Below are 71,775 nucleotides of genomic sequence, written 5' to 3'. Positions count from 1 at the left end.
GCTGCAATGGGGACTTAACTCTGTGGTATGTTTGTGTTCCGGAACTTTCCCATGGGCTTCAGCTAATGCCAGTCTCCAGCTGAAAACATGTTCTTGTTAGCATTCCCCCCCCTCCCCCGACCTCTTTTGATCCTTTTATTGTGTCTCTAAATCTTAAACTGAGAAGATCAAGTCTTTCCACCACCACTTGGCATGGAGCTCTAAAACAAGATAAACTTAGGTTAGAAAGTGAACTTATATTTTGGCATCTCTGAGTGGTAGTGTGTTTTGTGTGTACACACTCCTCATGAATGAGAAGTATCTTTCTTATTAGGTTGCTTTACAGCATAGATTAAATTGCTGTAATCTTGGGGAGTATTTTCTTTTGGTTTACCTCATTTTGGGACGTTCTTCTCAGTTTCATTGTCCAACTTGAACAAATGAACATAATAAAACCCAGGTGAAAATTTCTTTACCCACATGATAGCATACCAATAAGCACTACTCCAATATGCATATGCTCTTTTTTCATAAATCTGCACATTAAACCAAAATAAATGTCATGTGTATTAAAGATTTAAATGTAATAAACAAGAATACCTTAACTTTTAGTATTGTTGTGACTATTATTGTTTGACCTCTTAGTGTGTGTGAGGCGTGTTTTAAGTACTTTTCATGTATGATCTCATTTGACTTTCACAACTTCCCAAGAAGACAATTTAACAGGTGAAAATCCCAAAGAGCAGATTGATTGCACAGATGCTAATTGGGCAACTTGACAAGTATCACACAGTTTTCCAGTTGTTATTGCTGCATAAGAAAATTATTATGTTCACTAATACTGTGGTTCAGGAATTCAGAAAGTAGATAGTGAGGATGGCTTGTCTTGGCTTTATGACATCTAGGACCTCAAATGGGAAGACTCAAGTGGGAAGTGATTTGAATGCTGAAGACTAGAATCCTTTGGAGGCGTCTTCACTTACATGTTATTTAAAAAAAATAATAAGTAAGAGACAGGGAGGCAGAGAGACAGATTCCAGCATGCACCCTTACCAGGATCCACTCAGAAACCCTCTAAAGGACAGTGTTCTGTTCATCTGAACCACTGTTCTGCTGCTCATCAACTGAGCTATTTCAGAGCCTGAGGCAAGTCCATGGAGTCATCTTTAGCACCCAGGGCCAACTTGCTCGAACAATTCAAGCCATGGCTGTGGAACAGGAAAAGAGAGAGAGAGAGAAAGAGAGAAAGAGAGAGGGAGAGAGAAGGGGAGGGTGAGTGTTGGAGAGGCAGATGGTCATTTGTCCTGTGTGCCACATTCTGGGCCAATGCTCTACCGCTGAGCCAGCTGGCCAGGGCTACATGTCTTTACAGTTGATGCTGAACTAGATAAATAGCAGATAATAATATTATTATTCATGTACAATACATAGCAAGTATAATGAAGGAAGAATAGTCACTAATACAAACCCTTGAACTACCAAAGTTTGCCTTTGAATCCATTTATCATTCTATATGCATGTATACATTCTATATGTATGTATACATATAGGTGGGTTATGAAACAGAGACTCATTCCTGGCCCACAGGATCAATGGATAGAGTCTTGGCCTAGTGTGTGTCATCCTGGGTTTGATGTACAGGCAGAGCATACATGAGAAGTGACCATCCATCTGCTTTTCTTCCCCTCCCTCTCCCCATTTTCTCTCCCTTCTCCTCTCGCAGCCAGTGGCTAGATTGCTTTGAGCAGTGATCCTAGACACTGAGGATAGCTCAGCTGATTCCCCTCCTTTCTCTTAAAAAAAAAAGGAAAGAAAGAAAGAAAGAAAAACGAGACTCATGGACATGGATAGAAGTAAAGTGGTTACCAGGGGTAGGGGCAGGGAGGGGAAGGGGTATAAAATGGGACAAATATACTGCTCACAAAAATTAGGAGGTATTTCAAAATGGATATGAAGCAATGAAATATCCCCTAAGTTTTGAGAGCAGTGTTGTACTTCACATAGGTGGGATATAAAACTGACACTCATGGACACAGATAAAAGTAAAGCAGTATGGGGGGGCCGGGAGAAGGGGAGTAAAGAGGAACAAATATATGGTGTTGCAAAGTGATTGGACTTTGGGAGTGGGGCACACAACACAACAGTTCAAATGCTATGGAGATGTTCACCTGAAAGCCATTTACACTTATTGATCAGTGTCACCCCATTCAATTTAGTTTCTAAATAAGAAAAAATCACATCAAACTGTATATTTAAAATATGTGGTTTTATTATATGTGATTTATACTTCAATTAAGAAGGTAAAGTAATTATATTTCAACTCAATAAATAATGGATCTAGTTAATGGTAATCAATGAAGGCTAGAACTGTTAGATATAAGATTGAAGGGAAAATTTATATTGTATAACTGAATCTGAAAACAAACTTATGCAATCATTCTTGACATCATTAAAAGTAGGAAGGCATGTGCCTTTAGATATTTTCAAAGCTTAGATTACCCTTTCTAAATTTCCAGGCTTCTTTTTATCAAACGTTGGTATAAAGATAGTATTGATTATGAATTTTGAAGTAAGATTAACTAATGAATTTTGAAAGAATCCCATCACATTTTTTTTTTGGTTAAGATATTTAAATACCAGAAGGTCCCATAATAACAAAGTTCCTTCCCACTTTGAGTAAAACACATGGTATATTGGCACTTGGAGTGAATACTTTTTGCCAGGTAGAAACTCGAGGTTACCATTCTCAGTACACTGAACAAAACAGGCATGCAGCCAGAAAAAGCATGAGGGCATATTTATTCTTGCAAACTAAAAAGATGGCAACAGAGGTAAGTAAGACACGGTTTCTATTCTTGCTTTGATCTATAATGTACTGGAGCAAATGAGACAAACAGAAACGATTTATTAGGAGAGAGTGTCAGGAAAAGTGTCCATAAAGTGACTTGGTGTTCAGAAGAGGGGGAATCTGTACAGCAATGGTGTGGGTGCTGGGGAGGTGAGAGTGGAGTGGATGACAAAGGAAAGTGGGATAAAGAAAGATTAGCAGAGGAAGGGGAGGAAAAGAGAATAGTGAGGTTTCTGGAGTGTACATCTGGACAGGCCTAGAAGTGGCTGTGTGTAAGCTATGAATTTTATGGAGGCAGGGAACCCCTTTCTGCTGTTTCTAACACCGTGTATGGATATACTTTGTAAATGAGAATCACGACTGAATCTGAAGTGGACACTGTCCACTGGGGAAAATAAATTTGTGTCCATAAAGAAAAATCTTGACTGTCCACCATCCAATTTGTTGCATTTCTGCTTAATTATAGTAACGATAAATGGAACTTCTACATAAAAATAAATATTTGTATTTAGTTGAGGGAGTTCTGGTTTACCCTGACCATCTAAACTTATCACAAGGATCTAGAATGGTCTTGTTTTAAATGTTACTGTACAGGGCCTCTCGTGGCAAGGTTCATGGAGTGTGGCCATGCCAATTCCTGTAACGGGAGAAACCTTTTGTTGAGAATCGTTATCTTCTGACAGACAGGAAGCAAGCTGGAGGCACCAGGAAGGATGGCATGAATGAACAAGAGAGCTGGTTACTTCCAGGAGAACCAGGCAGGAAACAAGGGCAGGTGTTGTGTGAAGAGGAAGAAACATCAATAACATTCTACAGTAAGACCTCAGGATGGTAAATATCTTAGAGTTTGAAGTTACAATAATCGTCGTCGCAGCATTTATTCACGTAAGTCCGATTGTTCATATCAAATGTCAAGTCTCTGCAGCCTCTTTGACATCCCATATATGATAACTGGAGATTAGAATCTGTAAGAGGAAAGAACCATAGGAAATAAGCCAGTGATCTAAGTTCTCTAAAGACAAGTCAAACCTGTCACTAGCCATCTAGCCAGGCAGTGGGAATGTAGTTAGGCTCCAGGGGAGGTTTAGGGTGGCTGCCCAGTTGTGCTTTCACGCTGCAGGGAGGAGGTGGACAAACCAGCGGCCCTCGCAGGGCTTTTCTGTCCTGGTCCCTGACAGTCCTCGGCTCTTTGTGGAGCTGCTTCATTCCTTCTCCCACGAGAGCATTAGCAATTAGTGCTTCCGTGTCTTCAGAGTTGGAGTCAGTTGAATCCGTTTTATTGGAAATACAGAATGCCCACCATCCTCCAGTCTCATTTTCCCAAACCCTCCTCTGTCTGCACGCACCGGACCCGAGCTAGGCGCGATCTGCTCTTTGGTTCCCCTCCTACAGTGGCTGTATTCTGACATATAAAATTGCTGAAGTACTCTCCTAAGAATTTTCTAGGAATCTCACAGCATCCCCCCACCCTGGCCCTTCAACTTACTCTTGTAGATCTTTAAAAACATGCATATCTCCCCATCCTGAGCATCACAAACGCCAGCACCTCTTCTACACTGGTCTCTCGGCAGGAGAAGGTAGCACTTAAAGCACCTTAGTGGTGTCACTGCTGAAGAATACAGAGCTAGTGTGAGGCCAGAGGAACCATTGACCAAGAAAGAGCTGGACATCTGTAGGTCTGGGGAAGAGGCAGGTGACATGGGGTGGGGAGTGGATGAGGAGCTGGTGGTGGAGAGTCAGGTATTAAGCAGTTGGAGCTCTCACCAACTCCACATCCCAGAGAAATGCTGTTAGGAGAATAAAAGGATTCTGGCCCCAACTTAAGCTGTATAACCTGGGTAACTGAGCAAAGATGTAGCCTTCATGGCATTAGTTTATCCAGCTTAACAGTGGTTTTTTAATGCTGGCCTGGCCATTTGGCAGCACTGTAGACAGAAGGGAATGTGATAATAAGGGTGAATGCTTTTTTGTTTACACAGGTAGTTTACTATAATGGAATTTCTGACATTTGGTGCTTGGATATTTTTGGGTGACATACTCTGTTATTTTGAAATTTGGACAGAATCTTTGTGAAGGCCGTATGCATTATAGCATAGTCATTGACATTTTACCTCACACTGTGGGGTGAGCTAACCAAAACAGAGGTTTAATTCTAGTAAAAACCTTTTTCTCATGCACCTACATGAGACAAAAAGGTAGTTTTTTTATTTTAATTTTTTTATTAAGTGCAGGACAAGGTAGGTAGAGAGAAAGATTCCTGCTTGTGCCGCAACCAAGATCCACCTGGAAAGCCCCCTATGGGGTGATGCTTTGCCCATTTGGGGTCGTTGCTTCGCTGCTCACCAACTGAGCTATTTTAGTGCATGAGAGGAGGCCATGGAACCATTCTCAGCGCCCGGAGCCATCTTGCTTGAACCAATCAAGCCATGGCTGCAAGAGAGGAAGTGGGGTGAGGGAGGGAGGGGTGGAGAAGGAGATGGTCTCTTCTCCCGTGTGCCTTGACCGGGAATCAAACCAGCACATCACACACCCAGCCAATGCTCTACCACTGAGCCAACCAACCAGGGCCAGAATGTAGCACTTCTTGAGCATCTTATTTGGGCCATGTTCTCTCAATTTGCATCTAACTTAATTCTTATAAAAGCTTTTTAAGTAGGTATTTCCCCATTTCTCAGATGAGTAACCAAAAATGCAGAGAATTTAAGACAGTCCCTAGACCCTATTTCGTGTCTAATTGATTCCAGAGCACCCAGCATTCACTCTCCTACAATCACTTGTTTCAATATAAAGTGCCTGATAAGGGTGTCAAAGGCCATTGTCCAGCACTAAAATAAACTACAAAATTACTTATTCTAGAGTGACAAGACCCTTGAGAAATGGATACAGACTTATAAATGGAAAGGATGTCCCAAGGAAAATTCTGTTAAGATTTTGGATTATGGGGAACGCTAGGGAAGGAGTGGGGAGGCTGTGTGAAGACGCTTGACCCCCTGATGGGGAATGGCAAAATGTTGAAAGGTCAGAAAGTTGGCCAGGAGGCAAAGGGAGAATTTTGAAGCTTAGCTTTCTCTCCCTTAAAGATATAGTCAAGGCTCAGCTCTGCATGAATATCTATTACACAGGTGGAGCTTCCTGGGGCTCCCTAAATCCCATCTCTGGAGCCAAGTCCTCAGGTCTGTGACTCACCCTTAATGCAGCAGAAGAGGGAGAAGACCAACAAAAAGTGTTTGTCCATCCTGACTCAGAGGTCTCTTGTACTAGAAAAAAGAAGCCAGGGACAGCAAGCCTGGGTCTTAGCCTGCAGGGAGGAAACCTTCATCACAGGGCAGGGATTGCTCATTTGTAAGGGAACCAATCACAGAAGGTTGCCACTGGGAGCTCAAGTTAATTGTTCTCCACTCCACTGCAGAGAATGATAACGAATAAATGCTGGCATTTACCTTAAGCTAACTTTGTCTTTTAGTAAATCATCATAGCAATTATTATTTGTATTACGGGTATGATAATTCTTGTTTCAATTTCCCACAGAAGAAAACTAGGTCTTGGTGAGGTTTAGTATCTTACCCAAGATCACATATCTAGTGAATGATAGTTCCAATACTCAGAACAAGACTTTCTAATTCTAGAGGCTGTATTTTTAACCACGTTGATTCCAGGCATCTTAGAGATTTATTTATACAGTTGACAAATATTGATCTACAGCTTCATGTACATGCTCACCCAGCTCTTTACCTTATGGGTGAGAAACAGGAAACTGAAAGAGATGAAAAGAGGCATAATTTATGACCAAACTGCGTCTTCAACTAGGACTTCTGATTTTTCAGCCCAGAACTCTTTCACCTTGCCTGAAATCTAATCTCCATGGCCAGGAACTGTTAAATTTATAGGATTGTAAAATCACTCCCCCTCAGAATTACCACACAATTTGATCTTTAGCAAATGTATATTGTAAAACTGGCTGGTTTTGTGCATGATGTAGGTTTCCATCTTTATGAAAGTTAATTCACTTAAGGTTTATCATGGGTAAGGCACTGCAGAACTATGACAAGCCCTGGTATTCTAAATCCCCTGAACTTGTCAGTGAGCTAATGATACTTTGACTAGAGATACTAAGAATCTTTCATACTGAACTGAGTCAATGACATGTTCCTTAGTTGTAGTAACAATATGTTCAATAAACATATTAAGTCTGACATTTTGAGACATTAGACACAAACTGTGTGAAATAAAGCCTTAGCTCAAATACCACATAATTTAGAGTCATCATTGCCTAGGAAGAGAGCCGGAAGGCTTAGAAACAAGGGAATTCGTTCTGAAAACAATTCATTCTAGAATGGAGAGCAAGATTGTGAAGTGTTTTCTTTCCTCTGCCATATTTCAAGTGAGGTTGTTACAAGTGGATGGAATATTATAAGATTTACCAAAGGCTTAATCAAGATGGCAAACCCCTGAGCCTTTGGTGCTTGGGCTAACAAGGTTATCAGGGTATTTCATTTGTGACCTATTTTCTCTGCTTTGTGTGTTTACAGACATTGACTCAAGACTCACAACCAAAGTCGCAGATATTCCCGGTTAAACTGCAATGGGTAGCACAGTTTCTAGTCTTCCTTCAAGGCTCCCTGTGGCAGATGCTTTTCAAAAAACTCACTGAGTTTTAAGTCTGATTTCTACTGTATTAGTTCCAGTTAGGATTATGGAATTTTGCAACGCCACCCAAGCATTGGGTTCTTCTTACCTATTCCTCATTCTCTCACAGGGACTCATCCGTCAAAGATTCTTTTGAAAATAATTTTTTTCTTCATTTAGCATGGAGTAAAATAATATAGGCATTAAAACCTATTAATAGAGGCAGCATGGTATAATAAAAATAGCATTTTTCTGAGAGTGCAGAGACTTGTGCTTGATTACTATACAACTCATGGCATCTTTACCAAGCCCTATATCTGTAGTGTGAGCTTTTGACCATTTTTATGATCATTTACAACTTTAACAGTCTATGGTTTTGTGATGCAAATGATGAGGGTGAGAAGCAAGTTCTGTTGTTCTGACCTTGCACCCTGCTTAACACATGGGCCTCGGAAAGTGAATATATGAAGATATCAATCTCACATGATAACACTGATACAGAGCCAGTGGGGCACAGCCCTCAGGTTAATGCACCTCCATGCCAAGGCCACCACCCAGCACAGATATATTTGCCTTGCTTTGTGAAGATGAAAGCATAACATTGCGTCCTCTTGGTCATGGTTCCTCTTGGCCCCAGGGTGGGTGACTGAGATCTTGGTGATACCACAGATGAGCAACCTCTTAATTTGAACTGCTAAATGCTGTTCTTTGTTTTGGAGGAATGGACGTTGGCATAGAGATAGGATCAGGCTACCTTGTTTCTGGGTTCTAGGAGGCAGCAATGGTTTCTGAGAGTGTGTATGGAGACTAGGTGGGGACATACCTGCTTGTGGGGCCCAAGGAAATCACCTGGAGTTCACATCTAGCCCTCATACCTGTGATGCTGGTGCGAAGACTGATAAAGGAAAATATAAGACCAACATTTACCTAGTGCTTGCCATAGGCCACATAGAAGTCTAGCCACTTGCACTCAGGAATTTCATGGACTTCTCATAATACCCTGGTGATGACATGTGTAGCATGGAGCACAGTGAAGGTTCAAGTACAGAACAGTGTCACTAAAATACAGACATCATCCACAATATTGCTGTCAATATGATGCTTCAGATAAAAAGTTACAATGAATGACAACAGTTTTCAAAAAAATTTCTCCAGGCTGTTTATAGGGTGATTTTATGCAGGCCAGATTTTTGTTAGCACCTTACCTCCCTTCCTAAGCAAAGTTATTAACATGGGGTCTAGTGTCCTCTTAGTGTCTGGGGTCTTTGAACTTGAATAGAAAATTTAGATTGTTCATTAACCTCTAGCTGATATTAATCATTTCCTTTCACACTGAATGTTGGAAACGAACTATAAAAGTTGAGCAGTACCTGAGATAGTTACCAATAGAAAAAAGAGAAAGAACAGAAATTATAGATGGTTTCATTTGTCTCTTTAAACTTACCAGAACACAAAGGCCACACTGGTTTTTTGTGGAAACATTCTTGTGAATGCAATAGGGAAGCCAGTAAAATGAATGTGCATCTCACTTCTGTCTGTTCTGAAAATGAATCTCATGATTAGAAATTTTTTCTAATAAGAAGCTGTGTTTGGCCCTGATCAGTGGCTTAGTGCATAGAGTGTCACCATGGCATATGAACATTTCAAGTTTGATTCCTGGTTAGGGCACACAGGAGAAGCAACCTTATGCTTCTGCCCACACCTTCTCACCTTTTTCTCCATCTTCCCCTTCTGTAGCCAGTGGCTTAATTGGTTCAAGCATGGCCCTGAGTGCTGATGATAGCTCTGCTGGAGCACATCAGTCTCAGGCACTGAAAATAGCTTGGCACTTGAGCATGAGCCCCAGATGTGGTTGCCAAGTGGATCCTGGTTGGGGCATATGTGAGAATCTGCCTCACTATCTCTCCTCCTCTTACTTAAAAAAAAAAAGAAAGTTGGTACTTTTCTAAATGTAGCTGTGTCGTTTTACAAAACATTTTCTTGAGGCTTCCATACATTTTCTTAACAGCTTGCTAAATGAAAGGAAGCTCCACTTATATTGCGTTAACGTTAGTAAAACGTGTTGAAACTTCTTTGTGGACAGAAACAAAGAAAAAACTTTATAACTCATTTTCTGTGTCAAATAGAATAGTTGATATTTCTTTTGAAAATCTGAGGCATTTGTTGAGGAATTGGCACCTTTGCCATACTCTTCATTTTAAACTTGGACGAGATGAAAGGTGTCTTCTAACGTAGCCGGATCCCCTTTTCCTTTGGTTTTGCTTGCTCTCTGCAGGCTGAAGACATCAAAGAATTCTTACATCCTGAGTCCCTTTTGGAAACTGTAAAAGTCAACAACTTTTTGGCAGTGAAAAAAAGGTGATTTTATTGTTAAAACTTTGACCAAAACAGAAGGTTTTTCCCTCTTTTTCCTTTTTATTTTTAATTAAATGAGAGTCAGGCTGGCAGACAGACAGGCTCCTGCATGTGCCTACCAAGATCCACATGAGCAAGCCCCTACTGGGCGATGCTCTACTCATCTGGGGCTGCTGCTCTGTTGCTTGGCAAATGAGCTATTTTAGTGCCTGAGGTGAGGCCATTGAGCCATCCTCAGTGCCTGGGGCCAACTCGCTTGAACCATTTGAGCCATGGTTGCAGGAGAGGAAGAGAGAGAGGTGAGCGGGAAGGGGTGGAGAAGCAGATGGTTGCTTTCCCTGTGTGCCCTGACCGGGAGTCAAATCTGAGACTCCACACAGTGGCCAAGGTGCTACTGCTGAGCCAACCAGCCAGGGCTTTCTTCCCTCTTTTCAAAGATAGAGCTCCTGTCATGCTTGGTGCCCATCTGATTTTGCTACTTTAGTGGAAAAGGAACATCCTTTACACCTGGCCACTCACTCATTTTACAGCAGGCGTGCCCTGGCAATGAAAGCTGTCAGAATTTCCTAAACAAGATTGTCATCACCCAAAAAGCCAACTTTATCTGAAGTCGATTTCTAAATCATCAGATTTAAAATATATTTTTGTGTAGAATAAGAAAGACTTCTCTATCACGTGTTAGTTCTCAGTCTATCAAAAGGACATGCCTTAGTATTTATTCTAAGAATAGTTTCTTTGCTCTTTTTAAAAATTTTAATTCAATTTTAAAATTTTAATTTAATTTATTGGGATGACATTAGTTAGTAAAATTATACAGGTTCCAGGTGCTCAATTATACAACACATCCTCTGTATGTTGTATCTTTCTCTCTATTATTTTAAGAAAAAGAAAACCTAGTTTTGAAACATTAAAAGAGAGGGTTTTATTTATGGTGTGGCTTCACTGAAAGATACTTTTACCCCTCTGAATGTGATGTAAACATTTCTATTCAAGATCCTGAACTTATTTTGAAGGTGCTACTAAAAAATCAAAGCTTTCTGGGCTAAATTGCCCATTTTTCAGAAGAGGCTAGAGACCAATGTCCTTGAAAATATTTTTCCTCCAATCCCCGTCCACAAACGTTTTTCTGATATAATTGATGTACAGCATGCTGTAACTTTAAGGTGTACAATGTATTAATTAGATATACTTATATACTGCACTATGATTACCACCATTGCAATAGCTAACACTTCTATCACACCCCATAATTACCATTTCGTTTTTGTGGTGAGAACATTTCGAATCTATTCTTTTAGCAACATTCAAGTATGTAACACAGCATTATTATCTGTAATCACAATGCTTTGCATTAAGCTCCCAGAACTCATTCATCCCCTAACTGGAAATATGTATTCTTTTTACCAGCATCTCCCATTTTTCTCTTGCAAATTTTTAAGTGCTGAAGAAACTTCTTTACCAGAATGAAATAGATCATCAATTCATTTGAAAGAATAAATCTGGATCATCTGGAAATACTACAGAATTCTTTTGGAAATTGTTTCTATCTTAAAGACATTAAAGCTGAGTCAAGGAATCATAATATTTTATATTTATATATTTCTGATATAAATTGTATCTAAAATATTGTAGAATAGGATTCCAAGATGGCAATGGAAAATAGCTGGGCATTTCAATGGCCACTTCCCAGGACCAAATTGTATTACAACTTAATTTAAGAACAATCACCTTGAGCAGTGGTGCATATACACATTGGAATACTATGCGGCTGTGAAAAAGAAAGGAAATTTTACCTTTTGCAATGGCATGAATGGACCTAGAGATTATCATGCTAAGTGAAATAAGCCAGGCAGAGAATGACAAATATGATACGATCTCACTTATGTGTGGAATCTAATGAACAGAGTGAACTGGGGAACAGAATAGAGGCAGAGGCGGGGTCACAGGGAGCAGAGGGACAGCTGTCAGAGGGAAGGGGGATGAGGGGACAGGATCAGAGAAGGTGAAGGGATTATTTAAATTATATATACATAACACATGGACGTAGATAACAGAACAGCAAACCTCAGAGATAAGGGGGGAGAGAGTTAGGAAGAGGAAGGTATAGTGGGTATAATGGGGGATTTGGGGGTGAGGTTGAGGGAGTTATATTGAGTGGGACACTTGAATCCATGTTAACACAATAAATTAAAATTAATAAAAAATTTAAAAAATATATCTTTATAATTTTGTTAGCTTTTGTCTAATTTTCCTTCTTAATGATATATTAATTTATACACTTATCAGCAATCTATGAGAGTGCTTGTTTGTTTTTTTATCTTATTTTTATTAATTTTAATGCAGTGATATTGATAAATCAGGGTACATATGTTCCGAGAAAACATCTCCAGATTCTTTTGACATTTGATTATGCTGCATAACCCTCACTCAAAGTCAAATCATCCTCCGTCACCTTCTATCTGGTTTTCTTTGTGCCCCTCCCTCCCCCCACCCCCTCTCTCTCCTTCCTTGCCCCATCCCCACCCCTCCACTTGACCCTCTGTTACCATCACATTCTTGTCCATGTCCCTGAGTCTCATTTTTATGTCCCATCTATGTATGGGTTCATATAGTTCTTACTTTTTTCTGATTTACTTATTTCATTCCGTATAATGTTATCAAGGTCCATCCATGTTATTGTAAATGATCTGATGTCATCATTTCTTATGCCTGAGTAGTATTCCATAGTATATATGTACCAAAGCTTTTGAATCCACTCATCCTCTGACGGACATTTGGGCTGTTTCCAGATCTTCGCTATTGTGAACAATGCTGCTATAAACATGAGGGTGCATTTCTCCTTCTGGAACTGTTCTATGGTATTCTTGGGGTATATTCCTAAAAGTGGGATAACTGGGTCTAAAGGCAGTTTGAGTTTCAATTTTTTTGAGGAATCTCCATACTGTTTTCCACAGAGGTTGCACCAGTCTGCATTCCCACCAGCAGTGTAGGAGGGTTCCCTTTTCTCCACATCCTCGCCAGCATTTATTCTGTGTTGTTTTGTTGATGAGCACCATTCTGACTGGTGTGAGGTGATATCTCATTGTGGTTTTAATTTGCATTTCTCTAATGATTAGTGATGTTGAGCATTTTTTCATATGTATATTGGCCATCTGTATATCCTCTTTGGAGAATTGTCTATTCATTTCTTTTGCCAATTTTTTGATTGGATTCTTTGTCTTTCTGGTGTTGAGATTTACAAGTTCTTTATAAATTTTGGTTATTAATCCCTTATCAGACGTACTGTCAAATATGTTCTCCCATTGTGCAGTTTGTCTTTTTATTCTGTTCTTATTGTCTTTGGCTGTGAAAAAGTTTTTAGTTTGATATAGTCTCATTTGTTTATCCTGTCTTTTATTTCACTTGCCCGTGGAGATAAATCAGCAAATATATGGCTGCGAGAGATGTCGGAGAGCTTACTGCCTATGTTTTCTTCTAAGATGCTTATGGTTTCACAGCTTACATTTAAGTCTTTTATCCATTTTGAGTTTATTTTCGTGAGTGGTGTAAGTTGGTGGTCTAGTTTCATTTTTTTGCAGGTAGCTGTCCAATTTTCCCAACACCATTTATTAAAGAGACTGTCTTTACTCCACTGTATGCCCTTACCTCCTTTGTCAAATATCAGTTGGCCATAGAGCTGTGGGTTTATTTCTGGGTTCTCCATTCTGTTCCATTGATCTGTGTGCCTGTTCTTATGCCAGTACCAGGCTATTCTGAGTACAGTGGCCTTGTAGTATAACTTGATATCAGGAAGTGTGATACCTCCCCCTTTATTCTTCTTTTTTAAGATTACTGAGGCTATTTGTGTTCTCTTTTGGTTCCATATAAATTTTTGGAATATGTGATCTATATCTTTAAAGTATGTCATTGGTATTTTAATTGGTATTGCATTGAATTTATAAATTGCTTTGGGTAATATAGACATTTTAATGATGTTTATTCTTCCTAACCATGAGCATGTTTCCACTTGTTTGTATCTTCCTTGATTTCTTTTATCAATATTTTATAATTTTCCGAGTACAAGTCTTTAGTCTCCTTGGTTAAATGTACTCCTGGGTACTTTATTTTTTTTATTTTTTTTACAGGGACAGAGAGAGGCAGAGAGAGGGATAGATAGGGACAGACAGACAGAAACAAAGAGAGATGAGAAGCATCAATCATCAGTTTTTTGTTGCCATTGTATCACCTTAGTTTTTCATTGATTGCTTGCTCATATGTGCCTTGACTGGGGGCCTTCAGCAGACTGAGTAACCCCTTGCTCGAGCCAGCGACCTTGGATTCAAGCTGGTGAGCTTTTTGCTCAAACCAGATGAGCCTGTGCTCAAGCTGGCGACCTCGGGGTCTTGAACCTGGGTCTTCCACATCCCAGTCCGACGCTCTATCCACTGTGTCATTGCCTGGTGAGGCGGTACTTTATTTTTTTGGTTGTAATATTGAAGGGGATTGTTTCCTCAATTTCTTTTTCTGACTGTTCATTGTTGCTGTATAATAATGCCTCTGATTTCTGAGTATTAATTTTATATCCTGCCACTTTGCTGAATTCATTTATCAGGTCCAGTAGTTTTTTGACTGAGAATTTAGGGTTTTCTATATACAATATCATATCATCTGCAAATAATGATAGCTTTGCTTCTTCTTTTCGAACTTGAATGCCTTTTATTTCTTCTTCTTATCTGATTGCTGTGGCTTGGACTTCCAGAACTATGTTGAATAAAAGTGGTGAAAGGGGGCACCCCTGCCTTGTTCCTGATCTTAAGGGGCTTGCTTTTAATTTTTTCCCATTGAGTATGATGTTGGCTGTGGGCTTCTCATAGATGGCTTTTATCAAGTTGAAGTATGTTCCTTGTATTCCCACTTTGTTTAGAGTTTTGATCATGAATGGGTGCTAGATTTTATCAAATGCATTTTCTGCATCTATTGAAATTATTTTGTGGTTTTTCTCCTTCCTTTTGTTTATGTGATGAATCACATTGATTTGCAAATATTGTACCAGCCCTGCCTTCCCAGAATAAATCCCACTTGATCATGGTGTATGATTTTTTTCCATATATTGTTGGATCCAGTTTGCTAATATTTTGTTGAGGATTTTAGCACCTGTATTCATCAGGGATATTGACCTATAATTTTCTTTCTTTGTGTTTTCTTTGCTTGGTTTTGGAATCAGAATTATGCTCGCCTCATAAAAGGAGCTTGGAAATCTTCCTTCCTCTTGAATTTTTTGAAATAGCTTGAGAAGAATAGGAGTTAGTTCTTCTTTGAATTTTTGGTAGAATTCTCCTGTGAAGCCATCTGGCCGAGGGCTTTCCTTTGTTGGGAGTTTTTTGATAACTGTGTTCATCTCATTTGTTGTAATCGGTCTGTTTAAGTTTTCTGATTCTTCCAGATTGATTTCTGGAAGATTGTATGTTTCAAGGAATTTGTCCATTTCATCTAGGTTGTCTAGTTTTTTGGCATACAGTTCTTCATAGTATTTTCTTACAATATTTTGTATTTCTGTTGTGTCAGTTGTTATTTCTCCACTCTCATTTCTAATTTTCTTTATTTGAGTCCTCTCTCTCTTTTTCTTGGTGAGTCTGGTTAAAGGTTCATCGATCTTGTTTACCTTTTCAAAGAACCAGCTCCTAGTTTCATTGATCCTCTGTATTGTTTCTTTAGCCTCTATGTCATTTATTTCTGCTCTGATCTTTATTATTTCCTTCCTTCTACTACATTTGGGCTTTACTTGCTGTTCTTTTTCTAGTTCTTTTAGATGCAGGATTAAGTTGTTTATTTGAGCTTTTTCTAGCTTCTTAAAGTGTGCCTGTAGTGCTATGAACTTCCCTCTCAGTACTGCTTTTGCTGTGTCCCATAAATTTTGACTTGTATGCTCATTATTATTCATTTCTAGGATTTTTTTTATTTCTTTTTTTATCTCATTCTTAATCCATTTGTTATTTAACAACCTGCTATTTAGTTTCCATGTGTTTGAGAATTTTTGAGCTTTTCTGTTGTGGTTGATTTCTAGTTTCATGCCATTGTGTTCAAGAAAGTGCTCGATATGATTTCAATTTTCTTAAATTTGTTGAGACCACTTTTGTGCCCTAACGTGTGTTCTATCCTAGAGAATGTACCATGAGCACTTGAAAAGAATGTATATTCTGCTGCTTTAGCGTGAAAGGTTCTGAAGATATCTATTAAATTGAGTTGATCTAGTGTGTCCTTTAAGTCTGCTGTTTCTTTGTTAGTTTTCTTTCTTGAGGATCTATCTAGTGATGTTAGTGGGGTATTAAAATCCCCTACTATTATAGTATTGCTGTTGATTTTGCCCTTTATATTCATCAAAGTCTGCTTTATATATTTAGGTGCTTCTATATTAGGTGCATAGATATTTATAATAGTTATATCTTCCTGTTGGATTGCTCCCTTTATCATTATGTAGTGGCCTTCTTTATCTCTTACTATATTCTTTGTTTTAAAGTCCATTTTGTCTGATATAAGTATTGCTACCCCAGCTTTTTTTTCATTTCCATTTGCATGAAATATTTTTTCCCATCCTTTTACATTCAGTCTATGTGCACCTTTTGTTTTAAGGTGTGTCTCTTGTAGACAGCATATGTATAGGTCCTGTGTTCTTATCCATGCAGCTACCCTATGTCTTTTTTTCTTTTTTTTTCTGAAGCTGGAAACAGGGAGGCAGTCAGACAGACTCCCGCATGTGCCCAACTGGGATCCACCCGGCATGCCCACCAGGGGGTGATGCTCTGCCCATCTGGGGCGTCGCTCTGTTGTGACCAGAGCCACTCTAGCACCTGAGGCAGAGGCCACGGAGCTATCCCCAGCGCCTGGGCCATCTTTGCTCCAATGGAGCCTTGGCTGTGGCAGGGGAAGAGAGAGACAGAAAGGGACCAAAGGGGGAGGGGTGGAGAAGCAGATGGGCGCTTCTCCTGTGTGCCCTGACCGGGAATCGAACCCGGGACTTCTGCACGCCGGCCAATGCTCTACCACTGAGCCAACCGGCCAGGGCACTACCCTATGTCTTTTGATTGGATCATTTAATCCATTTACATTTAAGGTTATTATTGATATGTAGTTGTTTATTGCCATTTTATTCTTTAAAGCTGTTTATTTTTTTTTTTGCTATATTCTTTTCCCACTTTGATCTGTTTACACCATTTCCTTTAACATTTCCTGCAGCATTCGTTTGGTTGTAATGAATTCCTTGAGGTTTTTTTTTTTTTTTTTTTTTTTTTTTTTTTTGTCTGGGAAGCTTTTTATTTCTCCTTCAATTTTAAATGATAGCCTTGTTGGATAATGTAGTCTTGGTTGTAGGTTCTTGTTCTGCATTACTTTGAATATTTCTTGCCATTCCCTCCTGGCCTCAAGTGTTTCTGTTGAGAAGTCTGATGTCATCCTTATGAAGGCTCCTTTGTAGGTGATAGCCTTTTTTTCTTTAGCAGCTTTTAATATTTTCTCTTTATCACTTAGCTTTGGTATTTTATAATAATTATGATGTGTCTTGGTGTAGGTTTTTTTGGGTTTCTCTTTAATGTAGTTCTCTGTACGACTTGAACTTGTGAGAGTTTCTCCTGCATTAATTTAGGGAAGTTTTCAGCTATGATATGATTAAACAAAGTCTCTATCCCTTGTTCTTTCTCTTCTTCTTCAGGAACCCCTATGATGCGAATGTTATTTCTCTTTATGTTGTCACAGAGCTCTCTAAGAGTTTCCTCAGACTTTTTGAGTCTCTTTTCTTTTTTCTTCTCTGCTTTCATGCCTTCATTCCAGTTGTCCTTCAACTCGCTGATTCAATCCTTCACTCTATCCATCCTGTTTTTAATTCCTTCCATTGTGGTCTTCATTTCTGATACTGTATTTGTCATCTCCGACTGATTCTTTTTTAATATTTCAATATCCTTTTTTATACTTGCTATTTCTTTATTTAGGTGTTCTTAATGACCATCCATTGTTGTTCTAAGATCCCTAAGCATCCTTACAATCATTATTTTGAATTCCGCATCCAGAAGTTTGGTTATTTCCATATCACTCAGTTCATTTCCTGGATGTTTCTCTTGTGGTTTCATTTGGATTGCACTTCTCCGTCTTCTAATTATATCTGTGTATTTGGGTGTTTTGTTTGTAGAGCTTGTTGAGTCTAGGCTTGGTGTTGTCTGCCTCCAGTTTTGAATTGTGTTATTTCTAGGTCTTCTTGGGTTGGCATCAGCTATTATTTGTAATCCACTTTTGGATTTGGGCCGCTTTGAAGTCTTGATTTGTTTGTTTTCTTAACAGGTGATTGTCTTGTTTGCTGATCTCAGCAGGGGGCTTATTTGAAACTGTATCCAGGAATGCAGTGGTGTAACCTGAGGCTCTGAAGTGTCCTCTTCTGCCGGTTAATCGCTCTGGGGGCAGGTTGCTTTCTCAGCTTCAGTAGGGGGAGGTGTATCTCAGATCTCCATGGAGACTTGAGTTACTGCCCCTCCTCCCCACTTCTTGTTTTCAGCTGTGTCTTGTTGTGCTGATTGGAGTTGGAGAGATGTCTGGAGATCTGTGACCTGGAAGTACTTTTATTTTACTTTGTGGAAGGATCAGCCCCTCCCCCATCTATGGCCGCCTCCAGCACTGAATGAGTCAGCTTTTTAGGTCGTCCCCTGCATTCGTCTGCACCTTACTGTCTGTCTCTCTCTCTCCCCTTTCTTTTTGGAAGACAAGCCTGCCCTTTCAACACATCTCATTCCCTGGTCGCCGGGTAAGTGGCTGTGAGCAGTATTTACTGCTCTTTTCCTTGGAGTGAAATCCCTTCTGGGCTCTCAGCCTCAACCCCTCCTCTGTTCCTGTAAGCAGGGGAGATTCAGGCACTCTCTACCAGGTTTGTTGTGGCTTCTTCTTTGCTCCTTGGTTTTTTAAAAAATTTTTTTATTTATTCATTTTAGAGAGGAGGGAGGGAGGGAGAGAGAGAGAGAGAGAGAGAGAGAGAGAAAGGGGGGAGGAGCAGGAAGCATCAACTCCCATATATGCCTTGACCAGACATGTGCAGGGTTTTGAACTGGCAACCTCAGTGTTCCCAGGTCGATGCTTTATTCACTGCGCCACCAGAGTTCAGGTGCTCCTTGGTTTTTGAGAGCTGTTCTAGTAGTCCAGATTTGGTTTTTCATGCTGATTGTTCATAAATTAGTTTATAATCCAGATCATTGGTGTGAGCTGGGGGTCTGTGCGTCTGCCTCGAGAGTGCATGTTTTAATGCAACCTTGTCAACACAGTGGTTATATCAAATTCAGATGACCCCCAATCTGTAAGGTACAAATAATATTTAAATTTAGTTTCAATTTAGATGTCTCAAGTTATGAGTAAGCTCAGCACACTTCACATATTTAAGAACCACATTTATTTATTTTTGTTGAAATAATGTTATTAACTGCCTATCTTCCTTTTAAATTGTTCGTCTTTTTAAATCAGTTTTTAAGTTAGAAAATTAAATTTAACAGGGTGACATTGATGAACAAGAACACACAGATTTCAGGCAAACAACTCCACATCATTTAAAGTCATCTAATCAATTCCTCATGAATTTCTTTGTATAACAGGGATATTTATCCCAAAGCCTTTGATGTGAGTTGCAAAGTTTTTTACTGGTTAATTCTTTGTTATTTGAACTTTGTTTATCAGTTAGTGGTTGGTCCCCCCACCCATCCAATCCTACAGAAGCTTTTCTTTTCTTTTTTTTATGTAGGCAAACATATCAATGTTTTTTATGGTTGTATATTTAAGCCATGTATAAAAAGGCATCCTCCACCTGATTATAAAACTCTTCCTATTTTATCTTTGACACTTCAATGTTTAATTATTTATATTTTACAAATTGGCAAAAAGCTCGGGATATTCAAACTGGTTTTTACTTATTTTCTTTGTAAATCTCATAAGTAGCACAACATTTCACTTTGAAATGTCAAAATACTTGCCACCTACTGTCTTGAACTCTTGCTGAAAAGTAGAAAGCCTTCATTTTCACACCTTATTTTAGTTCCAGAAGCAAAAAAAATCAATCTGATAATCTGCTTACTATGTGGAAAACAGACTGGAATGATGCAAGAGAGGATGTGGAAAAATCATTATTCATTTGTTCCATCACTACTTGTTTTGGGGTGTCCTATGTGGTGAGCTCCCTGATAACTGGGTATGCAGTGGTGAGTAAGACAAAGCTCTTGCTTTGTTCTAGTGTAGGAGTCAAACAAGTGGCCAAATATACTGCTCACAAAAATTAGGAGATATTTCAAAATGAATAGAAGCAATAAAAAAAAAGCATTTGATTCTTTTTAATTAAACAAAAACATCAGAAAAGCAAACAAGAAGTCAAAGAAAGTCGTTTGGTTATGCAAATGAGATGCAAAGCCAACTTTTATTTCATTGGTGAAAATGCACTATACAAAAGGCTGAAAGTACTGGAGTATCTGCATGTTCCCTGATCCCCTAATTTTTATGAGCTGTGTAGATATAGATGGTCAAGTAGTGAGAATTGCTATAGAAAAAGTAAAGGAAGGGAAAAATGGATGTTGCCATTTTCCAGAAATTTACTAGGAAATGCTACTCTGAGTGGGTGGCATTTGAGTAAGCAAAGGGGGATGTGGTTGGAAATTAAGTTGAAGAGGTAGCTATTGCTTAGATTGGGAAGACTTTGCAGGCTATGGGAGGAGCTTTGGATTTCCTACCAGGTGTAACTGAAAAGTCATAGGAGGGTTTTAAGCAAGAGTGTGGCATGTGTAACCTATGCAAGAGTTCTCCGACTACTTTATGGAACTGACTATAAAAAGGAAGAGTAGAGCAGGGGGACCAAAATATCAAGCTATTTCTTGGGCCAGGCAAGTAAGATTGCAGCAGTGGCAGTGGAGATAGAGAAAAATAATCCTATGTGAGGAAAACTAGCAGGCAGAACGGATAAGAGGTGCTTCATATTCTCTTTGAGAATGGGGCACAGACATCAATAAAGAATGATTCTAAGGTTTATTAAGTCTCTAAACACTAATGTAGAAGCAGGTTTAGTAAATCAGAGAGACTAATTTTATTTTGAAACATCTGGTACTTATAAGCCTAATTCTTAAGTGGAATGTATGGTTTTAGATGTGAGTCTGGAAGAACAAATAGAGGTCTGAGGTAGTGATATAAAATTGCGTGTAAACAGCATATGGATCATACCTTGAACTATAAGAATGGGATCCAATTTATGCCCATCTCAGTGAGTCAGAACTCAACTAGTTCTTAGGTGTTCACCCACACAAGGCAAATTAGATGGTAGGTTCTGAATCTGGCTTTCTGTCTTCAAAATCCATTCTGGAAGAGATTGTTATTAATCTTTCCATCTTTTCCAACAGCCAAAGCCAAATGGAAATAAGCTTTCTGAAAATTAACCCCTAACTAAATGCTTCTGCTACCATTCTTATAGCCAGGCTCTTGCCCCTTCAATGCCAGAACCGCAGCTACAGCCTCCCCTGTTGCCTCTCTGTGCTCCTGTGACAAGTTACTGATGCCTTATTACTGATACCAGGCCCTGGCTGCTCCTGAGATCCTAAGAACTGAACAGAGAGGTAATAATGCTTGACAGTTTCCAGGGCCTGAACAAATATGAGCTTTCTCTTCACAAACCTTAATATAAGCCAATATCAATCCCACAAGACATGAAAATATTTCTCAACATCAATAACTTACTCAAAGTCACTTAGCTGGCAAGCAGGAGAGCCAGGAGCCAGGACTCAAACTGCACGTGCAGCTAACCTAAGTTTGAAATACTGGAACATATCCTCTCTACAGTTCAATATTGGTGCTGAAAAGGGGGTATTTTGCTATCCCTCCCATCCTGGGAAAAATTACTGATTCCATTGATGTTTTGGATTGCACAATAGTGAACAAGAAATCTTATCCTACACGTTTAGGGCACAGTAATGTAAGCAGCAAGACCAGTGCGTGTCCCCTTGAGCCCCTTTCTGTACCCATAGGCTGTCATCTCCACCAAGACAACCTGTGTGCCTAGTTTCTTATTTACCCGTGTCTCTCAGCCACATGACCTGCTCTCAGCACAATGTCTCAGGTTATTTAACATCTTTGTACTTGAACATAAGCTGTTCTTTTGGGTGCTTATCCCCACTCACTTCTTTTAGCTAACACATTGCTTGCCTGAAAAGTCCTGCCCAACTGCCCCTTCCTTGCGGCAGTCTTCCCTGGGTAGGCCATCATATTAGAATATTCTACATCTTAGCCCTTACCAACAACTGTGCTTGATGTACTTGTGGTCTCCAAGCTAGGCTCTACTGTCTGTGAGACCACTGATTTGTGCCCTGGTTTGTTTCTCTTCTCTTCCTGTGATAATGGCATTTGGTATGTGTTTTGTAATTCTTGAATTACAAAACCAACCACCTGAATGCAAACTGGACAACTGTTACCTCTGGTCACCTGTTTCCTAAAACTTCCCTTCCCTACACCACAGAAGGGGCACTCCAGTGCGTCTCCCACTTTCAGACTTCACCTGGAATCCTGAGCTTATATTCCGTTGCCTCAGTCTAGGTGCGACCGAGGAAAATCTGAGATTCTAAGGAGAATGATGAAGTTAGTGAAAAGAGCTGAAAGAAGACTCCAGTTGTTGGTTTGGTTCTGGGAACATTGAGGTACTGTGTGTCCCTGAAATTTCATGCTTGTGTAATGTAAATAAATAGCCCAGGGACAGACCACTGAAGGAGATCAACCTGCACCTGTCTCAGGAAACTGCACATGACACAGCCCCAGGATGTTCGTTCTGTTTCTTCTGCACATGGCCTCCCTGGTCTGCATAAGCCACGGTAAGTCCTGCACACAGAGGGGGCTGGGTTTTGGATAAGCCATGGGTAGATTCCGGAATTCTCTTTTCAAAATTGGTTTTGGGGCATTGGAAAATACATGTGAGTTTATGACAAGGAAGATTTCTCTTCTTTTCACAGGTGGACTTGCGGAGTATCTGAAAGGTATATTCATGCCTAGTCTAATGTCCTTGTAAAACCGGTCATTTGTGATATATTTAGAGGTAGACCTCCACTCCATCTTCAGAGAGGGCTGTAATACTTTCTTACTATAGAATTCTAGGAATTTTATCTTCTCCCAGACCAATTTAGTCTATTTTTATAGTAATGAAGCTAAAATCCTCTTTCTTACTCCTTTTTCCTCAGTACTCGATGAAAATTACCTAGATTTTGGCTAGAGAAATGTCTAATACTCGGGAGTCAGTAGATAAATTTTCCAGGGACTCTGACCTTTAGAAATCATATACAATATTTGATTTATGTCTGTACATGTTATCTTTCACAAGATTATCAAAGGGTTCAATGGCCTGAGTAAAATTAGGAGCCGCTAAGCAAGAGCATATTTCTGGAGAAACTTTTCTAGAGTACATTTACTTTTAAGTGAGAGAAGTGGAGATAGAGACAGACTCCCTCATGCACCTGACCAGGTTCCACCCAGCAACCCCTGTCGGGGGCCGATGCTCGGACCAACCCAGCTATCCCCAAAACCTGTGTCTGACAGTGGAACCAATTGACCCACTGGCTGTGAGAGGGAAAAAGAGAGAGAGAAAGGGGAGAGGAAGGGGATGAGAAGCAGATGGTCGCTTTTCATGTGTGCCCTGACTGCAGATTGAACCTGGGACATCGCACGACGGGCTGATGCTTTATCCAATTAGCCAACTGGTCAGGGCCGAGAATACATTCTTAAAGCATCTCTTTCTGTTGTCTAGCAGGGCCTTCCCTAATATGTTATAAATGTAAAAATTATCATCTTGGGTTATGCTATGACGGCATGAGCTCCTGCAACCTGAAGAAACAAGAGTCCTGTGCTGTCAAGAACATTTACATAATCACACCAAAAGGTAGTGTGGGATACAAAGTGACAGAAATATCCACCTCCTTTCCTTAGAGACAACACTGTTTGCACTCACAGTGTGTTAGTGAATGGGATGGCTAAGGACAAGGTGGTTCTCTAAAGGAAATGGCAAAGAGGCACTTTTCCGTAAAACAATATTGAGTGAAGAAAAGGCTGACGTGCCTTATTGGTTGGAGAATGAAATCTGTTCTTTGGGTCAGTAATTAGTAGACTCAGCTTTATGGGTAATTTGGGTCTAGGGAAAAATTAGTGAAGCTCTGAAGAGATATGATTCCTAGGAATGTGGTAAGAAGAAACAGTCATTGAAGCTGTATTCCCTCTCTTTCACCTCCACAGGGCGGAGTATGTACTATTATTCAAAACTGTCATGTATGACCAACTGTGAGGACATCACCTTCCTGAGATTTGAGAAGAAGACAGAAATCATCTGTTGCAAACATAGTGACTATTGCAACCTCCCTGAGGGAAGCTAGTTCTGCATCTCTCCTGGACTTGGGGCCATTCTTCAACTCATCATGCCCTTTATTCTCCCCACCTGAAACCTATATTTTGCTCTAGTCCTCTAACAACGGTAGAGAGTGTAAAGAGTAGCAGTCATGAGAAGAAAGCGTGGGGGGCAGCTGTGTGTCACTGACTAGGGAACATTATACTGAACTTTTGCAAATCTCCGTTGCTCGCATCTGGCAGGGGTTTTGGTGTTCTATGGTGAGGCTATGAAGAGGGTTGGGTTTAAAACATTGTACTTATTATCTCCTATATGGAAATGCAATGACTTGGGTCAAAATAATCCAGATCTAGTACTGAGAATTCTGTGACCATACTTTACCCTTAATCATCTATAACTAGTCCTCTGGGTTGGGATCCTTTGGATTAGCCTGGACACCTCCTAGCACTCTCCATGCCCATGGGATATGGAGATAGAAGAGGACTAACTCCAGCTTCCCAATTTGCTGGCAACATGAGCCACACCTTTCTCTGGTAGAGCTCTTTGGTAGTGGAGGGAGCTGGGGGCAGGATCCAAGCTAGCAAACCTGGGCTGGGACAGGTACGAAGGATCAAGGAAAACTCAAGGAAAACTTTAAGGGCATCTCAGATTGTGGAAGCTAAGATTTAAGAAACAATTTGGTGTGGGTGGCATTATGATGGTCCTGGCTAGCCAGGTAGCCATGTAGCACATGACTGAATTAGGGATTGAACTGGGAATGGGGACATTATGCAAGGATGACCAGTCCGTTTCTTCTCATAAGAATGAAGGGAAAATACATTAATAGGAAAGCAGGGTGCATGGTAGTTGAAGATTATAGAATGTATAGAGATGCCATGAGATAGTGTTCAAGTTCCAGTGTCCTTCCTATATAAGATGAAGTAATGAGTAAAGGGGAAATATGCCACAGCAGAAGGTAATAGTGGTGGGAAGAGCAACAGTCAGACACTGAATGAAACCAGTAGGCAGAGAGAGAACCCAAGTAGCATTGGTGATGGAACTGCACACCTGTGACCGAGACGGTGAAGCTTCCTGGATACAGAATAACCTGGCATTTTTCTGCTTGTGAGGCCATCTTCAGTTCCTGGTCCTGGATTTCCATGAGCTTTTACTCCCTTATTGTGCCACATGAAATTCTTACAATAAACCAATCAACCCTCTATTGAGTAGTTTGAGTACTCTCTGCCTTTTAGTCTGTGTCTGAGAATACAATACTTTCAAAGGACTTCTCAGTTGGGATTTTTAAAGAGCCAGGATGATTTCACATATAGATGGGATATAAAACTGAGACTCATAAACATCAATAAAAGTAAAATGGTTACCTGGGGGAGAGGGTAGGGGAAAGAAGAGGGACAAATATACAGTGATATTAAATTATTTGACTTTGGATAGTGGGCACACAACATAGCAGCCTAAAGGTTATAGAGATGTTCACCAAAACACTATGTCCTTTGAGGATCAATGTCATCCCGTGAAATTTAATTTCAAATTAAAAATTTTAAAAAGATAGTTATGAAGACAATTTTTCAAAATAGACAAGAAGATTGAATCTGAGTTAGGAAAGCAACATATTTTTATTCCTAATTGTATATGGGCTCTCTAACCTGTTGAATTACGGGGATGAAAGTTGTCCTTCTAAAAAAAAAAAGAAAGAAAAGAGAGAGAATTGATTTGCCTTGAGTTTCAAGATAGACTTTAAATATATCTGTGAATCAATGCTGAGACAGAGATTGGCTTTGTTGAACAAAGAGAAGTTTCAAATTATAAAATCTTGATGTTTTAATAGCAAATATTAGCATTCTTATCAGAGCACTGAATTTTACTTTACATGGTAGATGATTTTGATTTGGTTTTTGTGCCCTGCCCAAATCCTCCCAGCTACACTATTGGTTGATAACAACTCACAGCTATTTACTTCTCTGTAGATTTGCCCTCTGCCAAATGGGAGCTGCCTTGCTCAGAGGCTAAACTGCCCATGTTAGCATAGACCACAGCCAGCAAATGGCTGACTCCTTGCCGCAATGTGGTCCTAAGTCTGTGGTACATTTGTGTTCCAGAACTTTCCCATGGGCTCCAGGTAATGCCAGTCTCCAGCTGAAAACATGTTCTTGTTAGCATTCCCCCCCCCCCCGACCTCTTTTGATCCTTTTATTGTGTCTCTAAATCTTAAACTGAGAAGATCAAGTCTTTCCACCACCACTTGGCATGGAGCTCTAAAACAAGATAAGGTTAGGTTAGAAAATGAAGGTACATTTTGGCATCTCTGAGTGGTAGTGTGTTTTGTGTATACACACTCCTCATGAATGAGAAGTATCTTTCTTATTAGGCTGCTTTACAGCATAGATTAAATTGCTGTAATCTTGGGGAGTATTTTCTTTTGGTTTACCTCATTTTGGGATGTTCTTCTCAGTTTCATTGTCCAACTTGAACAAATGAACATAATAAAACCCAGGTGAAAATTTCTTTATCCACATGATAGCATACCAATAAGCACTACTCCAATATGCATATGCTCTTTTTTCATAAATCTGAACATTAAACCAAAATATTGATAAATATCATGTGTATTAAAGATTTAAATGTAATAAACAAGAATACCTTAGCTTTTAATATTGTTGTGACTATTATTGTTTGACCTCTTAGTGTGTGTGAGGCGTGTTTTAAGTACTTTTCATGTATGATCTCATTTGACTTTCACAACTTCCCAAGAAGACAATTTAATAGGTGAAATCCCAAAGAGCAGATTGATTGCACAGATGCTAATTGGGCAACTTGACAAGTATCACACAGTTTTATGTTGTGTATTCACTAATAAGAAAATTATTATGTTCACTAATATTGTGAACTAATACTGTGGGTCAGAAGTTCAAAAAGTAGATAGTGAGGATGGCTTGTCTTGGCTTTATGACATCTAGGACCTCAAATGGGAAGACTCAAGTGGGAAGTGATTTGAAAGCTGGAGACTAGAATCCTTTGGAGGTATCTTCACTTACATGTAATTAAAAAAAAATAAGTAGGAGACAGGGAGGCAGAGAGACAGATTCCAGCATGCGCCTTTACCAGGATCCACCCAGAAACCCCCAACAGGGCAATGTTCTGCTCATCTGAACCACTGTTCCACTGCTCGCAACAGAGATATTTCAGTGCCTTAGGCAAGTCCATGGAGTCATCTTTAATACCCAGGGCCAACTTGCTTGAACAATTCAAGCCATGGCTGTGGGACAGGAAAAGAGAGAGAGAGAGAGAGAGAGAGAGAGGGAGAGAGTGTGTGTGAAAAAAGGGGAGGGGAGGGTGAGTGTTGGAGAAGCAGATGGTCATTTCTCCTGTGTGCCACATTCTGGACCAATGCTCTACCACTGAGCCAGCTGGCCAGGGCTACATATCTTTACAGTTGATGCTGAACTAGATAAATAGCAGATAATAATATCATTACTCATGTGTCGTACATAGCAGGTATAATGAAGAAAGAATAGTCACTAATACAAACACTCGAACTACCAAAGTTTGCCTTTGATTCCATTTATCATTCTGTATGCATGTATAAAACCAACACACAACAAATTTAGTATCATTGTTACTGCTCTATGAACCAGATAATAATCAGAAATATTTTGAGTATTTTCTATGTGCCCATCAAAGTACATGCATCTTATTTAACCTTTCTAAAACTCTTAGGTAGTAAGACTATACTTTCAGGGATCATTTCTATAGTTTGTTACTAGAGAAGTTTCTCTGATCGTGTAGTACCCAAAACCACGAGGAGGAGTTGCAGTGTTCTCTCCTGAGCGTGAAGCCAGCTCTTGGTGTTGCTTGTGCAACTGCCGTTTGCCATTGATAATTGTTCTTCTCTTCCTTTGGGAGAGTAAGAGGGAGAGAGAGAACACAGTCTGAGTGGTTAAAAAAATTTAAGAAAAAAAGTTAAAAATAAAATAAAATAAGATAAAAACACTTAGGTAGGTACTGTGATCTTTTCTGTTACCCAGATGCAAAATAATGAGTCTTACAGAGATTGAAGTTTTTTTAAGTCAAAAGGCAATTTTCTTTTTTAATTGATTATGTTATTTAATTTTCACAACAACTTTAAAAAGCAGATTTTGCAGTTATTTCCATTTTATAGAGGATGAAATGGAAACCCTGAAAACGAAGTACATTCCCAAGATCACACAGACAAGTGCTGGGGTGGGGAGTTTGACCCCAGCTATAAAGTAAAGCAGGGGCTTGGTCTATATTTTTTTGCCATCCCATCCTTAACACATAGTAGGTGATTAAAAATATGTGTCAAATGCGATTTTCAGTGGCACTGCAGGATTCATTCAACATCTGCTTGACACTAAAGTCTTTATTTTTAACAATTACACTCTATTGCCCAGTAGCCTAGAAGATTAGATATTCTTTCTTAAACTCATATTTTTTTTTGGGGGGGGGGAGGATCATAAATATATTTCTTCTAAGATGGAAATATTTTGATTTCACAAGTAACTATTATGTGACATGTCTTGACAAACTGTTTTGGTTAAATTAACATTTGGTATTGATCAGAAATAATCACAATAAACATATCAATACCTGGATTATGTAGTTTCCAGTCGCTTGACAAATCAATATTTCATAATGTGGGAATTTAACCGTGATAATTTTTGAGAATACATATAATATTAAACAAAATACTATTCATAAGACCCCAAACCTATAAGTTGTGCATGAATTATTTCCCTTTTGAAATTTTGGAGCAACAAATGCCAAATTAACCCATATCTTGTTTAATGAATGCCCTTGAGTTCCATGGCAGACTGTTCTTGCCAAATTTTAGTCAGTGGTTTGGACATTAAACAAGATAAAGATAGACAAAAATCAAATTTGATTATTTATAGGTAAATAATTTTAAAAACAATAATTTCATTATTCTAGAATTATAGAAGTTGGGCTCAACTCCATGTATTAAATAATAAAGATTTTTCTAACTGATCATTAGATATGTTATGCAATTGAAGTTTAGTGAGAGTTTAGTAGGATTATTAGAAAAACAAATTGATATATTCTAGATATTAATAAGCATTCTTTCAAAAGTACTTATTGAGTACCTGAGTAAAAGTTAGGCACTGGAACTCACTGGAACTTAGTTATATAGTAATTGAAAGATACTTTATGCCACCTATTTTATTTCTTGTCATATCTATTATTAAAACCACTTTCAACCCGACCAGGCGGTGGCGCAATGGATAGAGAGTCACACTAGGATGCGTAGGACCCAGGTTCGAGACCCCGAGGTTACCAGCTTGAGTGTGGGCTCATCTGGTTTGAGCAAAGCTCACCAGCTTGGACCCAAGGTCGCTGGCTCGAGCAAGGGGTTACTCGGTCTGCTGAAGGCCCATGGTCAGGGCACGTATGAGAAAGCAATCAATGAACAACTAAGGTGTCGCAACAAAAAACTAATGATTGATGCTTCTCATCTCTCTCCATTCCTGTCTGTCTGTCCCTATTTATCGCTCTCTCTGACTCTCTCTCTGTTTCTGTAAAAAAAAAAAAACCAAAAAGAAAACAAAACACTTTTATATTGAATATCTCATCTTCTCATCAACAAAGCTATGAAGTTAACAAAATTGGCTGGAAAATGTTAATTTTTTTCCTCCTTTCAAGAGCCTATCTTGGGTAGCACTTCTAGAATGGTGGAGAAAGCATCAGTACTCCACTTCTCCATAAAAGCAATGAGAACACAGGCAAAAATGGTCAAAAGCAGACTTTTTCAAACTCTGAGTATTAGCTGCAGGCTTACAACTCTCCAAGGATTGTTTATTATAGAATGGTTGAATTTAGGTAAGAAGAGTAAGCTCTGTGGCATTCTTATGTCCTTTTCCCCAACTATGTGGTAGTCTTGAAAGCCACAACCTCGCCACCATGGCAGCTGTGAAAATCAACAACCTAGCAGACCCTGGAAAAGAGAGCAGGCTTGGAGCTACCCCCAATTGCCAATCCCAGGGAGTTGTCACTATTTAACACATATTTATGCTCTCTGAAAAAGCCCCACTCACAGGTCTTGTTTTAATTTGACTTGATTTAGAGTTTGCTTGCTGGAAAAGTTTCTATCGCCAGGGAATTTGTTTGAAACAATAAATAGCAATGATCTACACTGCAACTGCCCGAGAAATGGTATCAGTTGGGTAAAACAAGTGCAGGGCCAAAAACTGTGAGAGAGAAATCTGGAGAATAAGTTGTCCCCAGGGGCCTTTGAATAGCTCCAGTATATATCTCAGAATGTAAAAAGATAAACTCATATGCAGAGCTGTGCACATACCCAGGAAAGCCTTAGAAGACTTTAACCTCTCACCCCTGGTTAACTTTGAGGCTCTGTAGCAGCAGAAAGTGAAGGCTAAGGGAAAACTATAAACTGCCAAAGCATTTAAGGCACGTGTCAGTATTCACAGAAAACCTCTCAGTAAAGGGTTATTGGTTAATGACATTTCAGGAAATTTCTGTTCAATTATTTCTGACCACAAAGGAAGTGAGTACTAATATCAGTGACCACAACATGACAAAGAATATAGACTTTACAGAATTAGTTCAGGGAAGTCACTAAGCCATTTAACAAGAACAAGAACAGAAATTTACAAACTGGTCCTAAAATTTATATAAAAAGACTTAGAATGCCAACACAATCTTGGAAAAGAAAAAGTTGGAGAGCTCATTTAAATATCTCCTAATTTAAATATTACAAAGCGATGCAAATCAAGACTGTGCAGTACTGATGTAAGGATAGACATTCAGATCAATGGATTTGAATTTGGAGTAAAAAATAGAACATCAGAGTAATGGCAGCATGAGAGATATCCCTTATCTCTCTTCTTGATATTTCAACCAATTGAACAATATAATGCAGCAAAGTAACCACAGCTGGGCTCATAGGTGTGCCTGACAGATCTGCACACTGAATGGTCTAAAGGTGGAAAGGTTTGAGAAGGGTGGAAGATAATACACACTTGTGGTCAGCTCTGGAGAGGAAAGTACCCTGGACTGTCCAGAATTCTGTCTGCTGTGACTCCAGAAATGAAGAAAGCGTGGAGTAACTAGGTTTTTCTTTTCTGTGTGGACTATGGAAAGGAGAGAAGCTTGGACTGTAAGGATTTTGTCTGCCAGGACTACTGAGAGGGAAGCCCAGTATAACTGGATTTCCTTCTGCCAGGAGGAGCATAGAGATTGAGGGGTAGCCCAGCAGGGCAGGATATCCAGGATCCGGGCTGGGCAATTGTGAAACTTCACCCTGTCCAACATGCACGTGAGCCACCATGCAAGTACTGACCACAGAAAGTGAAACGCATCTCAGCTAGGTCCAGTGTCTGACGAGCTGTCTCTTGGACAAACCACCAGTAAGGGTCATTAGGTCCTGAACTGATGCTTTCCACAGCTGGCCACTGGATGTGCTGGCTCTTGCCCTCCCTGGAGGGAATGTAGCACAGACCAGTGCAGGACCCTGCCCGTGACTGGCTCTCAGCAACATTCTTGAAGCTACAAGCAAACCAGAGTTTGTGGCTGCCTCTTCTGGGCACCAGTGCACATGGAAATACCAAGCTGCAGACCTAAGTTGGCTTCTACCGACACTGGGCCTAGGGGCAAGTCAGCAAAAGATCCGATGTTCCCTGAGATAAGCCTGCTAATGCCTCTGTCTGCTGGCTGCTTGTTGGGTTTGGCTACTGAAAAAGCCTCTGGTGGAGTCTAGAGCAGGGGTAGTCAACCTTTTTATACCTACCACCCACTTTTGTATCTCTGTTAGAAGTAAAATTTTCTAACCGCCTACCGGTTCCACAGTAATGGTGATTTATAAAGTAGGGAAGTAACTTTACTTTATAAAATTTATAAAGCAGAGTTACAGCAAGTTAAAGCATATAATAATAATAATTACTTACCAAGTACTTTATGTTGAATTTTTGCTAAGTTTGGCAGAATAAATCTTTATAAAACAACTTACTATAGTTAAATCTATCTTTTTATTTATACTTTGGTTGCTCTGCTACCGCCCACCATGAATGCTGAACGCCCACTAGTGGGTGGTAGGGACCAGGTTGACTACCACTGGTCTAGAGCCTGGAGCAATTCAGGGATTAGGAAGGATGGTGGGTGTGGCTCCTACCCCTCAGTCCCAGGTGTTAGTCCATCCTGACTTTTTTCAGGGACCTCAGTAGGGTGTAGCCACCAGAAGTGTAGTAGGTATGACCTCTGAAACCCAGAAATTTTGTCTTCCCACAGTCTGGACGGTTTCTATTGAGTATCTCGTGAAGTAGAAGCACTAGTCATATTCTTGGGAGAGTATAGGGAAAAGTTCTGACCTCAATGCCAGAAAACTGAGTCACTGATGCACCTCCTGCTGTCAGGATTACTTTTCAGAATGGTCCAATTTCCATGGAGTAGTACAAGAGAGATTTCTAAGGGTGGGGCAGTTGCTTTCCCCAGGCTGATGCCGCACAGAGGGAACTGCTCCACCTAAGAAAGATGGCTTCTGCAGTATTATAAAATGACTCAGCACAGGTGCTCCAGTGGCTGTTTTCCACAGTGTTGCTCCCTGGGCTACCAATTTTTATGCTCTTTTCACACAACTCTAGTCTTCTCAGCCCTCCCCTGCTGGAGCTCGGATAAGTGGCTGTGAATGAGATTTTCTATGTGGGTCCTTTGAGACAGTTTTGAGTCTCTGAGCTCTAGTCTCTAACTCACAGACAGAAATCTTGCCTCTTTTCACCACCAAATGCTGTGTGGGTGCCTCTTCTAAGCCCTGGGCTCTAGGCTGGGACTCCGGGCTTGGGGCTTAGGACCATCACTTCTCAGGGCAAACCTCCCCACTGTGAGAGTCTCTCCAGACTCTCGACTGCCACTCGCTCCTGGAAGTGGGGCAGCCCTTTCGGTGTCTCTGCCCTTCTTACCAGTTTCGGTGTGGCTTTGTGATCCTTGGTTATGGACTCCTCTTTATTTAGTCCAAGGTTGGTTTTTCGAGATGATTGTTCTTAAATTTAGTTGTAATCCAATTTGGTCCTGGGGGTGGCAGTTGGGACCTCCACCTACTCCAACTCCATCTTGGCATTGTAACTGTACACTTTTGAGAAGATTAGCCAAAAGCAGTCAGGCAACTGTCCAAATGGTTTTTCTAACTTTCCCAATGTTTCATTTTTGAGAGACAAGTGATTTTAAGTTAGTTTTGGACTAATTAGGCTTATTTAAATGCTTAAAATTACACAAGAATATTTGCAAAAATTAATAATAATAAATAATTATATTCTGTTTGTATATATATATTATTATTAAAGTAGATATTCTAGAGAGTATGTGAAAATCTCCAAGACTCTACAAGGTTTTGAAATACTTTCACTTGTAATTCCAATTGTTACCTTAAATGTTGTTAAAAGACAAATTTCTTTGTCAATTGCATTACAATCAGGTCTATAACCATGTCATTTTAAGTTTTATTTTTGCATTTAGAAGCTTGCTATCTACCACCAGCAAAACACTGGCCTGGATTTGGAGCTGTTTATGATGGCCGCCCCTCATCACCCTTTCTCCTGATTTGAAAGATTTCTTAGCTTAATATAGCTGCCTGCGGTTCATCCAGAGGATAACCCATGGGTGAGCCCTGTTCCTCCCAGGGGTGGGGCAAGGTACCCAACAGCTGGGGACATTGGGAGACCAGAGGTCTCATGTAGAACTCAGTATCTATGGTCTCCAAGCAATGTACTGGTCCCCTTGCAATGTACATAGGGTTTTGGCTGTAGTAAACACTGGGGCCAAATGTACTCCTTGGCTGCAGCAGCTGAAGCAATTGCAAGAATTCACTGGGCCTTTAGGTTACAGGAAGGTCTCTATTCCCCATTTATCTTAGTTAGTGTGACCCTTGTAAGCTCTGTTATTGAAAGGGGTCATCTGGGATTGGACAGAACACTATGAGGCAGCTTTTCAGACTGTTAAGAGAAACATAGCTATTGTCCAAGCCTTGGGGGTAGTATACCAAGGCCAGCCATGTGACCTAGATGTTCATCTAACACCTGAGGGCTATGGTTGGGGCTTATGGCAAACAACAACCTTGACTAAATGGAGTGCATACCTGCAGCAACAGAGTGAGCTAGCAACAGCCCCCTTGAGCAAGGAACTGCTCTCAGTGTTGGGCCCAGTGACCTTCCAAAATACAAGACAAAGAAAGCTGGAGCCCAAACCTGTGAAAACCTCTCCAATCTAGGAAGGAAAGCTCCCCTTTCCCAGAGGAGATCTACTAGACCAACAATTCCTATCAAGGAGTACCACTTTGATGGCACACAGTTGCATACTAACCAGCAACTGAGAACATTTGGATAGAGGATGGTAAAGGGTAAAGCAGTCAATGGCCTAAACTACGAGCAGAGTGGATTATCATCACCCAGGAAACCAGGCCCCTAACAATCTGCACTGATAGTTGGGCACTGTATAGGGGACTGACTTTTTGATTCCCCATGTGGGAGTTAGCCAATTGGACCATATGTCAGAAGCCCCTTTGTGGTGGTCAGGACATGTGGGCTGGCCTTTGGCATGTATGTCAGGGCAAGGCTGTCATGATGTTCCATATCATGGGACACCAGCCTCTGAACAGCCCTGGCAATGATGAGGCTGAAACTCTGGCATGGACCCAGTGGGTGGAAGATGACCTGGCAGTCAACACTGCAGACCGGCTGCACCGGGTGTTGCGTCATGCCAGTTGGCACACCACGTGAGAGACAGTGAAGGCCTGGGGCCTGCCCCTCAGGTATGCAGGCATAGTGGATGTATGTCAGCAGTGCCCAGCATGTGCTAAAAGACACCCTTGCCTCCCCCTGCAGGAGGGCAGAAAAATCTGATAGAGAGAGACACTCTTTTTTTTATTATTATTCATTTTAGAGAGGAGAGGGAGAGACAGAGAGAGAAGGGGGGGAGGAGCTGGAAGCATCAATTCCCATAAGTGCCTTGACCAGGCAAGCCCAGGGTTTCGAACCGGCGACCTCAGCATTTCCAGGCTGACTCTTTATCCACTGCGCCACCACAGGTCAGGCAGGGAGAGACACTCTTGACCCATTGGCAGGTGGACTATATCGGACCCTTGCCCTGCAGTGAGGGATCCAGGTATGCACTTGTTTACATCAATACAACAGGACTTCTGCATGCATACCCAAGTGGAAAGGCCAATCAAAGAGGGACTATCCAAGGCCTATGACAGTTCTGTGCTTCTTAAGGCACCCTTGAAGTAATTGGAAGTGACCAAAAAACCCATTTCACCAGATACCTGGTTCAGTACTGGGCAGAGAACCAGCACATTGATTGGTGATTTCATCTACTCTATAAACCTGCTGGAGCTAGAATCATAGAACAATATAATGGTTGCTAAAACAGGCTCTGAAGACCGATAGTAACTCATATCAAAGGTGGACTACACACTTGCCAGGGTCTTGAGTGACTGGCCATGAGGTGGACAAACGCCTTAGTGTCATTGGTGACCCTGCCCTGGTTGGGGCCCATGTGCGTCCAGCTGCTGTCCACACCAGACCTGGAACCTGGGAAAGGCCAATAGTACCGTGTGCTCCTGCCAGCCCTTTAGGATGTGTCCCCAGGGTGGTCAACTCTGATTGGGGATTGGATAGTACAGATTAGCCCCAAGTGCTGCTCCACCTTTCTACTTGGGGGAAGGGTCTGGCCCAGGATCTGCTCTTGCAACTGACAGTCTGGCCAACGTGGGTCCGCTGCCAGAATCCTGGTAATCAGACCATTCTCAAAGGGATATACATTACCTCCGCCTGGCAGATTAAGACCCCACCTATCCACCTATTTTCCAGAGGTAAGGAAGGGCACAAAGTCAGGCATGGAATAGGAAACCAAGACACGCCTCTCACAGCGTGACTGCCCTGACACAGGATTGTACAACTGCCTGCATCTTCCCAATGGTAGGGATTTGCCTTTGTTAGTACCCTCATCTCACCTGTCTTCTCATCCCTAGGTTAAGTATGAGTACTTTCTGCAATGGGTGGGACACTGCTAATGTCCAGAATTGCAGTGCATGTTGGGTGTGTTAGAAATTTCCCACCTCAGTGGCAGACAGCTTACCCTGACAAATACATCCAGCCAACCAGACAGTGGACCTGGTTTCAGAGGTGGAATCACACTGATGCTACTACTTTCAACACCACAAGAACAGGTATTCCGCAGGTTGGAAACCAGACTCAGGCACGGCCTCAACCACCTCTTAGCCATACGGCTTGGATTAGATTAATGCATTGAGTTACATGTCCTGGCCCCTCACTGCACTGAGAGAACTAATGGGACTGGGAATGTAACCCACCCTTTGGAGTGGCTGCCGCAACCTTGATGTACACACTATAAAGCAGTATAGGTTTCTGTCTGTTCTTGCTAGAGTTCACTTGTAGCTTACACTGTGTCTATAGAATTGCAATGTATCACTGCTCTACCCACACCAGCTCTTTATCGGAAGAATTTTGGGTAGATTGTGAGGTGGAATAGCAGCATCAGGGTGGAGTGTAGGGTTAATACTGGACATGGCCCTTCCACACCTCCTGGCAGATGGCCCAGGGCCCAGGACCATCGGCTCTTGAATGTGCATCATATTCTGCCAAGAAACAAACAGACCTTTGAAGAAGACTTCCATTCCCTGACTCCCAGCACGTGTGCTTCCTGTCCTTGGCTTTGTGTGATTATTATCCAACTGCTTTATAAGCCAGATCACCCAACTGGCCACCATCAGGCCTCCATGTATGTAAGTAATAAAGGCTGTGTATGCTCCATCTGGCCATCCTTGTGTTTTCTTTGTTTTTTGTTTTGGGATATCTGTGAGACAGGTAGATATACCTTGGTCCTGAACTCTTGCGTTACACCTCCCCATGAGGTTAGGGTTATATGCTTTAATTGGAGTGGAAGAAGAAGAAAAATACCAACAGAAAAGAGAAAACATTAAAATTAAAAAATATTAAAACAGACTACCACAGAAGGAAGGGAAGAAGCAGGGAAAGAACTGACCTATTCTTTTCTTCCTTCTCTGAAGCAACTTAGGTATTCAGTGAAGGCACTCATAAACAACCTGCAGGGTAGATTGATCTCGCTCTTTTAAGATGCCCCTTCCAAGGTGCCAAGACAGAGAATCTAAAAAAGGAGAGGACTTTTTCTTACACATGAAGAAGACAAGAGCCATGTTTCTGCAATCTGAAATGTGTTTATTTAGGAATCATTATGAAGAGGTCATTGCAACAATGTCACCTAGAGATCGGAGTCACAGAGGACCTAGATGTAATCATTACAAAAGTGAGAGGACCTGCAGCACCTGAAGTTCACCAAATAGATACTCCATTTCATATTGTTCACATTAGCACAGTTCTTTAGGCAGCCCATGAAGGTTAACCAGAGAGTACCATCTTCTGCAAGAGGGAGGAGAAACAGATCAGCAAAGAACTTCTGCATATATAAACAACCTTATATAGTTTAAGGCTCTGTTTTTCAACTGTGAGGAATTGGAAGATGCAAGTTGGGGGCTTGCTTCCCAAATGAAAGGCAATAGTAGAGTTGTTGTAAAAAGTAATTGGAGAAGGGGAGATAATGACAACAGCAATTCTGAGATTGCCAAAGCCGGATGTTTCAATTGAGAAATGGCACTGGTTTAAGTAAGGACTATAAATGCCAAGGGATCACTTAGCATAAAGGATAGGAGAAAAGACAGATCATAATGTTTAGTTTTACCCAACAAGGGCTCATATTTAAGCCAGTCTTTACTACTGCCCCAGCCCTTCTATTTCCACAGTTGAAAGCCACCCACAAGAAATTCCAGAAGGGACAAAAACAGAAGCTGTTCTCCCTGATCTCTCACCCAGGTAGTTGCTTCTCTACTGTTGTTTTCTTCAAGCTTCTCAAGCTATTGGTTCTATAGCTACAGGCCCATGTCCCCTACTGATCATTATGGCCTATGATTGGAATAGAGACACCAGTTTCTCCAGGGCTGATACTGCCCACAGTAAAGTGAGGCCCCTTTTTGTACAATGGCTAATGTGTCCCTGTCTGCTTCCTCGGTCCCTTCTTTCTTCCCCCAACCCACAACTTACTTTTAAAAATCGTCCCAGTTGAGCAAGCCTCATTCATTGTTGCAGTACATATTCCTCTGGCTTTGGTACAGTTCTCTCCTGGAAACTGGAGGTGGCACATCCGACACTGAATTGCTTCTACAATTTGGATCAGAGCATAGGGAAACCAAAGCGAGAGCAGATCTCACACTGCCATGGAAGAATCCCCTTCAGGTTAGAATGCTGTTTGGAGCCTGGAGGGCTTTGCCAGAGACCCATTCAACATGGGCATCTGCTTCTATTAACATAGCCTTAGCCTAAGCCAAGAGAGAGACCAGGGTTTACGGTCTCAACAGTTTTAGACTGAATAAAACTGAAAAAAAGGGGAGTGGTGATGGGAAAGAAAGGAAAAGAGGAACAAAATCAAGGCTGAGATAATCAGATCATGCCCTCTTCATACTCACCACGTAAATTACTTTCATGAAGTAGACGGAAATCTGTGCTGGCTAAGAGAAATAAAACGTAAAACATCTGCAATTTTGCCTGAGAGTTTGCCAGGCATAAAGCCTTTTTAATCCTTGTAATGCATGGGGTCCATTCTGTTCTTTTAACCTGGGGACAACAGGCCATTCCTGTCCCTCCAAAGCCTGAGCACCATCTCAGGGCACCTCTATACTCTTCCCTCCTTTTAACTCCCTTCACCTCTATCTGGCCTCTCAGACTCCCCTACCCCTTCTCACAGGGCACATCACAGACCAGAAGGAGAGAGAGAAACATAATTATTTTACCTCATTCTCTTCTTTTTTATTGATCTTATGTGGCGTTCTTACTTATGTGTGTCTGGAAGCTGACAGTGGGAGAAAGCAGCTGAAATTCCTTAAGGAGTTACACTTTGGATTTCGCCAGCTAATGCCTATAAAGTCAACATTTCCCTTTCTACTCTCCCTTTCTCTTGTTCTTTATTAACTCGCCCTAAGCCTTGCCCACTGCTATGCACGTTATGTTGTCAAACAGAATGAGCTCCGATCCCAGCCCCATTCTGCAGGAAGAGGTTGCTGAGTGTTGAAATTAGGGTCTATCTCTGGATTCCCTTTCATCTCCAATGCCCACCCTTTCTCTTCTCATCTCACCCCTCCTCTAAACTTCTCCCTCCCACACCCCTGATCCATTTCTACTCACCCGAAGACTGATCTCTGCTTAAAAAGGACCCAGATAGTACTGTTTGGGAAAAAAAAGATACACTCTCTGCAGACCTCATTTTAACAAATCCCACCTCACAGGTTCTGTGAAAATCTTCTCAATTCCTTATAATCTACCACTTTTCCCCTGTGAGGGGAGGATTCAGCTTTGGGGGAGATCCCAAGGACATGATGCACTGTGGCAGAAGGCATGGCATTAGAAAGGCAGCTTCTGTTACCATAGGGCTCCCCATGGGAAGCCTCTGTCATGGGAACCCCAACCAATTCCAGGATCCTTCACACATCTCTCCAATTGTCAGTCCTAGGAACTCACCTCTAAAGCAGCAGAGCAGAATAGGGAGTCCCTGCAGGAGGGATGTGTCCATTTTGGAAGGAAAAAAGAATAAGTTAGGGCAGGAAGCTGTAAGGTGTTTATTTATACATCTGCCACGTTGGGCTTTCCCAAGAAAGACTAGGGGCAGGGACACTGTGAAAGTCATTCAAAGACCATTTCGCTCCTAGGGAAACCAGTGACTGTTGTTTCTGTTTTCGGCAAATTGGTGGGGAGAAGTGCTGGTTAGGTACATTCTGCACCTGATTTATTCCAGTCCTATCAGTCAGGATGTTTGATGTCATGTTCTATGGTCTTTTCATTATACCACACTTTGGGAGAGTACAAGGGTAAATTAGGGGTGGGCAGGTAGAATTCAGAATCATCATCACCAAGGTGCTCATTAAAGCAGAGAGAATATATGAGTGCAAATAATTGGAATGCAGAAAGGGCAAAAGAAGGTGGAATACAGAGTCTTAAAAAGGTACAAGGAATGAGGAAGAAAGGGGGAAAGGTTAAGCCCAGAGAAATTGACAGAGGGTTTTCATGAGGGGACTAGTTTCTCACTGTCAATCATCAGAATGAGGCAAATCCTCATCAGAGTTGAGAAGGAAATTGCTTCCCATTCTTGGAGTTACCAATGGTTGAGACTTAGACTTTTGTTAGATGTAAATTTGAGTCGGACTGGTGGTGGCACAGTGGATAGAGTGTTGACTTGGGATGCTGTGGACCCAGGTTTGAAAACCTGCGGTAGCCGGCTTAAACACAGGCTCGCGAGCTTGAGCATGGGGTTGCTGACCTGAGCATGGTGTTATAGATATGATCCTATGGTTGTTGACTTGAGCCCAAGGTCGCTGGCTTAAGCAAAGGGTCACTGGCTTAGCTGCCCTGCCCCAAACCCCTGGTCAAGGCATATATGAGAAACAATCAATGAGCAACTAAAGTGATGCAACTAGAGTTGATGTTTCTCATCTCTCTCTTTTCCTGTCTGTCTGTCTGTTTCTCTTTCCCTGTCTCTCTCTCAAAAAAATTAAAGATTACTTCTGGAAGGAGATAAGGTGGTCCTTCTTACTGAACTTTAGGCCAGTAATTGGGTTTTACCTCAATTCTGAGAGTGATTAAGAATTCAATTAGGAATGTGGCTGAATGTAAGAGTCTCGTGGAGGAACTGAGCTGGTGGGTTCTAAAAACAGCCACATCCAGTATTTTATTCAAAATTTTCTGTTAGTTTCATCAGTTATTCCTGTACCTTAAACAAATGTCTATGGAAGTTGCAGTTTAGTCATTGCTGTTATTGCAAGGAATTGAGGGTAGGGTCTGTGCACATGCTTAGGGCAAAACAACATGAGGTGGGGCCAACAGTAACCAGAAGAAAGATTGCAATATGACACAATGTAGGTCTACAGCAAAGTGGATAGTGGTCTCAGCCAGATGTTGAGTGGTGAGGTAGGGGACAACAATAATGGTATATGTTGGGCAGATAAAATATATTATGCTCACTTTGTTAAAAATGGCACTGCCCACGTGGAAGCCCGTCACCCAGGTGCTTGCTTGGGATGGGTGTGATTGTATTAATGTGTGTTGGGGGCCGCCTGTGGGCAGGCAGGATCCTTGTAGCCTGGGGCTTGGTTTTAGGACTAAGCCTTTCCCACCCTTTTTGATGTATGGTGGTGCACTCTCATGAGGAATCCCATCATGCCTCAGATAAGTGACTTTGTATTAGAGACTTCCCTATTTTGTATATCGGATTAAATGTTTCAATTTCTGCACTATAAAGTGGGGCAGACCAGGAGCTTACTCTCTTGGTTCCTGAGATAAGCATTAGAGAGGAAAGCAGAGAAAGGCCATATGAAGGAGGCCAGGAGAAGCAGCCAAGATGGTGGAGTGCTGAGTGAGAAGCCGGTTTGTGCAGAGTTTGTGCAGGGAGAAGAAAGAAGATGGGGAACAGAGGTGAATAAGTCTGGTGAGCTAGAAACCTTTGATTCTAGGAAACTCAGATAAGTCAGTAGCTTTTTGAGCACTGAATAAGTGGATTTTGGAACCCAGTGTGTGTTTTTACTTGCCCGCCAGGTGCAAGCTAGGTTTAAAGATGATGGCCTACCAGTTTTTGGCTGCATTGTTTCTTTATCAACTGTCCAAATCCAATGCAAACCTCCATGGGCCAGGTGGCTGTGATGGTGGCCGCAGCCACAGGCTTAACATTTGGCGTAGTCTGTGGCAGGATTCAATACAGATCGGCAAGGAGCCACCACCACCTCTAAGCGGTGGAGTAGAGGACTGGCTGCTGTTATGGTTCCCCATGGCTGTCCTTTTTGGGGCTGTAGGCTGGCTGACTTTTACAGCCATGCGTGAGGAAACCAAGATCTTGTGCAAGAGGCTGCCTGGGACCTGCAAACTGAGCAGTGGAAGGAGCTGGAGCAAATGCTGGAGAAAGAGATGCCGATCCTGGAGCAGGAGGAAGCGCTGGAGGAGGAGGCCAACCAGATTTGCGAGATTCATCTGGAAATGGAGCAGCCACTGGAGAAGAAATCACAGGTTTGTGAGTTGGAGATTTCCCTGGATGTTGTAGAGACCCAGCAGTGGCAGGAGGCTGGGGCTGAGGCTGGGGCCAGGGCTGCAAGGCCTGTGGAGCAGACAGTGGCAGCGGCCCAGAGCTCACGTCCAGCAGCGAGAGCTGATGTTTTCAGTTTCTCTTTGGAGGATGAGGAGAATCGAGCAATCCGCAGTCTGCAGAAGATGAGAGCCCAGCAGCAAGCAGTTCCTACTGTGCCCCTGGTAGGTCTGCGATTTTGGGACATAGGGGTGAGTGCCATCATGCTCTCAGGAGCAAAGATGGAAATGATGACTGCCATTGCCACATGCTCTTCCTTGGGACAGTGTAATACCTGCTAGAACAGCAGGGATGAGGGGGGTGGCTGAGGCCCCATGTGTGCGGATTGATTCCTAGACTGTGACTGGAGTGGGCATTGGCTCCTTTGTTGGTTGGACTTACAGATTTTGGACAACATGAAATATCGTGATGGGGTTGGGGGGCAGCTTTGTTGGAAGCACTCCCCTGCCCCAGGAAGCTTTCCTCATGGCTAGAAAGAAGGTCGAGGACATTTTGCACTTTTGGCAAAATGCTCAGAGACTGGTGAAGTGTATCTTTGTAATTGTTGAAATTGTATGATTTGTCGTATTGTTGTAATTTGTGTAATGTGCCTGATTTCCTTTCACAGGGATGCTGGTGGTGTAGATTGTGGGTAGTAAAGTGAGCATAGGGGCGGATTGTTGGGCAGATAAAATATATTATGCTCACTTTGTTAAAGATGGCACTGCCCACATGGAAGCCTGTCGCCTAGGTGATGGTATTGGTTGACTTTCTTGCTTGGGATGGGCATGATTATATTAATGTTGGGGGAAGGCTGTGGGCAGGCAGGATTCTTGTAGCCTGGGGCTTGGTTTTGGGACTAAGCTTGTCCCACCCTTTTTGATGTAAGGTGATGCACTCTCATGAGGAATCCCATTATGCCTCAGATAAGTGACTTTGTATTAGAGACTTCCTTGTTTGTATATTGAGTTAAAGGTTTTGGTTTCTACATTATAAAGTGGGGCAGACCGGGAGCTTGGGGTTCCTGAGATTAGCAGTAGAGAAGAGAACAGAGGAAGGAGAGCAGAGAAAGGCCACATGGAGGAGAGGAGAGAAGCAGCTAAGATGGTGGAGTGTTGAAGGAGAAGCCAGTTTGTGCAGAGAGGAGATGGGGAACAGAGGTGAATAAGGCTAATGAGCTAGAAACTTTTGATTCTAGGAAACTCAGATAAGTCAGTAGCTTTGTGAGCACTGAATGAGTGGGTTTTGAAGCCCAGTGTGTATTTTTAGTTTCCCGCCGGGTGCAAGCTAGAATTAAATGTAATGCCCCACCAGTTCTTGGCTCCATTGTTTCATTACTGTCTGTCTGAATGTAGTGCAAACCTGCACTGGCCAGGCTGCTGTGATGGTGGCCGCACCTACTGGCTTTACAATTGAGCTGTGTGAGTAATCTGTTTTGTCTCTTTGTCAGAAAATATCTCCAGTATAATTTTAATTGGAATAAGTAAAGAGCATTCATTTAAATTTCTTAATTTATAATTAATATATGTAAAGTGTAAGGCCAGGAGCCGCCATCATGGCCATTCACATGCAGGTTCCCATTGGATTCGGGCAGATGATAAAGAAATGGCAGAGTCAGAGGATGGGGGGCCATCCTATTTATTGGTGTCTCACCAAGACAGGCAAACCACAAAAGAAGACAAGGGAAAAGCAGAAAACCAGCTCTTCCCATCAAGGGCAAGGGATCAGGGAAGCCCCTGCAATTGTGATAGCAGGAACTGTGTGTCCAAGCTCCTGGTCTGTCCCACTTTATAGTGTAGAAAACCAAAATCCCTTAATCCAATATACAAACAAGGAAGTCTCTGATACAAAGTCACTTATCCAAGGCATAATTGGATTCCTCATGAGAGTGCACCACCCAGATCATACAATCAGTCAAGGGTGTGGGGAAAAGCTTAGTCCCAAAACCAAACCTTAGGCTACAACGACCTGGCCTGCTTATAGCCTGTCCCCCACACCCAATATAAGTCACAAGCGAGCAAACATATATATCATATTTACAAACTTATTTGACCAACATTCCACCCCTTTTGCTTGCTTTACAATCTAAACCACAGGCATCTTCTATGATGGTCACTGTGCAAGGAGTAGGATACATTGCATAAACAGAAACAGTACCAACTACAGCAATAGGATTAACAGATCAAAAACTATGGGCGAAATGAGAGAGCTGTCAGTGGCACCAAGAGAGGCAAATCTTTTCCCTCTGGCAGAATACAGGCCAGAGTTTTGTCTGCAGACAGCACCGTAGCTGGCACCAGAGGCCGCCCTGAGTGGGCATACCAAACCTTATTGGCCAATACACCAGCATCTGCTGGTTCTATGTGTAGTAAAATAGGGGAACTCATTATTGGCCATAAAGAAATTACAAAGGTGCCCTTCAAAATGCTGTCCCCTTGAGCACTCAAGGGATAATACACTTCTACCTTAGGTGGCCAGGTGCTGGTTGCCCAAGGGGTTAACTGGAGGTCCACCTCTAACCCCTTTCCCCATGGTGCCAACAAGGCCACCCATCTCAGATGGGGGGCCTGTACAGTCCAGGGCCAAGTCCATTGAAGCCGTTGTCCTTTAAGAAGGGCTGTTGGAGCAGGCAAGAGCATGTTGCCCTGCTGTCCGAAACCTGGCTTGAGTAAAATGTCCTTGGTGCGTATCTGCAACTGAATAGGGGCAGCTGTCCGATGCAGGAGGGCCTCTACTGGAGCTGGGCTTCCCCGTCGAGGTCGCTCATTCAAAATCCGAAGTACTGTCCATAAGCGGCGTGTCCATCCAGTAAGAGAGCCAGTGCCCCCCTCCTGTCGCAGTCCCTGCTTTAAGAGTCCATTATAATGCTCAATGATACCAGCAGCCTGGGGGTGGTAGGGAACATGGTACTTCCAGTCCACCCCCAGCTTTTGAGCCCATTGCCTCACCGTTGAACCAGTGAAGTGGGTACCATTGTCACTTTCAAGGACCAGCAGTTGCCCGTATGCAGCACTTAGGCGGTCCAGAGCCTGTATGACTGCCCTCTGGTCAGGGTTACGAGTGGGGTAAGCAGCAAGCAGCCCGGTGGCAGTATCTACACAAGTGACTGCATACTGGTACCCTTCTGACTTTGGTAAGGGTTCAATGATGTCTATCTGCCATCATGTCAGTGGGACATGACCCCTCTGGATCTGTCCAGGTGACACCAGTGGTCTCCGAGGGTGTTCCTTGGAACATACTGCACATTGCTCACAGGCTGCAAGTACCTCTGCATAGGACACAGGCAAGTTCCAAGCCTTAACCGTAGCCCACATAGTTTTCTGTCCTGCATGGAGCAGGCGCCGGTGGAGCCACTGTGCCACATCACCTGCAGGTGCAGTCTCTAACCATTGCACCCTTGCCAACGTATCTGCCTCATCATTCCCAGGATGGGCTAGAGGGGCATGCCCTGTGACATGATATACTGTCACCTGCTTCTGGTGTCCTATTTCCCATAAGTCCTGAAACATGGCCTGACCCCATAATGGACGGTGCATTACCATCCACTGGTTAATGTGCCAAGTAGCAATCCAAAGGGTCAGTCCACAATAGACAGCCCAACTGTCAGTACAGATCACCAGAGGTGAAGGTTCATTATGGGAAACTAGCCAAACAGCTCTTAATTCTGCCCATTGGCTGCTTTGGCCTGTACCTGTGTCCATCCAAATAGTCTCAGTGGCCGGATGGAAGGCGATAGCTGTCCATTTGGCAGGTTGGCCCCTGCTGGAACCATCAGTATACCAGGCATCTTCGGGGATGGGCACCCGCCCCTCCTGGTAGGGACTGACCTCAGGTTCTGCCTCCTGAGCCCCAGTTGCACCTGACTCTAAGGTCGCATAGGTGACTGGACCCAAGACTTCCTGCAGTTCTGCCCTCAATGGGCTGGTGCTAAGAGCACAGCGTTGTTGCAGATAGGCACCCCACTTGGCCAGGGTAGACATTTGGGCCATACCACTACGTGGTTTAGTTGCCCAATCTCTCACCCATCCAGCTATAGGGTATGTTGTTTTGACTGTAACTGGTGTTGTGGTTGTAATACTCTCAGTTGCCAGGAGGGCAGCATACACAGCTGCCAGCTGCTTCTCTACTAATGAGTAACGAACTTCAGCACCTTTCCACAATTGGGACCAAAATCCAATAGGTTGCTGTAGGCGCTCTGTCCGCTGCCACAAGCCCCACCCAAACCCCTCCGAGGTTACATGAACATCCAGCTCACAGGGCCTGGCAGGATCAAACACATTCAAGGCCTGTGCCACCTTGACAGCTCTCTTAGCAGCTGCAAATGAACCTTGCGCCTGCTCAGTCCAATCCCAGCGAACCCCCTTTCGAATAAGGTTGTACAAGGGGCGTAGTAACTGAGCCAAATGCGGTATAAATGCTCGCCAATACCCCAACAAACCTAAGAATTCCTGTAACTGTTTTACCGTAGTGGGCACGGGGTATGCTTGAATCTTATCTATAACTGCGTCAGGGATAACTTTTGTCTTACCCGACCAGACAACTCCCAAGAATTTAACAGATAACCCAGGTCCTTGTAATTTCTCGTTAACTGCCCAGCCACATGCTTTCAAATGGGATAGCAGGGTAGGGACTGCTTGCTCCAATTCTGAAAGAGAATCACTAGTTAGCATAATATCATCAATATAATGGTACATGCGGACTACCTCTGGCTGTTTCCATTTAGCCAGGTCAGCAGCCACCAGCCCATGGCACAAGGTGGGGCTATGCAAATAGCCCTGGGGTAACACTGTAAAGGTCCATTGTCTCCCTTCCCAACTGAAGGCAAATTGGTCTTGACTCTCTGTGGCTATATCAATAGAGAAAAAAGCATTGGCCAAGTCTGCCACAAAGTGGTATGTCCCCAACTCATGGCTTAGCCGATCCATCATGTTAGCTATCGAGGGAACAGCAGCGTGCAAAGGGGGAACAACTTTATTAAGTTCCCTGTAATCTACTGTCATTCTCCAGGTTCCATCCGCTTTGCGCACAGGCCATACTGGGGAGTTGTAAGGACTGTGTGCTGGCCGGATGATCCCCACCTTTTCTAGTTCAAGAATTGTCCCTGTGACTTCTTCATAACCACCTGGCAGGCTGTACTGCTTGGTGTTAGTCACACACCGAGGGACGGGTAATTGCAAAGGGGAATGTGATGCATGTCCCCGCAATACTGCCTTCACAACCCTGATCCGCAGCCGGAACTCCCCAGCTGTAGTTTCCAACCACAGTCCTTGCAAGACATCTACCCCCAAAATATATTCAGGAATAGGAGATACATACACCTTATATGGCTTAGGAGGCAGTCTCCCTATCCCCAATGGAATAGTTATTGGCTTCACTTGAACAGTTTGGCCCCCATAACCGTCAATAGCCACTGGGGTCCCAGCAAACCGCTCTGGGTTTCCATAGAGAAGGGAACATTCTGCACCTGTATCCACCAAGGCCAACACCTGTTGTACATTGGAAGGGGACCAGTGGATAGCCAGTTCCACATGTGGCCTCCGGTCCCCGCCCATCCCCGTTAGACGGGTCCCTCGGCCTTTTTCCTATTCAAACTGGTACAATGGGTCTTGGGAGTTCCCCTCTCCCTCGGCCGTCTCTATCATATAATCTTGTAACCGAACTGTGCGCGCACCAAACGTTTTATTGGTAGCTGCTGGGGCCTTTCATCTCAGTGGCTGGAACTTCTGTTCTGGTTTAAGCTGCCGCCAAAGCTCCAAAAGAATTTTATTAGACTGGCCATCCAATTTCCCCTTATCTGCTCCAGCCGCAATCAAGCCTACCCACATCTGCGTTCGGGTAACCTTTACAGGCCCGTTTCCCTTGTTAGTTGGGGGGAAACATAGGCAGCAGCCCTCACTGCTTTATGATCCCGAGCGGCCTCCAGCTCTCCCAAATCTGCTACCATCTGTGTAACTGCACTGATGGGCTGCCCCACATAGGGGTCCAAGATAGCCACAAGTGACTCAAAAAGGGCTGACAGGGCACTAGCAAGGACAAATTCCCTCATTTTGGCCGTAAACACTTCCTCATCTGGCCCACGAGACCCAGGGTTCTAAACAGCATTCTTCATACCTAGTTCTCGAAGGACCTTTACTAACTCACTGTAGCACTGCCACCAACTCATTGCCCCCGGCAGTTCTCCAGCATTCTGCCAGACCATACGAATGGCAGCCATCACCCATTCTAATAGGGTATGGTCTCCTGGGTTGCCATGGCAGTTCTGAAGACGCTGCCTCAAGGAAGAGTGTGTGGTAATGGCGGCCAATTTCTCCATCTCTGTTCCGGAGAGCATGATGCCATCCACCCCTATATCCCATAATCGTAGTAACCAGGCTACCAGGGATTCAGTAGGTTTCTGCCTAAATTGTGCCCCCAACTCCATCATCTCTGCCTGGGTATAGGGCCAGACCACAGAGTGTTCCATTACCTGGGCAGGAGGCTGTGGCTGCCCCTGAGGGACTCTTGAATCCACAGTTGTTTCTCCAACAACTGCCGGTGAAAACATTCAGCTTCCAGGGTAAACTGCAACTCGCGAACCCGTAATTCCTTCTCCAGTGCTCGCTCCAATTCCAGCCTTTTCTGCCGTTCTATTTGCAATTCATACTGAAGCTTTTGACCTTGGGCAGTTTCCTCTTGAGTAAAAAACATGTAGCCCATGGCCCCTAAAAGGACAGCCATGGGGAGCCAGAGCAGCAACCAGTACTCTATCCCACCCATCAAGGGTGGTGGCTCCATACCAATCTCTGAATCCTGCCGGAAACTACGCCAGTTGTAAGGCCAGGAGCCACCATCGTGGCCATTCACATGCAGGTTCCCATTGGATTCGGGCAGACAATAAAGAAATGGTGGAGTCAGAGGATGGGGGGCCATCCTATTTATTGGTGTCTCACCAAGACAGGCAAACCACAAAAGAAGACAAGGGAAAAGCAGAAAACCAGCTCTTCCCATGAAGGGCAAGGGATCAGGGAAGCCCCTGCAATTGTGATAGCAGGAACTGTGTGTCCTAGCTCCTGGTCTGTCCCACTTTATAGTGTAGAAAACCAAAATCCCTTAATCCAATATACAAACAAGGAAGTCTCTGATACAAAGTCACTTATCCAAGGCATAATTGGATTCCTCATGAGAGTGCACCACCTAGATCATACAATCAGTCAAGGGTGTGGGGAAAAGCTTAGTCCCAAAACCAAACCTTAGGCTACAACGACCTGGCCTGCTTATAGCCTGTCCCCCACACCCAATATAAGTCACAAGCGAGCAAACATATATATCATATTTACAAACTTATTTGACCAACATAAAGTCTTTTGTTTAATGTGTAACTGTGTCTGTTTCTAAGGCCTGAATTAAATTTTTGCGTGCAAAATTAGAAATTTCTGGGCAAAAGGGCCACTTAACTATGTCTTGCCTGAATAGTCAGGTTTTTTATTCTTCCCTTGAAGATCTCTGTTGTGGGTGTTGATAGTCCTATTTTTGCTGCTTTGTTTAATGTATAGTGTTTCCTTTATTCCTCCTACCTCAATGCCCCACTCATATTTCAGGCTGGAACCTACTCTTAATTTAGAGCTCTCTTTCCCCCTTTTGCCAACTTCTATTATGAATCTACCTTTGTCACCCAGCTTAGTATATCCCAAGGTTCTCTTTACCAAGCCACAGTCACAGAGCTCCAGGGAAAAGCAACCTGGTCTCATCTCTCCAGACAGAGGACAACAGAAGCTCCATATCCACACATGCTGCAGATGGCTTTTCCAGTCTACCTGAATCATTACCAGCTAGAAGCAGCGGTCATTCGGACTTGGACATGAGCTGCAAAGTATAGAATTGTGACAAGAATTCCAGTACCATGCATACTTTTCCTGGATGTGGACTTTTCATGGACTCCTGCTCCTTGTGACAGCTGCTAACAGACTGAACTGGGGTTGGGTTGCATTTTTCAGGGATTTGGCATGGTGTTGGGGCCAACTTGGACATGGTGAACATGTTAAGGACACTAAAAAAAAAAAAAAAAAAAAAAAAAGAAATTTCTGGGCAAAAGTAAAAGGAAATTTGTAAAACTAGCCCGAAAAATATAAAATCTCTTTTCTTGGATCCAAGATCTTTCTTTAGCTTTAGGGCTCTGTCTGATTTCTCCCCTGAAGAAATTATTCTCTTCTATTGGTTCCTACTATTGTCTTGTGTCCTCTATAGTCAAACACTCTTTATTCCGGGTGCTAGTTAATTGTCTGTCTTATATTTCTTGCTTTTTGTATACTAATTTCTGCCTCCTCTCTGGACAATTTGAAGTGTTTCTCCAGCCTCTGGGGGGAGGGTTGGCAAGTAAGTGGTTTGAGTGAGGGAAAAGCAGGGCCGGACATGCTGTGGGTGGAACGGGGGGGGGGGGGGGAAGGGTGCTAGAGTAAGTTGGCAGGGACAACTAAGGGTGAAGTGACTAGAAAATGGATAGAATAAAAACTAGTCTCAGATATCTACCTACTGACCAAAAGAAATTTTACTCATTTGGAAAATGCAGGGTAGGAATAGTATTAAAATTGAAATTTTGCTTTAGAAAAATCTTAGAAAAAGAACAAGATCAGGTAAAAAGGATTTAGAAATTAACAAACCATGGATGTGGAACTTGCTGGTTATCAGTTCTTTGAAATGAATTGCAATTCCAGAATAAGTGATGGGATCATGAGTAATAGAATTATAGGAAATAAGATTATCAGGACAATCAGAAGGAGTACTGGGATCATGAGTAACAGGATTATAGGGAATGGGATTATCATCCCTCCAGCTGCCTCTCCCCTTCCCCTCCCTAGGATATAGGAGTCAAGTGAGCCCTCCATAGATTGGGATTAATGACATTGCCCTCCACTGGTGTATAGGAAGTTATAGAAGGGAATTGTGGGAAATTAAAAAAGAAAAAGAAACCGCATATAGGCTAAAACAACTCACTATTGGGAAAGTAATTTTGTAAAAATTTATATTTTAATTAGCTGCTCAATGCAAGGCAGTTAGTTTGCAGGTGGCAGATTGATTCAAGTCCTGCTTGGGAAAAACTCCATTATCTTGCCAAGGAGCTTGGCTACAGGACGAATAATAGAAAAAAAAAAAGTTAAAAGTGACAGACTTTTCTCTTCTCATAGCTCCCGGAGCCTGCTGCAAAAATCCTGATAGATATATTCATTTACCTGAACTCCAACTGCCCTTTCATTGTCCCATCTAGCTGCCTAACCTCACCCTTACTTAGTGGATAATAGCACCTGAGACAGAAGAGTTCCAGAAAGCTGATCAACCTCCCAAGGAGAAGCATTCCAGGAAGCTAAAACCGTAAAAGGGAACATACCAGAAGTTTTGACTCAATACCCCCTCAGACTCTCCCAAACACTATAAAATTTGCCCCTAGTCTGTAAACGGTGCCCTTCTCCCTGGAGAAGTGCCTGGTAGGGTTCCTTTCTTTCTTTCAATAAAGCCTGTTACTCTGGTCTTTTTGGACTCCCATGGATTCCAACATTTGGTGCCGAAACCCGGGACAGGGGTTAACTGCCTGGACGATCCCTCTTTGCTGTCCAAACAAAGCCTGGAAAAGCAATTGTAGGTTGATTGGCCAGCAGTCTAACCCTGTCCTGAACCCCTGCCAGACCAGAAAGGTAAGGAGTTTCTCCCTTCCCCTTCCCCTTCCCCAGTCGGCTTCTCTTTTCCACAAAATTTTCTCTGGTCAGACAGTTTTCTCTGGCACACCTCACATTTTGAGGGGTTTGACTTTCAGTCTCAATAGACTGCACAAAAGACTAGGTGCCTAGTCAAACCTCTCTACTCTCTCAAACTTCTCATCCTCGGAGCTCCCTGGTAGGTGATGATGACCTCTATCAGGGATGACTCCCCCACACGAAGATTTTCTCCTCTTGGGACAGTGACAAAAGGCGGGGACGCCCCCTCATGCTCACCTGTCTCCACGGCTCTTCAGAATCTAAGCCTTTTGACCAGATTCCTCTAGGATGTCTCATAAAAAACCTCACTAAGTTGGGCCTCTCTGACCTTAAGCCAAAAAAACTCATTTTCTTCTGTAACACGGCGTGGCCCCGATACAAATTAGACAATGACTCCCATTGGCCTGAAAATGGGACATTCAATTACAATATTCTGAGAGACCTTGACAACTTTTGCCACTGGACTGGAAAAGCTTTTGAAATTCCTTACATGCAGGCTTTCTTCTCCCTTCTCTCTTGTCCTTAGTTTCTGTACCACTTGTTCTACAATGCAGGCCGTTTTTTGGCCAAAGAAACCTCACCTAAAACCTCCACTCCTAATCTTTCCTTCTCTGTGGACTCCCAACTCTCTCCTTTTCCTGCCTGACCCCGGGGACACCCCTTTCTCGGGACCCCTCTCTGTCCCCTCTGCAAGTCTCTGCCACTCAAGTCTCTTCCTTTCAAGAGCCCCCTCCCTTCACAGAAACCTGTTTCTCATTCACCTGCAAATACTACTCTCTCTTTCTCCTCCCCTGCTGGCTGGGGGCCCCTCCCTTCTCCATTGTGTTCTTTAACCCCCCTTCCCTCCTTACAAACTGAAGGCTCTGCCCTTCTTTGAGCCCCAACCCCCTCCTCACAGACTACAGCTATGCCCTTCTCCCCCCTCGTCCTCTCCCCTCTCTTCAGAGCTCCAAATCTTTTTGACTCCTCTAACCACATGGCACCACCACTAGCACATCCTCCTCCTCCTCCTCCTGAAGATTCTGACCCTCTTTCCACCCAGCTGCTCACACTGTCCATCCGTCTGCTTTCTCTCTTCCTCCCCTCTATGCTGGCAAAACCCTGCCATCTTGAAAACCTTAAAAACAAACAAACCAGAATTGTATATTAAGCTATGTGAGTAAGTAATCTGTCTTGTCTCTTTGTCTATCAGAAAATACCTCTAGTATAATTTGGATATAAACAGTAAAGTGCACTCATGTAAATTCCTTAATTCATAATTTGTAAAATCTTTGTTTAATGTGTAACTGTGTCTGTTTCTAAGGCCTTAAACCAATAATTACCCACCTCTTAAATCAAAGCTTACTTATCCCCATGGACTGTCTCTGCAATACCCCCACCCTACCTGTTCGAAAACCTTCAGGGGCTTATCACCTCATACAAGCCTTACATCTAATCAATGAGGTGGTAGTTCCCCTCCATCCAGTAGTCCCTAATCTGTAGAAGTTACTGTCACACATTCCCTCAAACACCACTCACTTCAGGGTCCTAGACCTCAAGAATGCCTTCCTTACCATTCCTCTACACCTGACTCTTACTTTCTGCTTGCATTCACCTAGACTGACCTGGACACCAATGCAGCCCAGCAACTTACATGGACTGTCTTACCCCAGGGGATCAGAAACCCCTAGCCTGTTTGGGCAGGCTGTAGCTCAGGATTTAGCAGCATGCAATCTCAAAACTAGTACTCTCTTACAATATGTAGATAACCTACTCTTCAGCCTCTCCCTGCCTGCCTCAAGGAGACACACCACCACTTTTCTTAACTTCCTCACTGTAAAGGAATATCATGTCTTCTCTGCTAAGACTCAACTTCATTCTCAATCCGTAGTCTATCTAGGCACTGCCTTAACCCCCACCACCTGAAGTCTCACCCTAAATCAAACTCAGACCCTCTGCAATCTGCAACTACCTACCACTGCAGATCAAATCTTTTCTTTCCTTGGTCTAATAGGCTTCTTTAAACACTGAATTCCCGATTTTGCTTTTAGTCAAGCCCCTCAGTAAGATCTTCTGAGCATGGCTTTTAAGGTCTATAATGGCCAAGGAAGTAACAGAGAAGGCAAATAAGGCCCAAAAGAAGTCAGGAAATACCAGCTTTTGTCATACGCTCTTAAAGGCTTCAGCGCCCTAAAGGGCTTTATAGGATTCCATCAGGGTCCTGCTCAAGAGTGAAAAGAAAGGTCATTGAACTGAAGCCTGCAAGGCTTCTCAACACCATCAAAGGACACACTTTTGCTGTAGAAAGACGGACACGAGAAGGTAAGCTGCCCCCTTGTTCCATGGAGGGAGAGTTCAGTCTCTTCTAGCCCTGTTCCAGCTACCTGTGACCTGATCTTGCCCAACTTACTGGTTGCAACTGAAGGCCCAAGGACATTGTCCATGAGCCTAAGGTATTTCTTCCAAGTAGCAGATAAACTGATCTCATCTCTTGTAAACACAAGGGCCATCTACTATGCCTTGCCTAAATATTTAAGTTTTATTTATCCCTCGAAGATCTCTACTGTGGGTATTGTCAGTCTGATTTTGTTCCTTTATTTAATGTATAGTATCTCCTTTATTCTTCTTGTCTCAATGCCCGATGCCTATTGTAGGCTGATACCTGCTGCTAATTCCAGCTAGAAGCAGTGGTCACTAGGACTTAAACTTTAACTGCAAAGTGTAGAAATATATCCACCCTTTCTCTAAGCACTTGCAGGATTTATGGGGTACTAAGTAATTGTTCAAAGACTGTCCAAGAGGTGCTTCCAGCAGTACATCACCCAAGAATTGACTTTCACATGGAAAGGTCCACACACCATGATCCTGACAACTCCCACTGCTGCTAAAGTAGAAAAACAGCATGCCTTACTCCAACCACAAACCTGAAGCTGGTTGGTCTACGTATGGAAAATATATAAAGAAACTAAGGACTCTTTTAATCAGACTTTGGGAAAAGGGAAACTAGGGTAAAAAGAAAGTCAACTTAATTGTCACTAAAGGTTAAAGATTTTTAAATCAAGAGTTCTGACTAGAAAGGAATTGTATGGTTTGATAGTGGAGGGTATGGGGTATGGAAATATTTTTGAAAGAAAGAGGAAAAAGTGGGTTGTGGTGAAGGCCAGTTATTTCTGGATAAAAAACTTTATGAAAGCTGAGGGTTTATGTAAATTGTAGAAGGTTTATGCAGGTTGTAAGAGGTTTGTACTGAGAAAAAAATTTGGTCAGAAAACTGATTTTCAAAAAATGTTTAATTAGTCACCCTAGCTAACAATCCTCTACTCTCTCTACTTATTAGGGATGACTATTTCCTCCACCCTGACCATCTGGAGCTCAGAAACAGAGAAACAAAACCGACCCCCTGTCCTTCTATTCCCTATTCACCTCTCAGCCTGCTTCACCCAATCAGGGGCTTTCTACTCGTATGGGACCAACACCTATATGTATCTTCTTACTGATTGGACAAAAACCTGTACCCTAATATATCTCACTCCAAATATCAACCTAATCCCACACAATAAGTCTCTTTCAATTCCTAGTACACTCCCTGTCAATCTAAGGACCAAGTGAGCTATACAGGTAATTCCTTTCCTTGTTGCTGTAAAATTTCTATAAAAATAGGTCTAGGTGCAGGGGACTGGCCACTGCCCTGTCTTATTCCCACTCTCTCTCTCTCTCTCTGAAGCCCAGAAAATTTGTAAATATGGAATCAGTGGTTTCACACAAACTGGGTGTCTTGACTATTACCTTTTATTGGTCCACTCACTCTCCTATTTATTTTTCTAACTTTTGGACCCTGCCTCTTATGTTTGTTTACTAGTTTTTAAAGAACCACATGCAGATCTTTGCCAATCAGAAAATTGGAAAACCCCTTGTTCTTGATGCCAGCACCAATTATAGGACCAATCCTAATTTTGTGCCTAATTTTAATGCTTGCCTCTTTCTTTATCAAGTTCCTGCAGGCTTGGATGAGAGAAATCACCAGGATTACCTACAATCAAAGGGCGGATCACACACAGTGGATCACGAAGGGCGATCACGAAGGAGGCCCCAATAGCGATAACAGTAGGAAGTAGCTCCAGAAGATGGCTGGTCCGAAACAAACCTCCTTCTTGAACCCCATACCCTTTCCTTCCCCCCACCTCTTTTCCTTTCTTTCATACTACAGAGTTGAGAAATGATAGATATATTAATTTACCTGAACTCCAACTGCCCTTTTGTTGTCCCACTTGGCTGCCTGACCTCAACCTTACTTACTAGATAATAGCCCCTGAGGCAGAAGAGTTCCAGAAAGCTGATCAACCTCCAAAGGAGAAGTGTTCCAGGAAGCTGAAACCATAAAACCGTAAAGGGGAACATACCAGAAGTTTTGACTCAATACCCCCTCAGGCTCTCCCAAACACTATAAAATTCACACCTAAACTGTAACCAGTGCCCTTCTCCCTGGAGAAGTGCCTGGCAGGATTCCTTTCTTCCTTTCAATAAAGCCTGTTACTCTGGTCTTTTCGGACTCCCATGGATTCCAACAAATTCCAGCCATCCTGCCTTGCATGTTGACATAATAGTGTAAATTACTGAGGGTCAAAAGAAAGTTAATATCTCTTTGCCAGCTGGGTAGTTTGTATCAAGAATTTCATATGGTGAAAAAGTATTTTCCATGTTAAAATATATGTGTTGTTTCAAAGGCCTTTTGTTAATTCTTTATTTGCTGGGGATTTTTCTTTTTCTTTCTTTTCTTTTTTTTTTTTACAGATACAGAGAGAGAGTCAGAGAGAGGGATAGACAGGGACAGACAGACAGGAACAAAGAGATGAGAAGCATCAATCATTAGTTTTTTGTTGCACATTGCAACACCTTAGCTGTTCATTGATTGCTTTCTCATATGTGCCTTGACCGTGGGCCTTCAGCAGACCGAGGAACCCCTTCCTTGAGCCAGTAACCTTGGGCTCAGGCTGGTGAGCTTTTGCTCAAACCAGATGAGCTGGGCTCAAGCTGGAGACCTCAGGGTCTCAAACCTGGGTCCTCTCCACAGGCTCCCACTTCAGACCTCAGTGGTGACACCGCCCACACTCCAGCAATCCCAAACTGTGATCCATCTCCATAGTCAATCTTTTTACGTGCTCAGTGGGGTGTCCATTTGTTTTTATTGAACCTAGAGAGACACACACGTTATCTTTGGCCCAGCAGTACCCTTGTTAATCAAGTGATTCATGGAAAAAGCATCACCCGTCTCAAGGATAATGTGCACACTCAATGTCAAATTCTACTAAGAGATCAATTTAAAAGGAAGCCTGAAATGTGCCAATATGATTTAACATGTAGAGGTCCTTCATGTTCACAGTGAGAAGAATAAAGAAGAGGAGGCCAGGTGAAAAAGAGTAAAGAGTGAACTGTCTAGCAAAAAATATAAAGATAGAAAAGAAAGCTTTAAATAGTGTAAGTCATGTGAATATGTAAAATATCTAGCAATAAATACATTGCTCACAAATATTAGGGGATATTTTGTCACTTCATATTCATTTGGAAATATCCCCTAATTTGTGAGCAGTATATAATACAAATTGCAAAACTTCTCTAAGGAAAAAGTAACATAATTGAGAAAGGCTAACCAAAATCCAAAAATAAATGGAGAAATAGACATTAATGATTAGCTGAATAACATAAATATATTAATATATCTAAGGATTTAATAAAATCTCAAAAATAAAATTCAAGCAGGCTATTAAAAACTTTTATGTTGAGCCCTGGCCGGTTGGTTCAGTGGTAGAGCGTCGGCCTGGCATGCAGGGGTCCCGGGTTCGATTCCCGGCCAGGGCACACAGGAGAAGCACCCATCTGCTTCTCCACCCCTCCCCCTCTCCTTCCTCTCTGTCTCTCTCTTCCCCTCCCGCAGCCAAGGCTCCATTGGAGCAAAGATGGCCCGGGCGCTGGGGATGGCTCCTTGGCCTCTGCCCCAGGTGCTAGAGTGGCTCTGGTCGCGACAGAGCGACGCCCTGGAGGGGCAGAGCATCGTTCCCTGGTGGGCAGAGCGTCGCCCCTGGTGGGCGTGCCGGGTGGATCCCGGTCGGGCGCATGCAGGAGTCTGTCTGACTGTCTCTCCCGTTTCCAGCTTCGGAAAAATACAAAAAAAAGAAACTTTTATGTTGATACAATTTATTTTATTATAACTTAAGAATCATAAGAAGTTGCAAAGAAAAGTCAGAACATTTGTGCATTTAAAAACTTTTTTAGAAAATTAAATTTAATGGGTTGACATTGATCAATGAGTACAGAGGTTTCAGGTAAACATTTCTATAGCATTTGAACTCTTGCTCTATTTTGTATTCATTACTCAAAGTCAAATAATTTTCCATCACTGTATATTTGTCCTTCTTTACTCCTCGCACCCCCCACCCGCCCCAAATGATAACCACTTCACTTTTATCTATGTCCATGAGTCTCAGTTTCATAATCCACCTATGTGTGAAATCATACAGTTCTTAGCTTTTTCTGATGCATTTATTTCATTCAGTACAATGTTCTCAAGGTCTATTCATATTGTCACAAATGTCACTATGTCATCATCTCTTATGGCTGAGTAGTATTCCATAGTATATATGTACCACATCTTTATCCAATCCTCTATCGAGTAACACTTTGGTTGTTTCCATGTCTTGGCCACCGTGACTAATGTTGAGATGCACATGGGGTGGCATGGGTTTTTACATACCAATGTTTTCAAGTTTTTTGGTAGACACCTAGAGAGATTGCTAGGTCATATAGTAATTCTATTCTTAATTTTTTGAGGTACCCCTATACTGTCTTCCATAGTGACTGTACGAGTTTACATTCCTACCAGGAGTGACTGAGGGTTCCTTTTACTCCACAGCCTCTTCAACATTTATTATTACCTGACTTGTTGATAATAGCCAGTCTAACAGGTGTGAGTATCTCATTGAAGTTTGGATTTGCATTTCTTTAATAGTTAGCAAAGTGAGCATCTTTTTATAAAGCTGTTGGCCATTAGTATGTTTTCTTGTGGAAGTGTCTGTTCAGGTACTCTGCCCATTTTTTAATTGGATTGTGTGCTTGTTTGTTGCTGAGTTTTGTGAGTTCTTTATATATTTCAGATATTAACCCCTTATCAGAGTTGTTGTTTGTAAATATCATCTCCCATTTTGGTTGGATGACTTTTTGTTTTGTTGTTGTTTTTTTTTTTTTTTTCCTGTGCAGAAGCGCTTGTTTTTTTAAAAATTGATTTTGGGGGGTGGGGAGTGGAAACATCTACTCATAGTAGTTGCTTTCTGTAAGTGCCTTGACTGGGAAAGCCCAGGGATTTGAACCAGAAACTTCAGCATTCCAGGTCATTGCTTTATCCTCTGCACCACCACAGGTCAGGCTGTGCTTTCTAGTTTGGTATAGTCCCATTCATTTATTTTTGCCTTTACTTCCCTTGCCTTTGGGGTCAAATTCATAAAATGTTCTCTATGGCCAAGTTTAGTACCTATGATTTTTTTCTATGTAAGTTATACTTTCAGATCTTATATTTAGGTCTTTGATCCATTTTGAATTAATTTTTGTGCAGGAGACAAGATGTAGTCAAATTTTATTCTTTTGCATGTGGCTTTCCAATTTTCCCAGCACCATTTGTTGAAGAGGCTTTCTTTTCTCCAGTGTGCATTTTTGATCCCTTTGTCAAAGATTATTTGTTCATATATAAGTGGCTTCACATCTGGGCTCTCAATTCTGTTCCATTGGTCTGTATGTTTGTGTTTCTGCCAATACCATGCTATTTTGATTATCATGGATCTGTAGTATGATTTGAAGTCAGGTAGTGTGATACCTCTGGCTTCATTCTATTTCCTCAGGATTGCTTTGGCCATTTGGGGTTTCTTATGGTTCCATAAAAACCTGGTGAAGTTTTGTTCTATTTCTTTAAAAACGACTTTGGGATTTTAATGGGTATTGAATGAAATTTGTATATTTCTTTGAGTAATAAGACCATTTTAACTAGGTTGATTCTTCTGATCCATGAACAAGGAATATTTTCCATGTCATTGTGTCATTTTCAATTTCTTTCATTAATGCTTTGTAATTTTCAGTATATAGGTCCTATACATCCTTTGTTGAGTTTATTCCTAGTATTTTTTTTTTGTTGTTGTTGCTATTGTAAAAGGAATTGTTATTTTGAGTTCATTTTCTGAAGTTTCATTGTTGGCATGTAGGAAAGCAGTGGGCTTTTGTATATTGATTTTGTATTCTGCGACTTTACTGTATTGGTTTATTGTTCTTAATAATCTTTTGGCCTGGCCTGTGGTGGCACAGTGGATAAAGCGTCAACCTGGAATGCTGAGGTTGCCGGTTCAAATCCCTAGGCTTACCTGGTCAAGGCATATATGGGAGTTGATGCTTCCTGCTCCTCCCCCCTTCTCTCTGTCTCTCTTCTCTAAAATGAATAAATAAATTTAAAAAAGAATTTTAAATGCCTTTAATTAAAAAAAAATCTTTTGGTGGAGTCTTTGGGGTTTTCTATATACAGGATCATGTTATCTGCAAAAAGTGAGACCTTTACTTCTTCTTTCCCATATGGATGCCTTTTATTTCTTTCTCTTGCCTGATTGCTCTAGCTAAAACTTCCAGAACTATGTTGAATGAGAGTGGAGAGAGTGAGCATCGTTGTCTTGTTTCTGATTTTAGAATGAAAGCCTTCATTTTTCACTTAGTATAATATTGATTGAAATTTTGTAATATATAGCCTTTATTATGTTGAGATACTTCCCTTTTATACCCATTTTATTGAGTGTTTTAAACATAAAGGGATATTGTATCTTATCAAATGCCCTTTCTGCATCTATTGGTAGGATCATATAATTTTTGTTCTTTGTTTTGTTGATGTTGTGTATTACATTGATGAATTTACATATGTTGACCATCCTTGTGTTCCTGGAATAAATTCCACTTGATTGTGATGTATTATTTTTTAATGTATTGTTGTATTTGATTTGCTAGTATTTTGTTGAGTTTTGCATCTGTAATCATTAAAGATCAATGGTCTGTAGTTTTATATTTTGTGCTGTCCTTGTGAGGTTTTGGTATGATGATTATGTTGACCTCATAAAATATATTAGGGAGTAGGCCCTGGCCAGTTGACTCAGCGGTAGAGCGTCGGCCTGGCGTGCTTGGGACCCAGGTTCAATTCCAGGCCAGGGCACATAGGAGAAGCACCCATTTGCTTCTCCACCCCCCCCCTTCCTCTCTGTCTCTTTCTTCCCCTCCCGCAGCCGAGGCTCCATTGGAGCAAAGATGGCCCAGGCGCTGGGAATGGCTCCTTGGCCTCTGCCCCAGGCACTAGAGTGGCTCTGGTTGCGGAGGGGCAGAGCATCGCCCCCTGGTGGGCAGAGTGTCGCCCCTGGTAGGCGTGCCGGGTGGATCCCGGTCGGGCGCATGCGAGAGTCTGTCTGTCTCTCCCCATTTCCAGCTTCAGAAAAAAATACAAAATAAATATTGATACAAAATATATATATATTAGGGAAAAAATACAAAATATATATATATTAGGGAGTATTCTTTCTTCTTCAATTTTTGGAAGACTAAGAAAGATAGGTACAAAATTTTCTTTGAATATTTAGTAGAATTCACTAGTGCAGCAATCTGGTCCTGGACTTTTATTTTTTGGGAGGTTTTTGATAGTTGTTTTTATTTCCTCCCATTTATGGGTCTATTTAAGTTTTCCACTTCTTCATGACTCAGTTTTGGAAGAGTGTAAAGTTTTAGGAACTTACCCATTTCTTCTAGATTGTTAAATTTGTGGCATATAATCTTTCATAGTATTCTAGTATGAAGACTATACTTTCAGGGATCATTTCTATAGTTTGTATTCTAGTATGATCCTTTGTATATCTATGATGTTTGTGGTAATTTCTCCTCTTTCATTTTAGATTTTATTTATATGAGTAATTTCTCTTATTTTCTTAGTGACTCTAGCCAGGGGTTTGTTCATTTAATTGATCTTTTGAAAGAATCATCTCCTTGTTGTATTAATTTTTTATAGCTTTTATGTTCTCTATTTCATTTAATTCTGCTCTAATTGTTACTGTGTCCTTTCTTCTACTGAATTTAAGTTGCCTTTGTTCTTTTTCTAGTTTTTTAAGGTGTGATATTAGTTTGTTTACTTGGGATCTCTCTTCTTTCTTGAAATAAGCCTGTAACGATATAAACTTTTCTCTTATTACTGCTTTTGCTGCATCCCAGAGGTTCTGCTATGTTGTATTATCATTCTTATTTGTCTTTATATGTCTTTTGATTTCTGCTTTTATTTCTTCTTTGGCTCAGTCATTTTTAGAAGTATGTTAAGTTCCAAATTTTTCTAAGTTTTTTTACTTCTTTCTTACAGTTGAATTCTAATTTCAAAGACTTAAGGTCAGAGAATATGCTTGGTATAATTTTATTTTTAATTTGTTGATATTAGCTTTGGGGCCCAACATATGGTCTATCTTTGATAATGTTTCATGCACAGTGAAGAAGAATGTATAATCTGACACTTTGGGATGAAATGTCCTATAAATGTTTATTATGTCCATTTGGTATAGTGTGTTATTTAAGGCTAATATTTCTTTATTGATTATCTGTTTGGATGATCTACCTAAAGCAGTCAGTGGTGTATTGAAATCTCCAAGTATGATTGTGTTTTTGTTTCTAATTTTAGATATGTTAATAGATTCCTTATATACTTTGGTGCTCCCTGATTCAGTGCATATATATTAAGAAGTGTTATGTTTTTTTGATATTGTTTCCTCTTTATCATTATAAAATGTGCATCTTTGTCTCTTGTTACATTTTGTCTTGAAGTCAGCATTGTCAGATATTAGTATGACTATACCTGCTTTTCTTTGGGTATTATTTGCTTGAAGAATAGTTTTTAAACCTTTCACTTTGAGTCTTCTTTTGTCCCTGTGGCTTGGATATGTCTCTTGAAGGCAGCATATGGTTGAGTTTTGCTTTTTGATCTCATCTGTTATTCTGTGCCTCTTTATTGGTGAGTTTAGTTTATTTATATTTAGGGTAATTATTGACACTTGAAGATTTCCTATAGCCATTTTATGTTTTGTTTTCTGGTAGCTCTATATCTTGTTTAGTTCTTGTCTTTTGTGTTTCTCTTGGTTCTGTTTGTTTGTTGGTATTCCATACTACTTTCCCCTGTTCTTAATTTTTTATGCTATGTGATTCATTTTGTTTTTTCATTAGTGGTTACTATTAGGTTATTAAGAGAAATTTTTTTATATATACAAGAGTCTATTGTCTCATGAGTGCTTGCTTCTGCTTTCCACCCTCCTTTGCTACTACAGATATTTATCTTTTCCACTTTTATGTTTTTATTGTCACAGATTATCCTGGTGTTTATTGTAATGTTGTTGAAGATTTTACTTGTAGTTTTGTTTTGTTTTGTCTTTGTATCCAATAGAATAACCCCCTTGAGTATTTCTTGCAGTAGGGATTTTCTGGTGATAAATTCCCTCAGCTTCTTTATGTCTGGAACAGTTTTTTTGTTTTTTTTTTGTCCTTCATATTTGAAGGATAACTTCAGTGGATATAGTATTCTTGGCTGGTAAGTCCTCTCTTTCAGTACTTTGAATGTTTGGATCCACTGTCTTCTGGCTTGTAGAGTTTCTGTTAAGAAGTTTGATGATAACCCAGTGCGCATTCTTTTATGTGTTATTTTTTTTCCCTAGCAGCCTTGAGGATTCTTTCTTTGTCATTGATTTTTGACAATTTTATAACAATGTTTCTGCTTGGGTTGAGGTAACTTAGCATTCTGCTTTCTTCTTGGATTCAAGGATCTAACTCTTTCCATAGCCTGGGAAGTTCTCCATTTCCTTCTCTTTCTCTTCATCTTCTGATATACCCATTTTTCTTTTCTTCTTCTTCTTCTTCTTCTTCTTATTATTATTATTATTATTTTAGTTAGAGAGGTTGGGAGAAAGGGAGACAGTTCTGCATGCACCCTGATCTGGATCCACCAGCAACTCCCTTCTTAGGCTTATGCTTGAGTTGGCTGAGCTATTTTCAGCATCAGAGGCCAATGCTTGGATGAACTTAGCTATTCTCATTGCCTGGGTCTAATGCTTGGACAAATTGAGCCACTGGCTGTGGGAGCAGAAGAAAGGCAAAAAGGAGAGAGGGAGAGGAAGAGAAGCAGATGGTCACTTTTCATGTGTGCCCTGACTGGGAATTGAGCCCAGGACGTCTCTCTCCTCTTTCCTCTATATCATTTCTAGTTACCTGTCTTCAATGTCACTGATTTTCTCCTCTATTTGATTTCTTTTTATTTTTTATTAAAGACTTTATTCCATTTTTAGAGAGGAGAGAGAAAAGGGGGAGGAGCAGGAAGCATCAACTCCCATATGTGCCTTGACCAGGCAAGCCCAGGGTTTCAAACCAGCGACCTCAGTGTTTCAGGTCAATGCTTTATCCCATTGTTCTCCTCTATTTGGCCTGTTCTATTAGCTAAATTTGTTAGCTCAGTTTTCAATTTATATATTGAGTTCTTCATCACTGTTAGGTGTTTTTTTTTTTAAGTTTCAGTCTCCTTGGTGAAGTACTCATTTTGTTCATTTATTTGTTTTTTGAGCTCATTATTGCCTATCAGTGTTTTCTCATATCTCATTGATTATTTCCAGAACTTCAGTTTTGAATTCTTTATAGTTTAACTTTAAGGTTTCCATGTGATTGAGATTGATTTATTAAGATTTTTTTTGAACTACATCTCTTTCTTTTGTAGCCCTTCTTTGATGGCATTTGAGAGTGGTATTGTTAAGAAACTTAACTAAAAACAAAAAAAAATGAAAAAATAAGAATAAAAATTACAATAAAAATAGAAATATCTTTAAAATAATGACAAGAAAAAGAAAAAACCACAAAAAAAAGCAAAAGGCAAAAAACACAATAAAAAAACAAACAAAACATTCAAAATAAAATAAGAATAAAAATATTTAAAAGAAATTTATTTTTATTTTAGTGAGAGAAAGAGAGGCAGAGTGACAGACTCCGGCATGAGCCCAGATTGGGATCCTCTTGGCAAGCCTACAAGGGGGCAATGCTATGCCCATCTGGAGCTGTTGCTCCATTGCTCAACAATCGAGTTTTTTTTTTAAGTACCTGAGGCGGAGACCATGGAGCCATCCTAGAGCCTTGATTGTGAGACAGAGAGAAAAAGAGAGAAATGGGAGGGGTGGAGAAGCAGATAGTCGCTTCTCCTGTGTGCTTTGACTGGGAATCAAACCCAGGACATCCACACACTGGGCCAACACTTTACCACTAGGCCAACCAGCCTGGGCCAAAATATAAAAATTAAAGAAAATGAAAATCAAAAGAGAAATAGAGATTTCAGTTTTGAGAGGTTTTTCTGTTTTCTTCCAGTAGGTGGTGCTGCATTACAAGTTTTAGCTCTGTAAAATTCTTGGGCTGACCAACACTGAGATGTTGCTGTTGCAATGACGTAGGCAGGGCTCCAGTTGCGATGATGGGTGAGGCATGCTGTGAAGGCTTTAAGACTTTAGTAATGGTGATCTCAGGCCTCTGAGCCCTCCTCCTCATGTCTCAGCAGACCAGGGGAACAATCACAGAGCACCTCTGTTCTTCAGGGAAGAGAGTAGCTTTGGATGGCTAACTGTGGGGTATGTCTCTGCCATTCTCTATACCCTGCATAGTGTGGAAGATAGCATCTGGGAGTCTGGGGGGGGGCACACTTTGTTCTTCTCTGTCTCTGCACCAAGTGCAGCCTGATAACCAACCATGGGAACACTGGCCGTGACCCCTCGTTCTGCCACCACTTTGGTTTAGTATCTGCCCCACTACCCCTTGATCTCACTACTCCTCCAGGAAAATACCTAGTCACTGAGCTTCTTCCCTCTCTGGAGCCCTGGCAGATAAAACCCCAAACAGTCTGGGTGTCTCTTCTCTCAAGAGCTAACCACAAGTATGTCTTATCTTCTGCCCCTCTTCTCAACCTTTCCCACCTTTAGTCCATTCAGTGCGTGGATCTTTCAGGCAAGCCTGCGAACCAAGCTGGTATTTCTTCACTAAATTATGGCTGTTCAATTTGTTAAATTTCAAGGGGAGAGATTGAGAGTATATCTCATACCCCTATTACTCTAACATCCACAAAATTTTTAATCCAGCTTTCCCAGTGAAAATATTTTAAATACCCATAGTTCATTTTCCAAACCAAGAAATAGACACTGGTACAATACTAGTAGTTCTACTATGTGCCTTGTTCTACTTTCGTCAGTTATTACATGTACTATTTTGGTGGTGTATACTATTATAAAATGTTATCACATGTGATAACATTTTATAATAGTATACACATAATGTATATGTGTAATATGTGTAGTTGTGTAACAATCACCAAAGTCAGGATACATAACTGTTCCATCACTACAAAGAAGCTCCCTTAGGCTACTTCTTTCTTTATGGTAAGGCTCATCCTCTGACTCTAAAGCCTAAGAACCATTTGTCCATTCTCCATTACTATAATTTATTATTCAGACAGTGTTGTGTTATAGAAATGAAATAAAACAGGATGTAATTCTTTGAGATCGAATCTTTTCAACCAGTATAATACCCTAGAGAACCATTAAATTGCTTTGTGTATCAAAGATCATTCCTTTTTATTGCTGAGTTCCATTGTATGTATGGATGTACCACAGTATCTATTCACCTGTTGAAGAAAATCTGTGTTCTTTCTAGTTTAAGTCTATTACAAATAAAGCTGATATGAACACTGTTTTTCATATTTTTGTGTGAATTTATGCTTTCCTTCTTCTAGGATAAAAACATTATACTGAGTGGAAAGGCTAAACATAAAGTGTTTGATTTTCTTAATATGAAATACTATGCAAGTCAAGATTTGTCTCTAGTGACAGAAAGCAGAGCAATGATTACCTGAGATAGGAGGTGGGATGCTGGAGTTAATTACAAAGAAGCGTTTTCTTTGTGGTGATGGAAATGTCCCATATCTTGATTAGTAAGTAGTTACAACACGGGTGTGCACATATAGCAAAATTCAGTGGAATCTATATTTTAAATGGGTTCATTTCAATATATGTAATCTGTATCATAGTAAAACTGATTCAAAAAGCATTTGTGCATGAATCTTGTTATAATTTTTCCTTGCACTGTTTATATATGTTTTGTAAATATTTTCAGATGCTTTTTATATTTCTCAAAAAATAAAAAAAATTCATTTAAAAAGAAAAAATGCTGAGTTGGGATGCTGGTGGCTGGAATTGTAGGGCCATGATTCTGCTTGTAGGTACTGAAGTCTCACTAACAAGAAATTCCCACCCATGGAAAGGGTCAATCTCTTTTCTCCTTTTGATCAGAGAAGTTCAGGAAAGAGCATCAGTTTTGAGGAAAAAGAATAAGCTCACTTGGGTGCAAACTTCAATGTTGTTGAAGCTTTGATTAACATCTCATCCTCAAGGTGGAGGGATTAAAGTCAAACAGTAGTGGCAATAATAATTGGGTGTGAGAATCGGAATGTCTGAGTAGTAATGCTCAGACAAGGCCTCTATTACCAGGATGTGGAAGAGCAAATATTCATTACAGTGGCAAAGCTTCCCGTTGCCTACCTTTCCAACCATTGGCAGCTTTAACTCATTTTGTATATTCCTGCTTACACTGAGCCTCACAATCAGATAAAGGTGAGAGTTTAAGTTCTTTTCAAGTCTTTGGTGTTTTGGATAGTGCATGGTTTCATGGTTTCTAGATTCCCTTTATGTGTGAGAGTTTTTTTTTGAAAAATTATTTCAGAGAAAGAGAAAAAGAAATATTGATTTGTTGTTCCACTTAGTTGTGCATTCATTGGTTGCTTCTTGCATGTGTCCAAACCCGCAACCGTTGCATATTACAACGACACTCTAACCAACTTAACTACCTGGCCAGGGGTTTGTGAGAGCTTTTTGAAGCTGTTATTGCCCAAAGTAAGCTGTCCCCATATTTTCCTCCCACGTTCTCGGCATATCTGTTGTTTGCCTTAACTCTATTCTTTTGCCTCAAATAGCAGCAGCTTGTTTATTTACCTTTCACTGTTTTCAAAGAAAGCCCCCTACTTAGCTGCTTTTTCACCTGGAGAAAGTTTCAAGTTTGATGAAACAAAGGCGAGTATAAAAAGGTTGAAACAAACAAAATTCTTTGGGAACAAGACCCACTTTACTTTTTCTGGAACAAGGTAACCCACATTGAGAATGTAGGCTTTTATCTTTAAAAGTCCAGCGTGGTGGAGCAAGCTGGGACAAAAGCTAAGTTAAAAATGCTACAAAAGTCTCCTGCCATGTTTAACCTACCTTATTCCTGGTTGCTGTAAACTTTATAAAAAATTGATTCAGGTGAATTTTTCTCTTTTGTCAGTGTTTCTGTGGAGGGACTATCCTTTGCAGCTCCCTCCTCTGCCATTTCCACTGATGTTATACCCAGGCCTCTTCACAAAGGATATATTTTTTTGTATTTTTCTGAAGTTGGAAATGGGGAGGCAGTCAGACAGACTCCCGCATGCGCCCAACCTGGATCCACCCGGCATGCCCACCAGGGGGTGATGCTCTGTCCATCTGGGGTGTCACTCTGTTGCAACCAGAGCCATTCTAGCACCTGAGGCAGAGGCCATGGAGCCATCCTCAGCACCCGGGCCAACTTTGCTCCAATGGAGCCTTGGCTGCGGGAGGGGAAGAGAGAGACAGAGAGGAAGGAAAGGGGTAGGGGTGGAGAAGCAGATGGGTGCTTCTCCTGTGTGCCTCAGCTGAGAATCGAACCCGGGACTCCTGCACGCCAGGCTGATGCTCTACCACTGAGCCAACCAGCCAGGGCCACAAAGGATATTTTAACACAATTAAATAGCTTAATAAGCTAAGTTACTCTTTACTTATACTTGGCTGGTTACTGATTCTGTCTTTCGAGAGTCCATATTGTAAGAGGTCTACCGGAAAGTTTTGTCCATTTTTGGAATAAAACAAAATACAAATTTTTCTTACCGTCAATAAACTTTATTAAATAACATATTTCCACACCAATTCTATCTTCTGAATATGGTCCAAAATGGTTTGCTGAGCTGAATTAAGCCTTTCTGTGATCTCCAATGTTGTCAGAAAAAGATCTTGTTCCAACATGGTCTTAACAACATCGTCATCAATCAAAGATGGTCGCCCAGAACATGGCTTATCAGAAAGGTCAAAATCACCTGTTACGAATTTTTCAAACCATCTTCTGCATGTCCTATCAGAAACTGTACCTTCACCAAACACTTTCAATAAATTTCTACATGCTTCTGTAGTATTTCTTCCTTGTTGTATACAATACAGTGGCGTAAATGAAATTTATCAGTAGCCATGGGTATGCTATTGCTTCACACATAAGACTAATGTGAATCAACTTTGTTTTAGTTAATTTGCTACATCAGTATGTATACATTAAGTGATAACAATAGAGAGGCACACATACGCCAAATAAACGTGCTTATGTGTCGAAACTTGTGATAAAAATGGACAGAACTTTCCGGTAGACCTTTTATTTTTGTAGATGCACTAGTTATATTTTGTTGATGTATTTTTGCTGATCTATCATAAAGTGAAAGTTTTGTTTTCAAAAAAAAAAAAAAAGAGTGGAAAAGAATCCTTATTATCTGGAAACTAAATAGCACATTATTTAATAATGAATGGGTAAACAATGAGATAAAAAAAAATTTTAATTCCTAGAAACAAATGATAATGAGCATACATCAACTAAAATTTATGGGACACAGCAAAAGCAGTCTTGAGAGTAAAGTTTATAGCATTACAGGCATACTTCAAGAAGCTAGAAAAAGCTCAAATAAACAATTTGACCCTACATCTAAAAGAACTAGAAAAAGAACAGCAAGTAAAGTCCAGAGCTAGTAGAAGGAAGAAAATAATAAAGATCAGAGCAGAAATAAACAACATAGAGGCTAAAGAAACAATACAGAGGATCAATGAAACCAGGAGCTGGTTCTTTGAAAAGGTAAACAAGATCAATGAACCTTTAACCAGACTCACCAAAAAAAAAGAGAGAGGACTCACATAAATAAAATTAGAAACGAGAGTGGAGAAATAACAACTGACACAACAGAAATACAAAATATTGTAAGAAAATACTATGAAGAACTATACGCCAAAAAACTAGACAACCCAGATGAAATGGACAAATTCCTTGAAACATATAATGTTCCAAACATTAATCTGGAAGAATTAGAAAACCTAAACAGACCAATTACAACAAATGAAATTGAAACAGTTATCAAAAAACTCCCAAAAAAGAAAAGTCCTGGGCCAGATGGCTTCACAAGTGAATTCTACCAAGTATTCAAAGAAGAACTAACTCTTATCCTTCTCAAGCTATTTGAAGAACTAACTCTATCCTTCTCAAAAAATTCAAGAGGAAGGAAGACTTCCAAGCTCCTTTTATGAGGCGAGCATAATTCTGATTCCAAAAACAGGCAGAGACAACACACAAAAAAGAAAACTATAGGCCAATATCCCTGATGAATTTAGAATGCTAAAATCCTCAACAAAATATTAGCAAACCGGATCCAGCAATATATGAAAAAAATCATACACCAGGATAAAGTGGGATTTATTCTTGGAAGGCAATGCTGGTATAATATTTGCAAATCAATCAGTGTGATTCATCACATAAAAAAAGGAAGAAGAAAAACCACATGATAATTTCAATAGATGCAGAAAAAGCATTTGATAAAATCCAGTACCCATTCATGATCAAAACTCTCAGCAAAGTGGGAATACAGGGAACATACCTCAACATGATAAAGGCCATCTATGAGAGACCCACAGCCAACAGCATACTCAATGGGCAAAAATTAAAAACAACCCCTTTAAGATCAGGAACCCCTTTTTCACCAGTCTTATCCAACATAGTTCTGAAGTCCTAGCCACAGCAATCAGACAAGAAAAAGAAATAAAAGTCATCCAAATTGGAAAAGAAGAAATAAAACTATCATTATTTGCAGATGATATGATATTGTATATAGAAAACCCTAAAGTCGCAGTCAAAAAAACTACTGGACCTGATAAATGAATTCAGCAAGGTGGCAGGATATAAAATTAATACTCAGAAATCAGAGGCATTTTTATACACTAACAATGAACAGTGAGAAAAAGAAATTAAGGAAGCAATCCCCTTTACCAATACAACCAAAAAAATAAAGTACCTAGGAATAAATTTAACCAGAAATATTAAAGATTTGTACTCGGAAAATTATAAAATATTGATAAAAGAAATCAGGGAAGATACAAACAAGTGGAAGCATATATCGTGCTCATGGTTAGGAAGAATAAACATCATTAAAATGTCTATATTACCCAAAGCAATTTATAAATTCAATGCAATACCGATTGAAATACCAATGACTTACTTCAGATATAGAACACATATTCTAAAATTTATATGGAACCAAAAGAGAACACGAATAGCCTCAGCAATCGTGAAACGGATGAATAAAGTGGGAGGTGTCACACTTCCGGATATCAAGTTATACTATAAGACCATTGTACTCAAAACTGCCTGGTACTGCATAAGAACAGGCATATAGATCAATGGAACAGAACTGAGAACCCAGAAATAAACCCACACCTTTATGGACAACTGATATTTGACAAAGGAGGTAAGAGCATACATTGGAGTAAAGA

The 71,775-nt window shown here is 41.3% G+C and overlaps 2 protein-coding genes, 1 non-coding gene and 1 pseudogene across 3 annotated transcripts; 2 read left to right on the top strand and 2 right to left on the bottom strand.

Moving 5' to 3' along the window:
* Nucleotides 1-3,667: 3,667 nt before the first annotated feature.
* On the bottom strand, nucleotides 3,668-6,062 carry LOC136393820 (prostate and testis expressed protein 3-like). The gene is made up of 3 exons (XM_066366475.1): nucleotides 6,014-6,062; nucleotides 4,314-4,436; nucleotides 3,668-3,792 (listed from the first exon to the last, which is right to left on the bottom strand). Exons 1-3 carry the CDS (start codon nucleotides 6,060-6,062, stop codon nucleotides 3,668-3,670), a joined length of 297 nt encoding a protein of 98 aa, XP_066222572.1.
* Nucleotides 6,063-27,883: 21,821 nt separating this feature from the next.
* Nucleotides 27,884-28,099, top strand: LOC136396327 (small nucleolar RNA U3). Its single transcript, XR_010749666.1, has one exon. It is a non-coding gene; the product is annotated as a small nucleolar RNA U3 (small nucleolar RNA).
* Nucleotides 28,100-37,469: 9,370 nt separating this feature from the next.
* PATE1 (prostate and testis expressed 1) lies at nucleotides 37,470-39,803 on the bottom strand. Its single transcript, XM_066367932.1, has 5 exons — nucleotides 39,752-39,803; nucleotides 39,419-39,457; nucleotides 38,704-38,745; nucleotides 38,282-38,398; nucleotides 37,470-37,603 (listed from the first exon to the last, which is right to left on the bottom strand). The coding sequence occupies exons 1-5, from the start codon at nucleotides 39,801-39,803 to the stop codon at nucleotides 37,470-37,472; spliced, it is 384 nt and encodes a 127-aa protein (XP_066224029.1).
* Nucleotides 39,804-61,900: 22,097 nt separating this feature from the next.
* LOC136396356 (small nucleolar RNA U3) lies at nucleotides 61,901-61,976 on the top strand (annotated as a pseudogene).
* The last annotated feature ends 9,799 nt before the right edge of the window (nucleotides 61,977-71,775 follow it).

Source organism: Saccopteryx leptura, chromosome 2, assembly GCF_036850995.1.
Source record: "Saccopteryx leptura isolate mSacLep1 chromosome 2, mSacLep1_pri_phased_curated, whole genome shotgun sequence".
NCBI lineage: Eukaryota > Metazoa > Chordata > Mammalia > Chiroptera > Emballonuridae > Saccopteryx > Saccopteryx leptura.
The sequence above is the reverse complement of the archived record's forward strand: the minus strand, read 5'-3'. Positions and strand labels throughout refer to the sequence as shown.

Bases quoted from the DNA above. Each gene is read 5' to 3' on its own strand.
- LOC136393820 (XM_066366475.1), bottom strand. From the start codon at position 6,062: ATGGACAAACACTTTTTGTTGGTCTTCTCCCTCTTCTGCTGCATTAAG. The intron at 4,437-6,013 runs GTGAGTCACAGA...TGTATTCTTCAG, and splicing joins CCTCTTCTGCTGCATTAAGG to CAGTGACACCACTAAGGTGC. The intron at 3,793-4,313 runs GTAAGTTGAAGG...TTCCTCTTACAG, and splicing joins GTTTTTAAAGATCTACAAGA to ATTCTAATCTCCAGTTATCA.
- PATE1 (XM_066367932.1), bottom strand. From the start codon at position 39,803: ATGGACACATCCCTCCTGCAGGGACTCCCTATTCTGCTCTGCTGCTTT. The intron at 39,458-39,751 runs GTGAGTTCCTAG...TTTCCCAAACAG, and splicing joins TCTGCTCTGCTGCTTTAGAG to TACTATCTGGGTCCTTTTTA. The intron at 37,604-38,281 runs GTAAGTTGTGGG...TCCCTCTTGCAG, and splicing joins AACTGGGACGATTTTTAAAA to AAGATGGTACTCTCTGGTTA.